A 60948-nucleotide genomic window follows, 5' to 3' on the forward strand; every position below is an offset into this window, starting at 1 on the left:
TTTTTCAAATCTGTATTGGCCAGTGCCCAAAACAATTTGTAAAATTTTTTGTGGGGAGCATGGGGGCTATGTAAGTAGGCTGTTTAGGTTTTTATATTGGTAACGCCACGTAGCGCTCTGTATGCAAATCACTGGCTGTGCTGTGTGCAGTCTGTTGCTGGTTAGCATTGTTGAAATATTCGCCATTGTTGTGTTGGGCAGTTGGCTGTTAACAGCGCGTAGTGTGTTGTGCAGTTGGAGGTAAGCCACCAGCAATGGTGGATGTTGGGAGAGATGGTGGAGTTTTGAGAGTGGATGATCTGGACGTATGTCCATCAGACAGTAAATTTGTAGAACTGGATATATATATATATATATATATATATATATATATATATATATATATATATATATATAAAACTACTAATAACCTATACCTTTCATGACTCACTTACCTCACAACAATCTTCATTACTCGAACTACTGCAATAGAGAGAGCACCAATACTGACAGCTAAATAAAAGATTCTAACTACTGAGGTCACTAACTACTGATAAGCATAGTGGTGGTGGTGGTGGTTAGTGTTTAACGTCCCATCGACAGCGAGGTCATTAGAGATATATATATATATATATATATATATATATATATATATATATATATATATAATGTCTTTTGAACACTATTAGGGTACATACATTGTTTGTTCCTTATCAAAATCTTTCATTTGCTAACTATGCTTATCTGTAGTTGGTGACTTCAGTAGTTAGAATCTTTTATTCAGCTGTCAGTGATGGCGCTCGCTGTATTGCAGTAGTTCGAGTAATGAAGATTGTTGTGAGGTAAGTGATTCATGAAAGGTATAGGTTATTGTTAGTTAGGGCCATACTTTTGTAGGGATTATTAAAGGTCAGACTGCGTTGCGCTAAAATATTGTGTGTCAGTTTAGTGATGATCAGAATAAGTAAAGAGAGAAATCTCTGAGTATGTTCAGTTTTGCTCAGCTGTTTGAAAATCAAATAACGTACGGGGTTTACCAGCACAGTAATTCACTAATTTTTCTGAGGGGACGTTTCACAGGTATATAATTAAACATGGTCTGGCTATGTGTAATTTTATAGATTGCTATTCCTATAGTACATTTAACTCTGTCAGGAAGTATGCACCAAGCCGTTGATTACATAAATTGCTAAGGGGTGATCCTACCAAATCAGCAGAAACTCCATCAGACCGTCATTATTATTAACCTTAATTGATGTGATGAGTCTATAAACACTCGGTCATTGTTGTTGTTGTTGTGGTCTTCAGTCCTGAGACTGGTTTGATGCAGCTCTCCATGCTACTCTATCCTGTGCAAGCTTCTTCATCTCCCAGTACCTACTGCAACCTACATCCTTCTGAATCTGCTTAGTTTATTCATCTCTTGGTCTCCCCCTACGATTTTTACCCTCCACGCTGCCCTCCAATGTTAAATTGGTGATCCCTTGATGCCTCAGAACATTTCCTACCAACCGATCCCTTCTTCTGGTCAAGTTGTGCCACAAACTTCTCTTGTCCCCAATCCTATTCAATACTTCCTCATTAGTTATGTGATCTACCCATCTAATCTTCAGCATTCTTCTGTAGCACCACATTTCGAAAGCTTCTATTCTCTTCTTGTCCAAACTATTTACCGTCCATGTTTCACTTCCATACTACACTCCATATAAATACTTTCAGAAATGACTTCCTGACACTTAAATCTATAATCGATGTTAACAAATTTCTCTTCTTCAGAAACGCTTTCCTTGCCATTGCCAGTCTACATTTTATATCCTCTCTACTTCGACCATCATCAGTTATTTTGCTCCCCAAATAGAAAAACTCCTTTACTACTTTAAGTGTCTCATTTCCTAATCTAATTCCCTCAGCATCACCCGACTTAGTTCGACTACATTCCATTATCCTCGTTTTGCTTTTGTTGATGTTCTTCTTATAGCCTCCTTTCAAGACAGTGTCCATTCCGTTCAACTGCTCTTCCAGGTCCTTTGCTGTCTCTGACAGAATTACAATGTCATCGGCAAACCTCAAGGTTTTTATTTCTTCTCCATGGATTTTAATACCTACTCCGAATTTTTCTTTTGTTTCCTTTACTGCTTGCTCAATATACAGATCGAATAACATCGGGGAGAGGCTACAACCCTGTCTCACTCCCTTCCCAACCACTGCTTCCCTTTCATGTTCCTCGACTCTTATAACTGCCATCTGGTATCTGTACAAATTGTAAATAGCCTTTCGCTCCCTGTATTTTACCCCTGCCACCTTTAGAATTTGAAAGAGAGTATTCCAGTCAACATTGTCAAAAGCTTTCTCTAAGTCTACAAATGCTAGAAACGTAGGTTTGCCTTTCCTTAATCTTTCTTCTAAGATAAGTCGTAAGGTCAGTATTGCCTCACGTGTTCCAGTATTTCTACGGAATCCAAACTGATCTTCCCCGAGGTCGGCTTCTACTAGTTTTTCCATTCGTCTGTAAAGAATTCATGTTAGTATTTTGCAGCTGTGGCTTATTAAACTGATTGTTCGGTAATTTTCACATCTGTCAACACCTGCTTTCTTTGGGAATGGAATTATTATATTCTTATTGAAGTCTGAGGGTATTTCGCCTGTTTCATACATCTTGCTCACCAGATGATAGAGTTTTGTCAGGACTGGCTCTCCCAAGGCCGTCAGTAGTTCCAATGGAATGTTGTCTACTCCGGGGGCCTTGTTTCGACTCAGGTCTTTCAGTGCTCTGTCAAACTCTTCACGCAGTATCGTATCTCCCACTTCATCTTCATCTACATCCTCTTCCATTTTATAATATTGTCCTCAAGTACATCGCCCTTGTATAGACCCTCTATATACTCCTTCCACCTTTCTGCTTTCCCTTCTTTGCTTAGAACTGGGTTTCCATCTGAGCTCTTGATGTTCATACACGTGGTTCTCTTATCTCCAAGGTCTCTTTAATTTTCCTGTAGGCAGTATCTATCTTACCCCTAGTGAGATAAGCCTCTACATCCTTACATTTGTCCTCTAGCCATCCCTGCTTAGCAATTTTTCACTTCCTGTCGATCTCATTTTTGAGACGTTTGTATTCCTTTTTGCCTGCTTCATTTACTGCATTTTTATATTTTCTCCTTTCATCAATTAAATTCAATATTTCTTCTGTTACCCAAGGATTTCTAAGAGCCCTGGTCTGTTTACCTACTTGATCCTCTGCTGCCTTCACTACTTCATCCCTCAAAGCTACCCATTCTTCTTCTACTGTATTTCTTTCCCCAATTCCTGTCAATTGTTCCCTTATGCTCTCCCTTAAACTCTGTACAACATCTGGTTCTTTCAGTTTATCCAGGTCCCATCTCCTTAAATTCCCACCATTTTGCAGTTTCTTCAGTTTTAATCTACAGGTCATAACCAATAGATTGTGGCCAGAGTCCACATCTGCCTCTGGAAATGTCTTACAATTTAAAACCTGGTTCCTAAATCTCTGTCTTACCATTATATAATCTATCTGATACCTTTTAGTATCTCCACTGTTCTTCCATGTATACAACTTTCTATCATGATTCTTAAACCAAGTGTTAGCTATAATTAAGTTGTGCTCTGTGCAAAATTCTACCAGGCGGCTTCCTCTTTCATTTCTTAGCCCCAATCCATATTCACCTACTACTTTTTCTTCTCTCCCTTTTCCTACACTCGAATTCCAGTCACCCATGACTATTAAATTTTCGTCTCCCTTCACTATCTGAATAATTTCTTTTATATCATACATTTCTTCAATTTCTTCGTCATCTGCAGAGCTAGTTGGCATATAAACTTGTACTACTGTAGTAGGCGTGGGCTTCGTGTCTATCTTGGCCACAATAATGCGTTCACTATGCTGTTTGTAGTAGCTTACCAGCATTCCTATTTTCCTATTCATTATTAAACCTACTCCTGCATTACCCCTATTTGACTTTGTGTTTATAACCCTGTAGTCACCTGACCAGAAGTCTTGTTCCTCCTGCCACAGAACTTCACTAATTCCCACTATATCTAACTTTAACCTATCCATTTCCCTTTTTAAATTTTCTAACTTACCTGCCCGATTAAGGGATCTGACATTCCACGCTCCGATCCGTAGGACGCCAGTTTTCTTTCTTCTGATAACGACATCCTCTTGAGTAGTCCCCGCCCGGAGATCCGAATGGGGGACTATTTTACCTCCGGAATATTTTACCCAAGAGAACGCCATCATCATTTAATCATACAGTAAAGCTGCATGCCCTTGGGAAAAATAACGGCCGTAGTTTCCCCTTGCTTTCAGCCGTTCTCAGTACCAGCACAGCAATGCCGTTTTATTTATTGTTACAAGGCCAGATCAGTCAATCATCTAGACTGTTGCCCTTGCAACTACTGAAAAGGCTGCTGCCCCTCTTCAGGAACCACACGTTTGTCTGGCCTCTCAACAGATACCCCTCCGTTGTGGTTGTACGGCCATCTGTATCGCTGAGGCACGCAAGCCTCCCCACCAACGGCAAGGTCCATGGTTCATGGGGGGGACTCGGTCATAGCCAACAGAATTTGATCACTTTGTAATGTCCATAGTTTCTCCACATTCGAATCTAAATTCTGGAGGATAAAAAGCAGTATCTGGACAAATAAATCTAATGCGTCTGTACGGGGCTCGCTGCCACTGTGAGAAAGTAATCAGTGTCGGGCTATGGCAGAGGATGACACGGTAGTAGGTCGGCACCTGACGGTAATCTGGTCCTAATTCTAGAGCTATTTATTTTAGTAGGTATCTTATCATAAGGAGTTGGAAGTGGTATATTGATAGTAAATAAACAATTCTTCATAATCTCCATCCACAAACTGAATGGGAATCACCCCCCATTCCATCATCTATCTCAGACAATGGGTACGCTCTTCATAACAGAAGTTATAAACGTAGCGCTATGGCATGATACATAGAGACGACGAAAGTTGGTTACTTAAGTTTATAGACGGAATTGATAACCAAGCTTCTGAATCTTTATAAAATGAGGGACTGGCTACACGAGTATTTGGCACTGTAGATGGAATATGTAACTACACTGCCAAGCAGACATATGCATGGTGATTCACGAAGATATGCAAATATTTTAATATGTTACTCTACAACTGAAACTAAAGAAAAAAGTTCACATAAACATTGGTCCGCAAATGTTAGTTACGGAGATACGGCTAATAAAAATGGTTCAAATGGCTCTGAGCACTATGGGACTTAACTTCTAAGGTCATCACTCCCCTAGAACTTAGAACTACTTTAACCTAACTAACCTAAGGACATCACACACATCCATGCTCGAGGCAGGATTCGAACCTGCGACGGTAGCGGTCGCGCGGTTCCAGACTGTAGCGTCTAGAAGCGCTCGGCCACTCCGGCCGGCGGCTAATAAAATAATTTGCCTGAAATTTAGCCGCTTCGCTAATATGGAGCCATCGCAAAACTGTACGAGGATAAAATAAAGCACGATTTCCATTTATTTATTTGGTACTGGTCTAATGAATCTAATAAAACATGTCCCAGACGTGTGCCTGCAGTAGCTTTCCAGAACATCCAGAGAAGCAAAGACATAATTTCGTAAAATTTTTAGTTTATTAAGTAATTGGCCCAATTTGTTGTTGAAATTCCAGACAATTGCACAAAGTTCTCAACAGAAGTTGTAGAAAATTTTAATTTGGAAAAATGAAGGTAATAACGTTGAGTGAAACTGAATGAATGTATCAGATAATCTGCTTTCATTAATACCGTAGCACACGTGAATTCATGTTAAACCGGAAAAAAAGTCTCCGTGTTAACGAAGTTGTACAGTGTACATACAATTTCACAATAAATCCACAATAAATGTTCAAAAATGTCTACACTGATTTCAATACATCTAGGTGCAGATGGATGAACAGATTTTGTTGCTCGTTGCAGGTAAGTGAACAAATTTACTTGTATGATAGTCTTTGCTTCTCCGAATCGTGCTTTACTTTAACCTCCTATAGTTTTGCGATGGCTTCATATTAACAAAGCTGCTAAATTTCAGGCAAAATCTTTTATCCGCCGTAACTGCGTAACTAAACATTTGCGGACCTATGTTTATATGAAGTTTTTTCTTTAGTTTTACTTGTACAAATAACGTATTAAAATACTTGCGTATCCTCGTGAATCACCCCGTGTAGCGCAGGTACTCCTGCCGCTGCGTGTTGCTGTTGTGACGTCCAGCCCGCACGCTAGTTTGACGCCTCTCCCCACGCACGTCTATCACAAGCAGACCGCGGCACCTCCGTTTAATTGCTGGTACCATAACCTACATTCATTCGAATGCGCGTACTATATTCAAGAGCTGGTTCCCTCCACACCTTTCATCTCACACACTTCCCTACATTAACGAATTGGCGCTACCTTGAAATCTCTACATACATACTCCGCGAATAACTGTATAGTGTGTGGCAGAGGGTACCTTGTATCCCTACTACTCATTTCATTTCCTATTCCATTCGCAAATAGAGCGAGGGTAAAACTGTGGTGTCACCGCCAGACACCACACTTGCTAGGTGGTAGCCTTTAAATCGGCCGCGGTCCGTTAGTATACGTCGGACCCGCGTGTCGCCACTATCAGTGATTGCAGACCGAGCGCCGCCACACGGCAGGTCTAGAGAGACTTCCTAGCACTCGCCCCATCTGTACGGCCGACTTTGCTAGGGATGGTTCACTGACAAATTACGCTCTCATTTGCCGAGACGATAGTTAGCATAGCCTTCAGCTACGTCATTTGCTACGACCTAGCAAGGCGCCATTAACATTTGCTATTTATCTTGTGATGCATGAACCGTCAGGCCGATGTTCACCAATTATGGATTAAAGATAAGTATTCCATCAGCTACGTACTTTATTTGCCAGTCTCAATCCCTTTCACTGTTCCAGACCCCACGCGAGCCTGCGTGAGCTTTAACGCGTGCCTTTCGGCTACCAATCATAGTGGCTTGGCTGTCTTGCCAAGTCACAACAAAAACCACTGTCTAAATTCGTCAGTATGAGCCCTAGTTTGTCTTATTTTCGTGGCCATTACGCAAAATGAACGTTAGCGGCCCTAGAATGTTCGGTTTTCTAAATTTTCTCTGGTGTCTTTATTTGTTTGTTTTGCACACGTCCAGTTTCCTAGGACCAAACTGAGCAGCAAATCTCCAAGATCATGGAAAGTGTCAGTACATTAAATTACAACATAAAAATAATAAGAGATAAAAATAAAATATTTATGACCCAAAAATGTCAATCCACAAATTTCAGTAAATGTTGTCAACAACATAACATAAGAATCAGCTTAATTTTTCGAGGAACTCCTCAACAGAAGAGAAAGAGCGACCCGTGAGGAAACTCTTCAGTTTCGATTTGAAAGCGTGTGGATTACTCTAAGATTTTTGAATTCTAGTAGTAGCTTATTGAATATGGATGAAGCGGTATACTGCACAGTTTTCTGCACAAGGGTTAAGAAAGCCCGATCGAAATGCAGGTTGGAAATTGCCCAGTATTAACTGAGTTAAAGGTGTTCATTCTTGGGAATATCCCAATATTGTTAACAAGAAATGACCGTAAGGAATATATATATATATATATATATATATATATATATATATATGTATATATGTATATATATATATTGAGAGGCTCATGTTACAATACGGGGGTGGACAAGTGGTTCGTCCGCCGCTCGTGGTCTCGCGGTAGCGTTCTCGCTTCCCGAGCACGGGGTCCCGGGTTCGATTCCCGGCGGGGTCAGGGATTTTCACCTGCCTCGAGATGACTAGGTGTTTGTGTTGTCCTCATCATTTCATCATCATCCAGGAAAGTGGCGAAATTGGACTGAGCAAAGATTGGGTAATTGTACGGGCGCTGATAACCACGCAGCTGGGCGCCCCATAAACCAAACATCATCATCATCATCAACGACAAGTGGTTCGCGAACTTACACCACTTATTGCCCGAACCGCCCGTTTCTGAACCGAATATATCCTTTTTAGAATGGAAATATAATATCATACAACATAAGCGAATGGAAATAAGTAAACTAATTTTCGTGTTGAGCGATCACTTACTTCATAAACCGTTCGAATAGTAAAAAATGGCAGCATTAAGTCTTTGAAAAAGGTCCCGAATGTGGGCTTTCCACCACAGTTTACTATCTGAACACCTAGAAATTTGAACTGTTCAGTTTCACTAATCAAATGCCCATTCTGTGAAATTAAAACTTCTGATTCTGTTGAATTCTGTGTTAGAATCGGTAGAAACTGTTTCTTACTCTCATTTAGCGTTAGTTTATTTTCTACAAGGCATGAACTTATGCCATGAACAGCAATGTTTGAAACTGAGCCAATGTTGCACACAAAATCCTTAACTACCAAGCTAGTATCATCACCAAACATAAATATTTTAGAGTTACCTGTAAAATCATTTATATGCACTACTGGCCATTAAAATTTCTACACCAAGAAGAAATGCAGATGAGAAAAGGGTATTCATTGGACAAATATATTATACTAGAACTGACATGTGATTACATTTTCACGCAATTTGGGTGCATAGATCCTGACGAATCAGTACTCTGGAAAACCACCTCTGGCCATAATAACGGCCTTGGTATTCCTGGGCATTCAGTCAAACAGAGCTTGGATGGCGTGTACAGGTACAGCTGCCCATGCAGCTTCAGCACGATACCACAGTTTATCAAGAGTAGTGACTGCCGTATTGTGACAAGCCAGTTGCTTGGCCCCTAGTGACAAGACGTTTTTAATTGGTGAGAGATCTGGAGGAAGTGCTGGCCGGGGCAGCACTCGAACATTTTCTGTATCGAGAAAGGCCCGAACAGGACCTGCAATATGCGGTCGTGCATTATCCTGCTGAAACGTAAGGTTTCGCAGGGATCGAATGAAGGGAAGAGCCACGGGTCGTAACACAACTGAAATGTGACGTCCGCTGTTCAAAGTTCCGTCAATGCGAACAAGAAGTGACCGAGACGTGTAACCAATGGGACCTCATACCATCACTCCGGGTGATACGCCAGTATGGTGATGAGAAATACACGCTTCGAATGTGCGTTCACTGCGATGTCGCCAAACACGGATGCGACCATCATCACCCTGGAAACAGAACCTGGATTCACCCGAAAAAAAAAATGACGTTTCGCCATTCGTGCACCCAGGTTCGTCGTTGAGTACACCTCTCTGTGATGCAGTGTCAAGGGTAACCGCAGCCATGGTCTCCGAGCTGATAGTCCATGCTGCTGCAAACTGTTCGTGCAGATGGTTGTTGTTTTACAAACGTCCCCATCTGTTGACTCAGGGACCGAGATGTGGCTGCACGATGCGTTAAAGCCATGCGGATAGGATGCCTATCGTCTCGACCGCTTGTGATACGAGGCTGTTGGGATCCAGCACAGAGTTCCGTATTACCCTCCTGACCCATCGATTCCATAGTCTGCTAACAGTCATTGGATCTCGACCAACGCGAGCAGCAATGTCGCGACACGATAAACCGCAACCGCGATAGGCTACAATGCGACCTTTATCAAAGTCGGAAACGTGATGGTACGCATTTCTCCTCCTTACACGAGCCATCACAACATCGTGTCACCAGGCAAAGCCGGTCAATTGCTGTTTGTGTATGAGAAATCGGTTGGAAACTTTCCTCATGTCAGCACGTTGCAGGTGTCGCCATCGGCACCAACCTTGTGTGAATGCTCTGAAATGCTAATCATTTGCATATCACAGCATCTTCTCCGTGTCGGTTAAATTTCGCTTCTGTAGCACGTCGTCTTCGAGGTGTAGCAATTTTAATGGCAAGTACTGTATATAAGGAACACGAGAGGCCCCCACACTGATCCCTGGGGCACCCACCATTTGACCGTACCCCTCCCAGACTCCAGTCCACAGCTTGTGGTCTCACCGTCGCGTCCTCGCTTCCCGAGCGTGGGGTCCCAGGTTCGATTCCAGGGGGGATCAGGGATTTTCACCTACCTCAAGATGACTCGGCGTTTGTGTTGTCCTCATCACTTCATCTCACTGATTTAAGTGACGTGCTGGCACTGAGCAGAGGTTGGCACTTTGTATGGGCGCTGATGACCGAGCAGTTGAACGCCCCACAAACCGAACATCACCATCACCTCAGACTTCACGTCGCAGCCATTCTCAGCACTGTCAATATTGACCTTTTAATGTCTGTTGTGAAAGTAAGAGGTGAACCAATCGTGAGCTACTCCCCGTATTCCGTAATGGTCCAACATCTAGAGAAATATTTTGTGATTAACACAGTGAAACGCCTCCTGTTGTTTAACCCATCCAGTTCCTCACAGAGAAAAGAGAATTCTGCATTTTCAGTTGTTAAATAGCTTCTAAAGTCTTTGGGTGTAATTTACAGCAAATTATGTGATATAAAATGATCAATTATCCTTACATAGACAGTTGCTCAAAAACTTTAGCAAACACTGATGGCATAGAAATAGGTCTAAAATTTTCTACATTATCCTTCTGTATCTTTTTATAAAGCGGCCTTACTGCAGAATCTCCTTTTCAGATGAACCACACTTTCCTGAAATTCTCATAACAAGCCGAAGTCGACCATTCGCCTTTTTCTACTACAGTCCTTACACGCCCATTCCATGTCATGTCACTAGGCCAGGATATTTAACCCTGTTGACTGATTCAAGCGGTGCAGTACCGATGCTGCATTCTATTATATAGGATTGTTTTTCCCCCTCATCTGCCCTAACTCCCATTTTCGTACACTTAGAGCTAGCTGCCATTCATCACACGTATTAGAAATCTTGTGCAAACCATCTCGTATACCCTTACAGCCACCCAACGTCAACAGCTTACCTCACACCGAACCATCACCAGCAAAGAGCCCCAGACCACAGCCCACCCTGTCTGCCCCCATCACTTGGGTACACACAAAACACCAGCGGTCCTGCTACACTCCGCTGGCGCACTGCTGACTTCAGACAACTCTCTGACGAACACTCGCCATAGAGGACAATGTACTGCGTCCTGTTACTTAAGAAGCCTTCGAGCACTCAAATGTCTGGGAACCGATTACGTGTTCTCGTAACTTCGTTAACAGACTGTAGTGGGGCACCGTGTAAAACGATATCCCGAAATCTGGGAAATTTACTGTATTCGAATAAATAATATGTTCAAAAATCCTGCAGCAAACCGATGCTGAGGTTACTGATATGTAATGGTGTCCCGTGATACGTCCTATAAAAACATTACTGCTTTTGTTCAAGCTGTATCTTCCTGTGCCTCTCCTGTAATTCGATTCAGTGTCTCAGCTTTGTTATTAGCCCTATACAGGGTGTTACAAAAAGGTACGGCCAAACTTACAGGAAACATTCCTTACACACAAATAAAGAAAATATGTTATGTGGACATGTGTCCGGAAACGCTTAATTTCCATGTTAGAGCTCATTTTAGTTTCGTCAGTATGTTCTGTACTTCCTCGATTCACCGCCATGATTTCATACGGGATACTCTACCCGTGCTGCTAGAACATGTGTCGTTACAAGTACGACACAACACGTGGTTCATGCACGATGGAGCTCCTGCACGTTTCAGTCGAAGTGTTCGTATGCTTCTCAACAACAGATTCGGTGACCGATGGATTGGTAGAGGCGGACCAATTCCATGGCCTCCACGCTCTCCTGACCTCAACCCTCTTGACTTTCATTTACGGGGGCATTTGAAAGCTCTTGTCTACGCAACCCCGGTACCAAATGTAGAGACTCTTTGTGCTCCTATTGTGGACGGCTGTGATACAATACGCCATTCCCCAGGGCTGCATCAGCGCATCAGGAATTCCATGCGACGGAGGGTGGATGCATGTAACCTCGCTAACGGAGGACATTTTGAACATTACCTGTGTAAGTAGGCTGCTTATGTTTTCTTATTGGCAACGTTACGTAGTGCTCTGTATGAAAATCACTGGCTGTGCTGTGTGCAGTCTGTGGCTGGTTTGCATTGTTGTCTGCCATTGTAATGTTGGGCAGCTGGATGTGAACAGCGCGTAGCGTTGCGCAGTTGCAGGTGAGCCGCCAGCAGTGGTGGATGTGGGGAGAGAGATGGCGGAGTTTTGAAATTTGTAATACTGGATGGCATGAACTGCTATATATATTATGATTATTAAGGTAAATACATTGTTTGTTCTCTATTAAAATATTTCATTTGCTAACTATGCCTATCAGTAGTTAGTGCCTTCAGTAGTTTGAATCTTTTATTTAGCTGGCAGTAGTGGCGCTCGCTGTATTGCAGTAGCTTGAGTAACGAAGATTTATGTGAGGTAAGTGACTTGTGAAAGGTACAGGTTAATGTTAATCAGGGCCATTCCTTTGTAGGGATTTCTGAAAGTCAGACTGCGTTGCGCTAAAAAATATTGTGTGTCAGTTTAAGCACAGTCATGTATAATTGTTCAAAGGGGACGCTTCACCTGTAACAAAGTGATTGAAGTCACGCTGGTACGTTCTGTTGCTGTGCGTTTCCATTCCATGATTAATGTGATTTGAAAAGAAGTAATAAAATGAGCTCTAACATGGAAAGTAAGCGTTTCCGGACACATGTCCACTTAACATATTTTCTTTCTTTGTGTGTGAGGAATGTTTCCTGAAAGTTTGGCCGTACCTTTTTGTAACACCCTGTATATCTAGACTTGAACGTTCTTTTGTAGCGTCACATTTCAATAGGTTCTATTCTCTTTTTGTGCCGACTCTAAATCGTCCACTTTAAACTTCCATAGAACGATGATCTTCAGACATCTACATTCTGAAAAGACACTCCAGCACTTAAATTTGTATCACATATTAAAGAAATCCTCCTTTTTAGAAATGCTTTTCTTGCTGTAGCTTGTCTACATTTTATATCCACTCTACGTCGGCCATTATCAGTCAGTTTGCTGCCCAAATAACAAAACTCGTCGCCTACTTTTGGTGTCGAATTTCGTAACCTAATCCCCTAAGCATCGCTTGATTTAGTTACACTGTATTTCATTGCTGTTGTTTTAATTTTTTGTTCATCCTATAATTTCGTTTCGAACCCTTATCTATTCCGCTCATTAATTTCCCAAGCCCTTTGCTGTCACTGACTGAATTCCACTGTGATCTCCAAACCTCAATGTTTTCAATCGCTTTCCAAATTTATTATTGGTTGCTTCACATCTTGCCCAGCGTGCAGATTGAATAACATTGGGGATAGGCTACAATTCCATCTCACTCCCTTCTCAAATACTGATTCATTTTCATGTCCTTTCAGACTTGGAATTGCAGTCTTGTTTCTGTACAAGCTGTAGACAATCTCAGATCTATAAAAAGTGTAATCAAATCACTAGGAAAACTTCGCCCCTCCAGCGACTTGCGGCAAAGTGCATTTAGAAGAGGAAGAAGTTCGTTCGCATACTGTACGTAGAGTCGCATTGATATCCCATCCAGTCCAGTGGCTTGTCCTCTGCTGACCAATATAAGTTGCTTCGTTATCCCCTGGTCACTTAATGCCGTATTTGTGACGTTCGTGTGACGTAGGACGATCTTCCACAGTGAATCAATGAAGGAGTTTTGAAAAAGAAAAAATCATTTAATTTTTCTCCGTTTTCCGTGTCATCCTCCGCTTTGATTCCATTATGGCCGCGGAGTTTCTAGAGAGATGACTTCGCACTGTTTACTGATTTAACATAAGACGAAATTTTCATAGCATCTTCTGAGAAGTCAAAAGAATTTTACTTTCGGACTCATGTAATTATACAGTTTATTCCCTTTTGTCTATAGGTAGAATATTTCGTTTCCCTACATTCGTAACTTTTCTTTCCAAATTATTCAGCTCCATACTGCCAGAGCTAAAGAATAGGCGTACCCTGATTTTCAGTTGAAGGCATGAAGTTGCGAAAAAGAAAGCAGTAGTATTGATGTCCAAAGTAGATAAATTCTAAACTGTAAATGTTATTTGCAATTACACGTTGAATCACGAAGAGATGCAAATATTTTAATATTTTACTGTACAACTAAAACTAAACAAAAAAGTTCATATAAACATAGGTCCGTAAATGTTTACTCACGGAGTAACAGCTAACGAAAGATTTTGCCTGAAATTTAGCAGCTTCGCTAATATGAAGCCTTCGCGAAACTGACTGTACGAGGTTAAAGTAAAGCACGATTACCATTTATTTTGTTGTCATTGGTCTGTTGAATGTAATAAAATATGTCCCAGACGTGTATCTGCTGTAGTTTTCCAGACCATCCAGAGAAGCAAAGATTATTATACAAGTAAATTTGTTTACTTTCCATTAAGAATGTAGACACGCTGATGTCATTGTTGGCTAACGTTAGTGATTTGTTTCAGTCGTTCCCTAACCTTGTGACGCGTTAGTTTTCTGTATTGTTCAGTGAAAGACCATAATAACAACAGTGTATTTAAGTGAAACCGGGTAGTAAACTATGTAGTTTGTAGTTTATTTGTGAAATAGAGATGCCTTTTAAATTGACGACAGAGGAATACGCCGATTTGGTATTTATTTATGGTAAATATGGGGGCAGTTAACGAATGTCGTGTACTTTATCCATCCCGGAGGATTCCGAATGCACGAAACATTAGTGGAGTATTTCGAATGTTACAAGAGACAGGATCTCTACCTACCGTTCATAATCTGGATGTTCTGAAAATCTACTGCAGATACGCGTCCCGGACATGTTTTATTAAAGTCACCAGATCAATAACAGCAAAAGAAAAGGAAACCGTGGTTTACTTTAACCTCGTACAGTTTTGCGATGACTGCATATTAGCGAAGTTGCTAAGTTTCAGGCCAAATCTTTTATTAGGCGTAACTCTGTAACAAAACTTTTGCGCACCTATGTTTATATGAACTTTTTTGTTTAACTTTACTTGTAGTAGAATAACATATTTAAGTATTATCCTATCTTCGTGAATCACCCTGTGTATCTCTGCTCTGCCTGGGTGCAGCGCCTAAACGTAGCGAGTGCGGAATAACTGAAGCGCCGTGGACAAATGCACGGCGTCCACAGCCGGCTGGCTCGCCATGTACTCAAGTTTTGCGCCAGTGGACAGAACAGATAAATTCTCGTGTGGCTAACAATGTTGTCTAACGCCAAAGGTCTGCAGTACGAATGTGACAAAAGTTTACTGACATTATGCAAACATCAGTGAAAGATGCCACGAATTAGTGAGGATGCAAATGAGAGTTATTGATATGAAGTCATAAAGAAAATGCAAGGATACAGCTTAAAAGTAGAGCATGTACACGCAGAGTATGTTGTCAAAGTACTAACTTTGAAAAGCCCTCTTCAGTCTTTTCAAAGTTATGAAGCACTGTTGATTTACCATATTGTTGTTGTTGTTGTTGTTGTCGTTGTCCTCAGCCCAGAGACTGGTTTGATGCAGCTCTAAATGCTTCTCTTGTGCAAGCTTCTTCATCTCTAAGTAAACGCTGCAACCTACATCCATCTGAATCTGCTTACTGTATTCATCTCTTGGTCTCCCTCTACGATTTTGTTCCTCCATGCAGCCCTACAGTACGAAATTGGTCATCCCGTGACCCCTCAGAACATGTCCTACCAACCGGTCCCTTCTTCTAGTCAAGTCGTGCCACAAATTTCTCTTCTCCCCAGTTCTATTCAGTACCTGCTCATTTGTTACATGATCCACCCATCTAATCTTCAATATTCTTCTGTAGCACCAATTTCGAAATCATCTATTCTCCTATGGTTTAAACTATTTATCGTCCACGTTTCACTTCCATACATGGATACACTCCTTACATATACTTTCAGAAAATACTTCCTGACTCTTAAATCTATGCTTGATGTCAAAAAAATTTCTCTTTTCCAGAAACGCTTCCCTTTCCGTTGCCAATCTAAATTTTAGAACCTCTCTACTTCGACCGAGTGCTTACACAGTGGAAAGAATAGCGTTGAGTTGGATATATTGTTTCATGTACTGGAGAGTTCTGACACACTCTTTACAATTTAGTGACGGCTGTAGAGGGAGCATGCTTCAGTATTTCGGCAGGGGCCTTCCAGCGACTTGTTGAGTCAATGCGACGTCGAGCTGCTACGCGCCGACGAGCAAAATGTGGTCTGACACGATATTAGGAGGTATCTCAAGACTTTTGTGACCTGAGTGTGTTAAATGAAGGACTTTCTGTCCTGGTGACATATCACCTGTACACTGTACATACAAAATATGAGATGTAGGACTTAAACGTAAACAACCATTAAGAGGTTAAGCCTTAGGTTAGTCTGGGCAACTTATGCCTACAAATCAGACTGATGAGCTGTCTATGACCGCGGTCCTTGTCATCGCCATACAGCCAATAATTCCACCTGCTACTGCCACAGATGTATCCTGACGGTATCACCAGTTCTTTATTCGAGCAGCTACTCCACTGGCCTCAAGGGCTGGGTGGACCCTTTTCCAGAGTTCCTGGCCTCATAGAAAAAATGAGGTGGTTCCTGGATTCGAACTCTCTTCCTTCCTACTGAAGGCAATGACGACAACCATTCGGCTATGCTGGCGGCAAAAAAATTGTGACTCATCTACGCTAAAACTACTTATATATAGGTTTTAAATGAAACAAGAAATGTCAGAAAATAAAAATCAGCAGAATACAGAGTCAAGACTCAAGCATGTTCGAAATACCATTTACCCTGAAAAATTTTAATCATGGAATGAACTCAATGAAAGACGGGAAAGCAGCGGGAGTCGACGATATATGCGTGGAACAGATCAAACAGCTCCGACCTAGTCCCAGCAATGGATCCTGTAGCTCTTTAATCATTGCTTAAAAACGTGTAAGATCCCAAAGATGTGGAGGATATCAAAGGTAGTGGCGCTACTAACACCTGGGAAAGACGCAGGTCACCCGAAGAACTACCGCCCAATAGCACTCCCGTGCCATCTGTACATACTGTACGAACGAATAATCCTAAACCGCATAGCAAATACCACAGACCAAAAGCTCATTCCCCAACAGGCTGGATTCAGACCCGGGAAATCATGCACCAGTCAAATCCTAGCACTCACAGAACACACAGAGGAAGGGTAGGAAAACAAACAAGTAACAGTTGTAGTAATTGTGGACTTAAGTTCTGCATACGACAACGTCAGCCACTGAAAGCTCATGGAAAAACTGTACTGTACATTTAAGGATCATCAGTTCACAAAAATCATTGAATCTCTGCTGCAAAACAGACAGTTTTATGTAAAGCTGGCCAGAAAAAAAAACCGATGGCGTCGACAAAAGAACGGTCTCGCCGAGGGCAGTGTGCTGGCCCCCCTACTATTTAACCTGTACGTCAGTGATCAACCAACACCGGAACCTACTACCCATTTCTTGTATGCCGATGATCTGGCCATTACAGCGCAAGGAAATAGCTTCAAGGAAGTAGAAGGGAAATTAGAAAGCTCGCTACATGTAATGTCTGACGACAATAAAGAGAACTCTCTCAAATCAAATCCATCTTAGACACAGGTTAGCGCTTTCCACCTCCGCACAAACGAGGCAAACAGGAAGCTGAACGTCACCTGGCACGGCAACAAACTGGACCATACGGACAAACCAAGATACCTTGGTCTCGTGCTGGATAGATCACTGACGTACAGATATCACGGTGAAATAAACCTGCCAAAAAGTTGCCGCCAGGAACAATATTTTTAAAAAAACTGACCAATAGTAAATGGGGAGCTACTCCGACTGTATTACGAACAACTGTTCAAGCGCTTTGCTTCTCCACTGCAGAATATGCATGCCTGTATGGTCCCGATCCACACATGCCGAAAAGTCACTACAGTCCTTAATGAAACATGCAGGCTAACAACAGGATGCATGAAACCCACTCCACTTGGGAAAATACACAAAGCAGCTGGATTCTCATCTCCTGAATCCCGAAGAATTGAGCACGAACATACAGAAAAATGTAAACAGATTTTCGACGAGCTCCACCCACCGCATGGTTCTTCAGGTGGACGTAGCAGACTTAAATCCCGCAAGAGATTTCTCACTAGTGAATTGAACGAGCCTCCGAAGGACTACCCTGCCTCACGAGAAATACCCAGCAGCAGTACATCAAGCTGGAAGATTTGGAGAACACTGAACCGCATCAGAACAGGTGTAGCACCAGTTAAAGCAAACCTAGTCAAATGGGGCTTCAAGGACGAAGGAGACAACAAATGTGACTGTGGTGAAGTTCAGGATATGGAACACATTCTACAATGTTCCATCTGCCCCACAAGGTGTACCCTTGACGAACTATGGCTTGAGAAGAGAGAAACAGTGGACTTGGCCCGACATTGGGCTGAAAGGCTTGGAAACAAATCTCCGGACACGAAAAAGTAAAGTAAAGTAAAGTTTAAATGAAAACTCACTGAAGATTGAATATGCATCAGAATTTTGGAACATATATTGTATTCGAACATTATGAATTAAATCGAAGCAAACAGTCTATTGACACACAGTTAACAATTATTTACAACAAAACATCGTTCTAGTGAAACACAACTAGCTCTTTATTGGCATGTAGTGTTGAGTGCTATTTACAAGGGATCTCACATCGATTCTGTATTTCTGGACTACCGAAAGGCTTTTGACACTATTCCACAAGTGGCTTGTAGTGAAATTGCGTGCTTATGGAAAATCGTCTCAGTTATGTGACTTTATTTGTGATTTCCTGTCAGAGAGATCACAGTTCGCAGTAATTGACACAAAGTCATCGAGGAAAATAGATGCTATTTCTGGCGTTCCCCAAGGTAGTGCTACAGGCCCTTTGCTGTTTCTTATCTATATAGACGATTTGGGAGACAATCTGAACAGCCGTCTTAGGTTGTTGGCAGATGACGCTGTCGTTTATCGACTAATAGAGTCATCAGAAGATCAACACAAATTGCAAAACGATTTAGAAAAGATATCTGAATTTGCGAAAATTGGCAGTCAACCCTAAGTGACGAAAAGTGGGAAGTTATCCACATGAGTGCTACAAGAAATCGGCTAAACTTCGGTTACATGATAAATCAGTCAAATCTAAAGGCCGTAAATTCAACCAAATATTTTGGAATTACAATTACGAGCAACTTAAATTGTAAGGAAGACATACAAAATGTCGTGGGGAAGGCTAGCCAAAGACTGTGTTCTATTGGCAGGACACTTTGAAAATGTAACAGATCTACTAAGGAGACGGCCTACAGTACACTTGTCCGTCCTCTTTTAAAATACTGCTGCACTCTGTGGGATCCTTATTAGATATGATTGACGGAGTACATCAAAAAAGTTCTAAGAAGGGCAGCACGTTTTGTATTATCACGAAATATGGGAGAGAGTGTCACTGAAATGATACATGATTTGGGCTGGACATCTCTAAAACAAATGCGTTTTTCTTTGCGACGGAATCTTCTAAGTTCTAATTACCAACTTTCTCCTGCGAATTCGAAAATATTTTGTTGACGCAGACTTACATAGGGAGAAACGATCATCACGATAAAATAAGGGAAATCAGAGCTCGTACAGAGAGATACAGGTGCTCGTTCTTTGCGTGTTATACGAGATAGGAATAATAGAGAATTGAGAAGGTGGCTCGATGAACCTTCTTCCCGGCACGTAAATGTGATTTGCAGAGTCCATGTAGATGTAGATGTTGATGATACTCCACAAGTGAAGGTCAATAGCTGTGCAGCTGAAGTATGAAAGCCTCAGTATCTATAGGTAATGATAGTTTAACTTTTACAAACGTTTGGAAACATATTACGCTTTATTATTCAGTGAGAGTCACAGAAGCTGTTTAATTTCCATCAGTATGGATATCAGCAACCCAGCTGACGTATCACTAACTAAATCAGAATAATTTACTTGATTTACGGCAAAAGGTAGCAACTTTATTTCCTGTACTTCTGGTATTTAAATTACCACCTCAGTTACACCATTCTGCCTAGGGTGGGTCCCATTTCATGTGTATCTTTGTGATATTTATGTGACTGTCTTGTGTTCATTCGGATCTCTGGGTGGGGACTACTTTATTACGACATCGTTATCAGCAGAAAGAAAACTGGCGATTTAAAGGTCGGAGTTGCCTAAGCGGGAGCTTCTATCCTTTTTGACAACTTTATTTGGATGATGAAATGTCTGCATGGTGAAATGAAGATCGTATCAATTTCATTTTTGACATGTCCAATATTCCATTTCCCCCCAATCCCCACCCCCAATGAACCATGGACCTTGCCGTTGGTGCAGAGGCTTGCATGCCTCAGTGATACAGATGGCCATACCGTAGGTGCAGCCACAATGGAGGGGTATCGGTTGAAAGGCCAGACAAACGTGTGGTTCCTGAAGAGGGGCAGCAGCTTTCCAGTAGTTGCAGGAGCAACAGTCTGGATGATTGACTGATCTTGCCTTGTAACCAAAAAAGCCTTGTTGCTGTGGCACTGCAAACAGCTGGAAGCAAGGGGAAACTACAGCTGTAATTATTCCGAGGGCACCCCTTTACTGTATGGTTAAATGATGATGGCGCCCTCTTGGGTAAAATATTCTGTAGGTAAAAAAGTCCCCCATTCGGCTCTCTAGGCAGGGACTACTTAGGAGGACATCATTATCAGGAGAAACAAAACTGGCGTTCTACAGGTCGGAGTATAAAATGTCAGATCCATTAATCGGGCAGGTAGGTCAGAAAATTTAAAAAGGCAAATGGATAAGTTAAAGCTGGATATAGTGGGAATTAGCGACGTTCGGTGGCAGGAGGAACAAAAGTTCTGGTTAGATGAATACAGGGTTATAGGGTTAATGCAGGAGTAGGATTAATAATGATTAAGAATGTAGGAGTGCTGGTAAGCAACTATGAACAGCATATTGAATGCATTATTGTAGCCAAAACAGACACAAAGCCCTCGCAGTGGTTGAGAAGGGAGTGAGACTGGGTTGTAGCCTATCCCCAATGTTATTCAATCTGCATCTTGAGCAAGCAGTAAATTTTCTACAAAACTTCCTGTTTCCGTTTTTCAGTTCATACGTACTGCAGTTAAGCACACTGATGACTAGAACACTGAGGGCACAGTAGGCTGCTGCTCCTACCCTGCCAGAGTTGCGGCACCTGCAGATGCTCTGCCGATGTGACATCTAGTGCAGTTAGATGCACAGACGGCGGATTTGAACGACATATGTAAAGTTCATTTTCATAAATTCATTTATTTACAGAGAGAAGTTAACAAAGAACACCTTATCTGATGCCTCTTGACCTGCTAAAATGCACACATCACAGCAAGATTTGCATCAACTCAGTTCGGAGAGTTTCGAAGCCATTACAGAAAAATGGAATTGAGCTCAACAGAAACATAATTTCCACCCTTTTTATTGCTCATGCAAACCATACATTGCATGTTGAACCACCGTAGAGCGAGACCTACAGGGGTGGTGGTCCTTGTTGCTGTACACACTGGTACCTCTCAAACCCAGTAGCACGTCCTCATGCATTGATGCAAGTATTCGTTGTGGCATACTACCCACAAGTTCATCAAGGCACTGTAGGTCCAGATTGTCCCAATCCTCAACGGCGATTCGGCATAGATAATTCACAGTGGTTGGTGGGTCACGTAGTCTATCAACAGCCCTTTTCAGTGTATCTCAGGCGCATTCCAGAGGTTTCATGTCTGGAGTGCATGCTGGCCACTCTAGTCGAGCGATGTCGTTATCCTGAAGGAAGTCATTCTCAAGCTGTGCACGATGGGGGCGCGAATTGTCGTCCATGAAGAAGAATGCCTCACCAACATGCTGCTGATATGATATGGTTGCACTATAGGTCGGGGGGGTGGCATTCACGTATCGTACTGCCGTTACAGCATCTTCCACGACCTCCAGCGGCGGACGTCGGCCCACATAGTTCCACCCCAAAACAGCAGGGAACCTCAACCCTGCTGCACTCACTGGACAATGTGTCTAAGGCATTCAGCCTGACCGGGTTGCCTTCAAACACGTCCCTGACAGTTGTCTGGTTGAATGCATATATGACGCTCTTTGGCGAAGAGAACTTGATGCCAGTCCTGAGCGATCCATTCGGCATGTTATTGGGCCCACCTGTTCCGCACTCCATGCTGTCGTGGTTGCAAAGATGGACCTCGCCATGGACGTTGGAAGTGAAGTTGTCCATAATGCAGCCGTAACACGACGTCGTGTGGCTGCACGAAAAGCATTATGCGACATGGTGGCGTTGCTGTCAGGGTTCCTCCGAGCCATAATTCGTAGGTAGCGGTCGTCCACGGCAGCGTTAGCCCTTGGGCAGCCCGAGCGAGGGATGTCATCGACAGTTCCTGACTCTCTTTATCTGCTCCCTGTCTGAAAAATATCTGTTTTATTCACTATGAGATGCCTGGACAGTTCCCTTGTTGAGAGCTCTTCCTCACGCAAAGTAGCAATGGGAACGCAATCAGACCGCGGTATTGACCGTCTAGGCATAGTTGAACTACAGACAACATGAGGCATATGCGCTGATATGAAACTTCCCGGCAGATTAAAACTGTGTGCCCGACCGAGACTCGAACTCGGGACCTTTGCCTTTCGCGGGCAAGTGCTCTACCAACTGAGCTACCGAAGCACGACTCACGCCTGATACTCACAGCTTTACTTCTGCCAGTACCTCGTCTCCTACCTTCCAAACTTTACAGAAGCTCTCCTGCGAACCTTGCAGAACTAGCACTCCTGAAAGAAAGGATGTTGCGGAGACATGGCTTAGCCACAGCCTGGGGGATGTTTCCAGAATGAGGCATGTACCTCCTTCCTCGTGGAATGACTGGAATTGATCAGCTGTCGGAATCCCTTCGTCTAATAGGCGCTGCTCATGCATGGCAGTTTACATCTTTGGGTGGGTATAGTGACAACTCTGATCAGTTAAAGAGAGTGTGTCTGTGATACAATTGCCAAAGTCAACGTCCATCTTCAGGAGTTCTGGGAACTGGGGTAATGCAAAACTGGTTTTGATGTATGTAGTTGGCTTAGAACAATGTGTGAACACAATACTAAATTACTCTACATGGACTACAGCTCTGAGCACTATTTGATATATTGTTAATTGTCTCTTAAAGCCAGAATAATAATATTTTACCTTTTATTTCTTTGAGTTATCATTACTTATTTTCATGTATGAGGACTCCTTCAATGAGAATTTCTGTGTGTGTATGTCTTATCATGAATGTTGGAAAACGTTGCTGTGTAAACACATTTGCAACTCTGCAAGACATGGATATAATTGCTGAGTGTGTTTTCTCTTGTAAATGATTATCTTGTGCAAATAAGAAATTTCTTGATGTTTTTAAGAAGTGCTGTAATATCTTTATTGTATTGTAAGAGAAATTGTTTTTCGTGTGGGAATTGTTTTAAGTAATCATTGTTATTTTTTCTGCAGCTACTGTGATACTGTATTACAGTATTCTGACACACAAACTAAGCCTCTGGGGGTTCCTTGGGGATGACTGATGTTCCTCCTCAATACAATGTGCTCTTTCTCTGTTCAGAGAGCTGTCTTTGGACTTTCATCATAACTGTTTACTTAAAGTCATACTTGGCCGACCTCCACTGGCAGTGTTTACAAACTGCACAGTTGGTTCAATAAATAAATTGTTGTTGATTAAATTGAAGATTTATTGTTACTGTAGTCCAGCAACTTACCGCTACAGTACAACGCCTTACTGTGACACTGGCTGTGGTGTTATTTGCAATAGCTTATTCTTACCAATTACTTTACAATAATGAATGTAGTTAAAAACGCGTTTATTATTAATGATATACGTTTCGATTATTGTTGAGGTTTCATGGAAGGAAATTCGATTCTTGCTACACTCATTAGTTTATGTAAATCTCAAATTGTCGCTACTGTAGTGTTATTTTTACTTCAGAGGTGTGATTGTACTGCTACTTTCGTCTTATCCTGTCTATCCAGTGTTGGTGGTTGAACTGGCTGGCGCGGTCCACTGGGGTTTTCCCCTTGTGATTCCTGGCCCCGCTGTCAGCCCCTGCATCGAGCAGTGCAGTCGCCTCCTCCGTGCGGCCATGCTCTGCTGCAAAGTGCAGCGGCGTGTCCCCGTCCACGTTCCTGGCATTAAGGTCTGCAGAGGCCGCCGCCAGCAGCCGCACCACGGCCGGCCGGCCGCCCCATGCAGCCCAGTGGAGTGGCGTGTTCTGGACCCAGTTCCCGGCGTCCACCTCCGCGCCAGCCCCCACCAGACAGCTCGCCGCTTCCACGTGACCCTCCCAGGCTGCCCAGTGCAGTGCAGTGTTCTTGTTCCCATCCGTCGCACCCACATCAGCCCCAGCTGCCAGCAGCATCTGCAGCTCTTGCACTGTCCCATCGTTAGCTGCCTTGATCAGCCTCCTGCCTTTCTCTGCTGCAGAGAGGGCCCTACACAAAACACAGAAATTCTCACACTTTCCTTCAAACACACACTTCTGATGAAGAAGCGTATCAGAGTGGTACAACTGTAACCAATTCTAAAACTCATCTCTCTGACAACTGATAAATCTCCCTTCTGTGATGCAGAACACTGAGAAAGTTATTTTATATTAATGTACAGATGCACATTTACGCCATCCACTCAAATTCTTCATGCACTCTCCACAAAAAATTCCTACACTCCAACTCTCAAGATGCAAAGTTATCACATTTTGTCACTTTAATTTGTGATCGTTAGTTTTTTGACCTTAGAATTCAGTCGTTATAGACGTTGTTGCCTTCCAATTCTTTCAGCCATTACTACGTCTCTGTGTATAGCAGTCCTCTCTGACACATGCAAATGTGACAAATAATGCTAATGACATCTCCTGCTATTTAAAGAGAAGTTTCTGTTACTACAGGAACAAAAGTAAACCAAATTATCAACAAGTTTCTTGACACAAACTCGTCAAACAGAGAAAGCTACTGTTAACCAGGAAACCATTTAGTAGTTACGTTTCGGATACAGCAATGATACCAAACTGGACTTCTCTACCCCTACACACAATCACACTCATTGACAGATGCACATACACGCAAGAACTAACACAAACAAACAAACAAACACACACACACACACACACACACACACACTCACACACACAGAAACATACACACACACACACACACAGAGAGAGAGAGAGAGAGAGAGAGAGAGAGAGAGAGAGAGAAGAGAGAGAGAAACTTTCGTCTTATATTCCTCTGGCTGTGATGCACCTTAAGGTGACAGCGAGATCATGAGAGTAAATTAAAGTTTAATGTACTTTTCTCGATATGACAACCGTTGGAAAGTAAATCTTGTTTCCTGGAAAGTGCTGCAGTATGTAATTCACATGCGACAATCTCGCTAGGACGGGTCTAAACGAAAATACCTACATGCTGATACAACGCACTGTGCGGCATGTGCTCAGGAGAAGAACTTAGTAACATTTTTTGAAACTAAAGTCAATTTAGAAGTAATTATTTCCATTATTCTGGTAAATGACGTATTAAAATAATGAATCCAATATCCGATGGTCAATAAAATACATAATTCCTTTTTCTAGAAATATTTTGAGCAGACAGATTTGCAAATGTTGCTGATTCTATTGAAAATCATACAGTTGACATACTCAAAACTCATTTTATAGTTCTAATAACTGCATGAGATAATAATGGATCTATTCTATATAGAGAGAAACAGACGTGAATCCTGAATGACTGTACAGGAACCAACAGCTCTGAAGCCCTTTTGACTCCTACAGTGCTTAACTTGGTGTTTTCCTGGTGAAGGCAGTGTAGTTATGTTTGCCTCGCACACATGTTTGTGTGTGTGTGTGTGTTTTGTGTGTGTGTGTGTGTGCGTGTGTGTGTGTAGTCTGGTGAAGGTGTACCCACGGTGTGACACTGAATGTTTGAAGTAGTGCTACTTAGTTTTTAAATGCACAGATCACTGACAGACGTCAAAGTCACTTCTCCAGATTCAAAAAAATCCTACAGATGAGAGACAGACTCTGAGCTGTTTGGGCCAGTTAATACGGAGCTGTGGAAGCTGCTTCACAAACAGGCGTTAATCTATCATTACTGGTACTTTAATGGTAATCATTTATAACCTGACCAGAATCAGTGACGATTTAAGACACTTAATCTACTACGGTTTCTCATTACTACTGAATATTTTATGGAATCGCCACTTTAATTACAGATCATTGGGTCATGAGTACACCCAGTGCATGATCCACTTCTCCTCCAATCCAACAGATTTTATGGGTGGACAAGATGCTGCAAGTCTATATTCTGTTTGATCAGTCGTATGTGGGCTTCTGTGCCACAAAGTTTCTCGCTGATAAAAAATGATCCGCTACTCTGTACTCTAAATCTGTTGCTGAAGCAGCCACACACAACTTCTACAGAGCGATGAGTCTTTGCCTTTCATATGTGTGGTTATTGGGGCTGGTAGTGGTACCACCCAGCATGGGTGTGCCTCAGCTGTGAACCGATGATAGCCACCTTCCATACTCGAGTGATCTCTGATGGGGTGTGGTGTAGCAGGCAAATTGTTGAGTGGTGTTTCTAGCACTGATGTACAATGGATATGGTGGAGACCTGCAAACCATTCCCAAAATTGCATACATGAAAATGAAAACTACACATCATAAGCTTTCCTAGCATTTTCTCTCATATTTTTGACAAGTATTACATACATATTAACTTTGTTAGTAATAATGAGTCACTCCAAATTCTTTCAGTATTTAGCAGCAGTCTTTCCACTGCCCAAAAAATTTCCTAACAGAACACAGCCACTGGTGTGTCACTTTCTATGTAATGACAGCATCTTCAAGACTGCCTTTAGTGTCACAATGCTACAGTACATGCAGATGTAGGATCTCAAACCATGGGACTGACTGTGCTCCCATAAATTAAAAGTTTGCTCTCTGCATATGGATTACTGTACGTAGAATACTAACAGGAAGTGGGGTAACTTATGATTCACTCTGAAATGTATGAATGACTTCATAAAAAATTTGTTATACTTAACGGACTTTTAGCTGAATGATTCTCAAAACAGTGTTTTTCATTTATAATTTTGGCACACAGTTTTTCCTCTCTAGTGATGAAAAATAATGTTTCACTTCATGAAAGTAGCAGGAACACAAACATACTATAAAAATATAATTCTGTTATAATAAGTCCGCTACGGTCGCAGGTTCGAATCCTGCCACGGGCATGGATATGTGTGATGTCCTTAGGTTAGATCGGTTTAAGTAGTTCTAAGTTCTAGGGAACTGATGACCTTAGAAGTTAGGTCCCATAGTGCTCAGAGCCATTTGAACCATTTGAGAGATAGTATGTGCCATAAGCAATAATTGAAGTGAAATTAATCTAATGCACTAAGAAAGAAGAAGCCAATCACACTGAAAACAATGAACATGCGCTGAAGTGAAATGATATCCTGGAAAACCGCTCAGAAAAGTTGAACTTGCAAAGTAATGTAATGAACATTAGTGACAGTTTAAATTTTGTTTCACATCACGACCGCAAGTTAGATTTCCTACTTAGCATGAACAGACACTTTAACAGATTTTTTAACCTTTCACTTTGAGAGAGAGTTAATAGGATTTCTTTTCTTTAAAATAGTGATTTAGTGCATTAGTGATCAGTATATTTCGGTTTAGGAATGCACTTGAATTCCATGTGTTTGTAAGTTGCTCTGTTGGTGAACATGTTTTTTCCGTCATGCAGCTCCATTCATCATTTGTCTACTATTCAGAATTGCAGGCAAGGTAAACTTGGAGGGATAGGAAACTGTATAATTTATCTGTGATGGTAACATTATCACAAATTACCTCCTACCTGCAGGCTCTGAGTTTTGTGGTCAGCAAGGGATTATTTAGATTATTCCCTGACAAAAAAAAACTGTGTCCAACTAATACTCGGAAACAGAATCTAGCTTGTGATTTATTAGATCTACATTGATCGAAGTGTGTCTGCTAGATGCTTCATATGGAATGAGAATGCATTTAGACATAGCAGTAATTTCTAGTCTTTCGTGACATTCAGTTCCATGGCTTGAGATCCAACATCTGCATGTCCTGTAGCATTGTGACACTAAAGATGGTCTTGTAGGTGCTGTCATTACACATGAAGGAATACACCACTGCCTGTGTTCTGTTTGGAAATGTTGTGGACAGTGGAAATACTACTGCTAAATACTTTTACCAATGGTATAAGTCTTCATGAAATTTACCACTTGTATCTTATAAGTAATTTTTGTGTCACTGCCGTCTACCCTTTCAAGCACTGACATACGGTTATGTTCCTAACTAACTCAAACCGTGTTGTAAATTGTGGGAAAATACATAAGATCCGCAAGCATCCTCTCGTCTGTTACATTTATGGAGATGATATTTAGGCTAGTTTTATGAGCTGGAACTGTTTTGTAGTCAATTACTGGTTTTGCTGCTCAAACGTGTGCAGTTTTCTGCAAATTTTAGTTCCTGTTGAACTGCAAACAGATTTATGAGCGTTTTCCTTACATATCTTCTTCATCTTGGAAACCTGAAGTCCTTGTCATATTACGAGATGTGATTTAAAATCAGTAGCATGTGATGTTGCTGGCAGCAGCCATCCAATACTAATCTGGGTATAGTGGTGTCATAAGATGCTGACTAACGATGACTGTGGATGCCTCGTTAATTATAACACTGTATATCATGTTAGTCACTCATCTGTTAAATAGCATTTTTCTTACAGTCATATTAAAAATTGTTTTTCACTCAGTCATATGCATTGTCAAACCCAACTATCATTTTCGCTGGATGTGACATACAACTGAGGTCTGATATAAAATATATCTGTTCATTCTGGCAATAGATCTGACATGTTCCTAGCTATAGTACTACGAAAACTGCATTCAGCTCGATTCTTTATGAGAAGCAGTTTTAGTTGGTTGGTTGGTGTGGGGAGTAATGGGATCAAACTACGCTGTCATCTGTCCCTTTCCCAACATTCAAACAGCTCTCGGGTTAAAAACATTACCAAAACTATATCAGGAAAGTAAAAGGCGAAAACGTAAACTAAAAGAAAAAACAGTGGATGGTATCAGAATAATATAGCAGATGGCCAGAACTGGGTGATCACAACAGAAATAAAGGATGAGCGAGCCACTCTGCAACACACTAAAACCTCCAGCCTTAAAGACAAGGCTAGACGAACTTGGACAGGGAAAATACGAACACCAAGGGTAAAAAACAGCAAAGAAAGACTGAGGAAGAGTTAAAATAAAGGTAGAAAAAGCCAGATGCTCACCATTAGATTGTGTGATAAAAATTCCCCTCACAAATAAAACGTAAAACGATGTCAACCGTTAAGACATTGACTCCCAACACCGTTAACAGTGTGATGGGAAGGTTAAAAGTCCACTGCAGAGCAACTAAACTAGGGGAGTCCAGTGAGATGAGGACGACAGTCAAGTGGGACCTACAGCAGCACTGAGGTACGTCCTAGCGACGGAGGAGGTGTCTATGAGTCAGCCAGGTGCGGCTGATGTGGGGTTAGCAAAGGACAACAGACTCCCTGCGAGTGGCTTGCATGGATGATTATCACAGATTCGTATTCTCCTTGACAACACATAGTTTATTTGGTGTACTGACTGTGTGTCATTCAGCATCCCAGATCCTGAAAACTTTACAGCATGAGACCAACTGGAGATCAGTCTCCAATGGTAAGATCTCCAGAGTTGGTTTACTGGTAGCATGTTTGGTCAACCTGACAGCAAGTTCACTGCCCAGGATCCCAGCATGTCCTGGGGTCCTAATGTAGGTCACTGAATGTCCGCTGTCGCCGAGGGCACAAAGAGACTGCTGGATAGTTAACAGCAAAGGGTGGTGAGGGAAGCACTGATTGAGAGCTTGTATGCTACTTAAAGAGTCACTAGAGATGACGAAGGACTCACCTGTGCAGGAATGGATATGCTGAAGTGTGCAAGAGATAGCTACCAACTGTGGACTGAAAACACTGAAGCAATCCAGCTAGGAGCTCTGTTCAGCATGTCCAACGTGAGCATAAGCGGAGCTAACAAGAGCCATTGAGCCATCTGTGTAGACTGTTTCTGAGTCCTGGAACTCACCAAGAATAGAGAAAAACTGCTATGGAGGCCACAGGTGGAACTGAGCCTTTTGGGCTTTGCGATAGGTCCAGACAAACCAGTGGCTGTGGTATGGACCACGAGGTGAAAACATAGAAAAGTGTTAGAAGGAAAGTGTCGAGATCAGTAAGAAGCAAACACAAACTGCAACTGACATCCCCCATCTGCGCTGCTGGTGTCAGGGATGGGTAGCCATATTAGGAAAAACAGATCATTATTTGAATGGTAAGGCGAATAATGAATATGGGCAGTATAATTCGCAAGCAACTGCTGTCACCTAATTCGCAATGGAGGAACACCAGCCTTTACTAGACCGCTGGTTTGGGAAGCTCTTGTCACACAGTGGTATATAGAGTCCAGCAGCTGGAATGCTGAGGGCAAAGTAGAACCCCACACCAGGCATCCATAGGAACGAAGGGACTGCAAAGTGCTTTGCACAGCTGCAGCAGTGTAGGGCGATCAGCACCCCATTCGTTGTGGTGCAGGCATTGAATAACATTAACATGCTGCCAGCACATTTCCTTAAGCTGACGAAGATGGGGAAGCCAAGTTAAGCAAGTATCAAAGACCAGTCCCAAAAAGCAGAATGTCTCCACTACATTAAGTAGTTGGCCATCAAGGTAAAGTTCCAGATGGAGATGGCAGTACAACAAAAACAGAAGGGCATGACGCAAGTCTTGGCAGCTGAAAACTGAAACCTGTGAGTGAGGACCCACTGCTGCACCTTTTGTATGACTTCTAGCAGTCGACGTTCAGCCACACCAACAGAAGAGGAGCAAAGGGAAATACAAAAATCATCAGCATGTAGGTGGGGAGATACTGAGGACCGTTAACGACGATTAAAAAGATTGGGACGCTCAGGACAGAGCCGTGTGGGACCCCATTCTCTTGGATGTGAGGCGAACAGTGTGAGGCACCAGCTTGAGCTCTGAAATTCTTAGCGACAAAAAGTTCCGTATAAAAATCGAGAGCGGGCCCCAAAGACACCACTCATGCAGAGTAGAGAGGATGTGGTGTCGCCAAGTGATATGGTAGGCTTTCGTCAGACCAAAAAAGGCGGAAATGAGGTGCTGACGCCTGGAAAAGACCATTCAGATGGCAGTCTCTGGGCAGAGTAAGTTGTCAGTGGTGGAGAGAACTCGCCAAAAACCGCCCTGGGAGGGAGCCAGAAGACGCTGAGACTTGAGGAGCCAACACAACGGCCAGCTCACCATACATGCAAGCAGCTTGCACACAACGTTGGTGAGGCTGATAGGACGATAACAGCCCAAATCTAGCAGGTTATTACCAGGATTTAGCACTGGGATGATCATACTTCCCTGGCACTGCGATGGGGAGTCGCCATCGCTCGAGATTCAGTTGATGATGGCAAAGAAGTGGCGCTGATAATCCACTGACAGACGTTTAAGCTTTTGGGAATGGATGTGGTCTGCCCAGGGGGTTGAGTCAGGAGAATTGGCAAGGGCACTGAGCAATTCCAACTCACTGAAGGGAGCACTATATGGCTCGGATTGGTGTGGAGCGAGAGATAGGAATTGTCGTTTCACCACTGTTTAATTCTCAGATGCAGAGGTGCTAAGATAATGATCCACAAGACATTCTGCAATTGTGTGGATCGGCATATACAGCTCCATCTCGAAATTCCATGTATACCTGCAGGAGTCTCATATCCGTAAAGGCATCTGAGCTTGGTCCAGACCTGGGAAGGAGAGGTTTTTGTGCCAATGGTGGAGATGTATCGTTCCCAATACTCCCATCATTCAATGAGCTGACAGACCTGGACACGATGCCGTTTGAAGGCAATGACATGCTCTAGAAATCCATGGCGCTGATGATGTTGAAGGGCCACATACAGTCTCTAATGGCCACAGTGATTTTGAGTGACCACCAAGGCACTGACTTCCACTGGGGCAACCTGAGGAACTAGGGATTCAAGATTCAGCTTGGGCAACAATGGTAGTAATGGTGGTCCTATACCAAGGAGATTCAACAGTTGTAGTGCACTTGAAAGTATCCCATTCAGCATTGGTAAGAGCCCATATGGGCAAGTGTCCAGGCGATGCTGGGGTAGGGACAGAAAGAGTGGAAAGTGGTCACTACCACACAAGTCGTTGTGAGATCTCCAATGGATATAAAGGAGCAGACCAGGACTGCAAACCAATGGATCAATGGCTCAGTATGTGTTATATGCCACACTAAAGTGAATGGGGGCACCTGTAATGAGGAGGCAAAAACTGAGGTGAGTTAGTAGATCATTGAAAGCCATACCACAGCAGCAATCTTGGTTCCACTCCAAACAAAGTTAGGGGCATTAAAATCACCCAGAAGTAGGAAAATTGGGGGTGGTGGTGGGACTTGAGAAATTAGTGCAGCTAATACATGGTGCAAAACTTCATTGTCTGGAGGGACGTATATATTGCTGACGGTAATTTCCTGAATTGTCCTCACAGTTCCCAAAAGTGTTTCAACGGGCATAGGTTCGCTACACACATAGACATAGATGCAGACTCCACCTTGCAGCCTGTCACAGTCAGTACAATTTTTGTAGTACCCATGTCAGGCACAGAGGGCTGGGGTCCACATCACAGGAAAACACGTTTCCTGAAAAGCAATGCAAAACGCAAATATAATGCTTAAAAGTTGCCATAGTTCAGCGAGGTGGGAGAAAAAACCGCCGCAGTTCCACTGGAGCAATAGGTAGTCAGTCATTTGGGAATTCATGAAGGGATCAAGGATACAGTTTATGCCTCAGTGTCACCATGAGTGCTGGTATCCAGGACTGTTGCGTCTGAAGCGTCAGCAAGATCTAGGACCTTGAGGGATTCTACGATCTCCACCTCGTCCTCAGACCTGGAACTGCTAGGGACTGGTGGTGTTGGGACCACTGGTGAGCCATAGTAAAGTTAGCTTTGAAAAGCGCGCCACAGCACGTAGCGTGCAGCAGTCGCCCTCCTTTCTCTGGCGGTGGTGCTGATGTCGCCATTGAAGGCTTCGGTGTCTCCCTCTAGAGGGAAAGGGGAAAAGTGGGCTGTTCGCGTGGGTTTATGATGTGGCTGTATGGGCTCTTGTGGAGAGTTTGCAGTTGCGGCATGAAGAAGCGACTTCTCTGCTGGTGCCAGAGGGACAGCGTGCAGATCGCGGCATCAGCGTAAGAGACGCGAACAGCGGCTCCATGCTATGCGGCATTAACTGCTCGTCGCGAAAGGAGTCTTCCTGAGCGTGGGTTTGCGAGGGGCCTAATTTGCAGTTCGGCCGTATGCTGTCGACCGGGGAGGAGGTTCTGAAAATCGGCGCGCCTTCTACATCTACATCTACATCTATACTCCGCGAGCCACCTTACGGTGTGTGGCGGAGGGTACTTATTGTACCACTATCTGATCCCCCCTTCCCTGTTCCATTCACGAATTGTGCGTGGGAAGAACGACTGCTTGTAAGTCTCCGTATTTGCTCTAATTTCTCGGATCTTTTCGTTGTGATCATTACGCGAGATATATGTGGGCGGTAGTAATATGTTGCCCATCTCTTCCCGGAATGTGCTCTCTCGTAATTTCGATAATAAACCTCTCCGTATTGCGTAACGCCTTTCTTGAAGTGTCCGCCACTGGAGCTTGTTCAGCATCTCCGTAACGCTCTCGCGCTGACTAAATGTCCCCATGACGAATCGCGCTGCTTTTCGCTGGATCATGTCTATCTCTTCTATTAATCCAACCTGGTAAGGGTCCCATACTGATGAGCAGTACTCAAGAATCGGACGAACAAGCGTTTTGTAAGCTCCTTGTTTCGTCGATGAGTCACATTTTCTTAGAATTCTTCCTATGAATCTCAACCTGGCGCCTGCTTTTCCCACTATTTGTTTTATGTGATCATTCCACTTCAGATCGCTCCGGATAGTAACTCCTAAGTATTTTACGGTCGTTACCGCTTCCAATGATTTACCACCTATGGCATAATCGTACTGGAATGGATTTCTGCCCCTATGTATGCGCATTATATTACATTTATCTACGTTTAGGGAAAGCTGCCAGCTGTCGCACCATGCATTAATCCTCTGCAGGTCTTCCTGGAGTACGTACGAGTCTTCTGATGTTGCTACTTTCTTATAGACAACCGTGTCATCTGCAAATAGCCTCACGGAGCTACCGATGTTGTCAACTAAGTCATTTATGTATATTGTAAACAATAAAGGTCCTATCACGCTTCCTTGCGGTACTCCCGAAATTACCTCTACATCTGCAGATTTTGAACCGTTAAGAATGACATGTTGTGTTCTTTCTTCTAGGAAATCCTGAATCCAATCACAAACCTGGTCCGCTATTCCGTAAGCTCGTATTTTTTTCACTAAACGTAAGTGCGGAACCGTATCAAATGCCTTCCTGAAGTCCAGGAATACGGCATCAATCTGCTCGCCAGTGTCTACGGCACTGTGAATTTCTTGGGCAAATAGGGCGAGCTGAGTTTCACATGATCTCTGTTTGCGGAATCCATGTTGGTTATGATGAAGGAGATTTGTATTATCTAAGAAAGTCATAATACGAGAACACAAAACATGTTCCATTATTCTACAACAGATTGGCGTAAGCGAAATAGGCCTATAATTATTCGCATCTGATTTATGACCCTTCTTGAAAATGGGAACGACCTGCGCTTTCTTCCAGTCGCTAGGTACTTTACGTTCTTCCAGCGATCTACGATAAATTGCTGATAGAAAGGGGGCGAGTTCTTTAGCATAATCACTGTAGAATCTTAAGGGTATCTCGTCTGGTCCGGATGCTTTTCCGCTACTAAGTGATAGCAGTTGTTTTTCAATTCCGATATCGTTTATTTCAATATTTTCCATTTTGGCGTCCGTGCGACGGCTGAAGTCAGGGACCGTGTTACGATTTTCCGCAGTGAAACAGTTTCGGAACACTGAATTCAGTATTTCTGCCTTTCTTCGGTCGTCCTCTGTTTCGGTGCCATCGTGGTCAACGAGTGACTGAATAGGGGATTTAGATCCGCTTACCGATTTTACATATGACCAAAACTTTTTAGGGTTCTTGTTTAGATTGTTTGCCAATGTTTTATGTTCGAATTCGTTGAATGCTTCTCTCATTGCTCTCTTTACGCTCTTTTTCGCTTCGTTCAGCTTTTCCTTATCAGCTATGATTCGACTACTCTTAAACCTATGATGAAGCTTTCTTTGTTTCCGTAGTACCTTTCGTACATGATTGTTATACCACGGTGGATCTTTCCCCTCGCTTTGGACCTTAGTCGGTACGAACTTATCTAAGGCGTACTGGACGATGTTTCTGAATTTTTTCCATTTTTGTTCCACATCCTCTTCCTCAGAAATGAACGTTTGATGGTGGTCACTCAGATATTCTGCGATTTGTGCCCTATCACTCTTGTTAAGCAAGTATATTTTCCTTCCTTTCTTGGCATTTCTTATTACACTTGTAGTCATTGATGCAACCACTGACTTATGATCACTGATACCCTCTTCTACATTCACGGAGTCGAAAAGTTCCGGTCTATTTGTTGCTATGAGGTCTAAAACGTTAGCTTCACGAGTTGGTTCTCTAACTATCTGCTCGAAGTAATTCTCGGACAAGGCAGTCAGGATAATGTCACAAGAGTCTCTGTCCCTGGCTCCAGTTCTGATTGTGTGACTATCCCATTCTATACCTGGTAGATTGAAGTCTCCCCCTATTACAATAGTATGATCACGAAACTTCTTCACGACGTTCTGCAGGTTCTCTCTGAGGCGCTCAACTACTACGGTTGCTGATGCAGGTGGTCTATAGAAGCATCCGACTATCATATCTGACCCACCTTTGATACTTAGCTTAACCCAGATTATTTCACATTCGCATTCGCTAATAACTTCACTGGATATTATTGAATTCTTTACTGCTATAAATACTCCTCCACCATTGGCGTTTATCCTATCCTTGCGGTATATATTCCATTCTGTGTCTAGGTTTTCGTTACTGTTCACTTCCGGTTTTAACCAACTTTCCGTTCCTAATACTATATGCGCACTATTTCCTTCAATAAGAGATACTAATTCAGGAACCTTGCCCTGGATACTCCTGCAGTTTACCAATATTACGTTAACTTTTCCTGTTTTTGGTCTCTGAGGACGGACGTTCTTTATGAACGATGATAATGTCCTCTCTGGTAAGCCGTCAGGTATTTTATCGTTTCGCCCAAGGGGGGGTCCCTCTAACCTAAAAAACCCCCGTGTGCACGCCACACGTACTCTGCTACCCTAGTAGCTGCTTCCGGTGTGTAGTGCACGCCTGACCTGTCTAGGGGGGCCCTACAGTTCTCCACCCAATAACGGAGGTCGATGAATTTGCAACCATTATAGTCGCAGAGTCGTCTGAGCCTCTGGTTTAGACCCTCCACACGGCTCCAAACCAGAGGACCGCGATCGACTCTGGGCACTATGCTGCAGATATTAAGCTCAGCTTGCACTCCGCGTGCGATGCTGGTTGTCTTCACCAAATCAGCCAGCCGCCGGAAGAAACCAAGGATGGCCTCAGAACCCAAGCGGCAGGCGTCATTCGTTCCGACATGTGCTACTATCTGCAGCCGGTCACACCCAGTGCGTTCAATAGCTGCCGGAAGGGCCTCCTCCACATTACGGACGAGACCCCCCGGCAAGCACACCGAGTGCACACTGGCTTTCTTCCGCGACCTACCCGCTATTTTCCTGAGGGGCTCCATAACCCGCCCAACGTTGGAGCTCCCTATAACTAATAGGCCCGCCCTCTGTGACTGTCGGGACCTTGCCGGAGAATCGGCCACTGGCCCAACAGGCGAGGCATCCTGTGGTGGCTCGGAAACGATGTCATCACCACTAGGAAGCACCCCGTACCTGTTGGAAAGGGGTAAGGCAGCTGCCACGCGGCCAGATCCCACCTTCGCCTTTCGGCCAGGCACGCGCGAGCCCACCACTGTCCGCCATTCACCCTGGAGTGATGGCTGACCGGTAAGATGCTCACTGCCGGAAGACGCAGCGACATCAGGGGTTCCATGTGATTCCAAGGCCACCGAAGTAGGCATAGGTCTCACCACAGTTGCCCCAACGCCACTACGAGCCGACGCCTGCGCCTCGAGCTCGATGAGCCTAACAGACAAAGCCTCCACCTGCCCCCGAAGAGTGGCCAATTCTCCTTGCGTCCGCTCACAACAACCACAGTCCCTACACATGACTATGTTTACCCTACCCTATACGGTGACAAATTCCCAAGATAATCTTCTGATGAGCTACTCTGATAATCAAGAAACACTCACTGAAATACGAGACGCGAAAACTACGCTAGGTTTTCCCAGAAAAACTATTTAAAAGCTAAGCGCAGCAAATAAGTACAAAAACGCTTTATACAAACAGTACTCGCTGCTGCTGGTGCTCTCGCTCTGGCTGTCACAAGACAACTGCTGATTCAAGTGACTAGTGGCTAACGGCCGCGAAACAAACAAAAGACGGTTTTAGGGCGCTTTCTGTTCTAAACGATCAAGAAAACACTAAGAAATCTAACACGAAAACTACGTAAAGTTTTATCAAGAACTGTTAGTTACTATGCAGAGCAGATAAACACAAATAGAATCCCTTCCTTAGTGGAAGGTCGTAAACAAAATGCAAAATAAACGCTTTATACAAACAGTACTCGCTGCTGCTGGTGCTCTCGCTCTGGCTGTCACAAGACAACTGCGTCCGTTGAAATGCCTGGCAGCTGGCGGCTCGGCAGATGTGTTGCGTTGGTTCAGCCTGGGAGTCGTAACGCACCAGAAGTTGAGTATTGATTGTTACAGATTTTCTGAAGTTTAATTGAATTCAATGTACTTATTCATGTTAATTATATCAACCGTATATTTTGGGGGTTTCCCGCCATTCATTCTCGTCTGCCCACCTGCGGGAAGGTGGTAATATTAGAAAGGGTGGTCCGTTTGTCCCCTTTTGAGGACCAAAGGGGGGCGAGTCAGAGTAAATCTGTGGTTCGGATTGCTTCTTTCCTCTCCCAGCTTACCTACGGGTTTCGTTCAAGTGGCTCTGAGCACTATGAGACTTAACATCTGAGGTCATCAGGCCCCTACAACTTAGAACTACTTAAACCTAACTAACCTAAGGACATCACACATCCATGCCCGAGGCAGGATTCAAACCTGCGACTGTAGCAGTCGCGCGGTTCTGGACTGAAGCGGCTAGAACCGCTCGGCCACCGCGGCCGGCCACCTACGGGTTTGTTCGACTGTTAGCCTCTGCTATGTCTGTGAAAGTCTAAGGCACCAATGATTGTACTGTTTAAAATGCAAGGCACTAAGAGTGATCCATTCTCTCGCCTACCATAACTGGTATTACTAGACTCACATGTAAAAGGTACTCCAAGAAAGAAGAAAAAATTCCTTTTTCCTCGTAGTAAGAACTAGTCAATTGCATAAGGAATTCTTGCTCATCTGGAAGCTCTAACTTACGTAAATTTGTGTTTATGTATATATGGCCATAATCAAGCAAGGTTGTTAATGTATGCCGTAGTGGATTATTTTATATTGTTTATAGCCAGCAAGAACTGTTGTGTGTTTTTTCTATTCAGTACCTATTAAGGCTTTTACTCAACGTGCTTACGTGTTTTATACAGTTAGTTGGTTATGAGTGTGTTTTCTTACCATGCAAAAGTTTGCCATTTCATTACGGGTAGAAATTGTTGCCTTGATAGGAGAATGTTGTAACGGTTTGCAAGTCTCAACATGTGGTGCTGGAATTGCTGTGGGAAAACATATGCCCAAATTACCAGCAGTTCAAGCACCATATAGGGGGTAGGACGTATGGTTTTACATCACATCGATATACCATCACCTTGATTTTTTGGGAAATGAACCAACCTCAAAGGGCAAGATGTAGGCACCAGTAGCAACCCTATTGTTTTTCAGTCCCGTATAGATATGCCGAATGAAGTGAACACCCCACTGTTCTAAATTGGTGTGGTGCTTGTCGTCAGATTGCAAGAGAAGGTTCTGGTGGAAAATAATCCCCTCGACGACGTTGTGGGGGACCATGTTGATGGGGGATGGCAGAAAGAGGAATATGACTGAGCAGGTCACAGGCGAGCAACGCCCAGGGTTGGGCTCAGGATGCTGTCTAATTTAGGACTGCCGTATTTCTCATTTTCGATAATACAGCCACTTCGTCAAACTCGTCCTCCAGGTTCTTGATAAAGAAAATAGAGGCTTTATAGCCAGAAAGCAGTGCCCATCTATTCTGCTGCAGACTAAATAACTTGGCGAACAACTTTCTCTCTTTTCCATACTCCTTTCTTCCTCTCATGGTGTAACTACGGAGGAGAACAATTCAGGATCATATCTGTCAACATTGTAGTTTACCCTGCCCTTCTTAGAGATTGCTGGCGCCAGTCACCAACAAGAGATGACTTGGTGCACTTTATTGTAGGTCGTGCGCCCAGATGGCTCGCACTCTGATCAGAGGGTCTCTCCACAGGCGCCACCCAGCCACAGCAAAGGCCACCTGGCATGATGGCTGTGACCAGGAGTCCTGATTCCCCAAGAAGATGGGCATGTAGTGCTTGGCAAATGTGGGGAGTTTGCAGCTCAGACATCAGCAGTGCGATCCCTGTGTTGTTAGGGGGCTAGGACCAAGAGGGTACCTGACAGCTGCCCAAGATGGATGGCTACCATGCTGGATAGTAGATGCAGAGAAATCCTCTATGGTGAGGGGGATGAAAGAGGACAGTGGGGACATGTTGTGTAATTCCTTACTATGCCTGCTGTTGCGTTCCGTCCTCGGCCACTAACTGTTCTGTTGGCACCTACTTTGCTTTGCTTGTAGTGTGCAATGTGTAATGCCAAAGAATCAGATTCAGTGTAACTGTCACCCTTATTTAGCCTTTCTGTGCATAATTCTGATTAAATTTATGTGTGTGTTATCTCTACATTTACACAACACTGTGCTCTCGAAAATTATGGACTACTGCTTTGTATTCGTGGAGGTGACGTCTGAGAGCTAGCTAAATGTGTTCCATCAGGTTCACACGCTGCAAAGTATGTGGACGAGACAAGAGGAGTTCAGTATCATTCTCCTCCAGTCACTGTACCACAATCCTGTCTTCGTGACAGGGTCATAGTCGTTGAGGAAGACATAAAGTATGAAAATGTACAGGTTATCCGCATTAGTGTACAGGTAATCCTCAGCTGTCATGGTGGCATCGGTGACAGATGTCATGTAAGCCCAGGAGATAGCACCCACCACATACTCCGGCTCTCACTGTGCAGCATATATGGACCTGTGCATCTTTTGGGTAACTGTCCACCTGGACGATGGCATGTCTGGACATGGCCATCAGCATAATGTAACCAAAAGAACATGATTCATCCTACTAGAACATACGTTTCCAGTGATCCACTGTCCAGTCTCGATGAGCCTGCTGCCACTACAGTGGTAGTGACGGTTCTGGCATAACCACGAGTGCCAGAACGAAGAAAAAGAACTCAAGACCAGAGAAGGCAGTGAAACGACATGGGCCAATGGTGCACTGATTAGGGACGCACCATACCTGCAAGAAGTGTATATAAGCGCCGCTCCTGACAGCCTCGCCTGGACATTTGTGGACAGAATTAGCATGGCATAGCAGAGAGTGCTACGAGAACTGATAGTTGTGATCCACAAACTTTGTGACAGACTTGCCTGAACACTGCATGTTACACAAGACTCTGATTTATATTGCGTGTCCCTCATCGTTTGCGACACCTTTGTACATTAAAATTATGCATTGTCAATCTGCTTTAACGAAGTGAAACTATTAAAGTTATTAACTTGAATTGTTATATAGAATTCCGAGAAGGCAGCAACCTATACGAGGCGAGTGGGCAAGACCCAACAGTGGGCGACAAGGATGGGATGGTCCATCGACTTGGCGCTTGCATGTATCTTTTTTAAGTTCCAGATGCTTTGCAGTGCCGCCATCAAAATCAACTTCGCCACTGTCCTGTACACAACGATTTTTGAGTGTCTCTTCCCCCTGATTCACGGGTCCAGAGAGCAAAGTGGCCACAGCACATCAAGACACTGCAGGACGACCCCATTGAGGTGGAGCCTTCGCCTCCTCCGTCCCCACTCGTCCTACCTATAGAGCTGGATCCGCCCACAACACAACAGTCGCCGCCTTCTACATGTTCTACACCAGGAGGTGGACGCATACCCTTCTGGTGGTATCCAGGGGGGCCATTTTTGTCAGAGCACAGGCCGGATGGCGGGGTACGGCTGGAAGCTTGATGTCCTCTGCAGCCACAGCTTTCGGCCCATCGTTGCGCCTACACTCATTCATCCGCCACCATGGTCGCACTCAATACAAGACCCCTTTAACCAAGACGAAGAACGCAAGACCAGAGAAGGCAGTGAAACGACATGGGCCAATGGTGCACTGATTAGGACCGCACCATGACTGGATTGACACCTGCGGGAAATGAATATAGGCGCCGCTCCTGCCAGCTGCGGCCAGACATTAGTGGACAGCATTAGCATGGACTAGCAGAGAGTGCTACGAGAACTGGTAGTTGTGATCCACAAACTGAGAGACAGACTTGCTTGAACATTGCATATTGCACTAGACTACTTTATATTGCATGTCGCCCATCGCTTGTGACACCTTTTTACATTAAAGTTAAGTATTGTCAATCTGCTTTATAGAAATAAAGCTACTAACGTTTTAAGCTTAAGTTATTGTGTAGAATTCTGAGAATGCAGCATCCATTAGGCACCCTATACAAGACGAGTGGGCAAGATCCAACAATGATGATTTAATCTGTCCACATGCAAACTTGTATCAGATCATGCAGTATGCATATTCACATTCAACAACGTGTGCCAGGTTTTTGCTGTGAACCACTTGTGCTGGCACCAGAATTCTACTGTGCCGCCAGACCACCACCTGCCCTGCTGTACAAAACTCTGACCTCAGTGTTCTGAGATGGGATGTGGGCGCTCAACACATCACTGTCTGCTCGTGGTTTTACTGGTCTCCAGCCACTTTCTCTAGATGCCGACGACACTGGCACGTTCGAAGCCTCTCCGTTTCTGAGGCTATCATTCGTAGGCACTTAGTCTTTCATAACTTGTGATCTTTTATGTAAGTTGTTTTACGCCTTCGCACAGCCGTCAGCGAGGAAGGTCTTAACTTTCTTCTACCTGTACATCGATGTGCTTATTGGAACCATGCATAACAAAAGTCTTTCTCGACACACGTTCTGCTCTCTTCTTGTTATCCTTACTAACACAATTCTCGACCAGTCTTTTAAATACTGTCGTAGTTTGTTTGTGTTCTGTTCTAACATTTATTTCCTTCTCCAGTAGTTCCCTCATCGCTTTTTGATATTTTATTAGGATTGCGTCCCTCAGGTTTTCGTAACTCTATAAATTGGTATAATTCCTTTTCTGTCACGTACTTTACTGAGATTCACTAATTTTGAATATACTACATACAATATATTTTAAACTTTTTCCTCAACAGTATGTACACTGTGCATAACGATGTTGTATGTTTTGCGGTGTGCATGTTTGCTTGTCACCTCAAGCAGAGAGGTACCTGGCATTTCTACAGATTCCCGCTGTGGTCTGTCTCTTTAATAATTTTTTTGTATACTTTCTTCTCGTTGGCTGTTAGCATGCACCTCTTCTTGTGTTACATCACCTGCATTACTTTTATGCACGACATTTGGCAAATGCTTGTCAGTTACCAGTTCGTGATATAACTTCAGAATAAGTGTTCTGTCTTCCACGATTATGTATCATTGTGTGTGAATTGTATTGTCCACCTATGGCGTACGAGGCTTTTAAATGTAAATTGAATCTACAGTTTATGCATGCCCATGGCTGACTGTCCTGGTTCACCAAAGCACGAAGTACTGGAATCTCTGTGGAGCAGGCGTTGTGTTTCCTTAAATTCACGTATGGACTTTGTACCAAAATATAAACTTTACAATTCTTCTTTCGCTCCCATATATCCCCTTGAATAATAAAGAAATTCGTATGTCACACAATAGCTTATTTTATTACGCCTTAATTATATTAAGAAAGCATGTTGAATACTGTCATTGTTGCTAATTGAGGGCATGTATACGCATTGTTCACATGCAAAATACATAGTCTTTGACTTTAACAGTAAGTGCATTAGCAATGAAATCACTATATGGTCCTGTGCATTCACTACAAACATGTAATACAGCTCTCTTGGGAGCCTTACTACGCTTCGCAGCAGGTGCATAAACACACTGCCTGTGTCCAGTGGCCTATGGAGGCACAGTGAGGCTAGGACAGAGGAGCACGCTACTCAGAATGCTGCGTGCTTTTGGCACCACGTCAGTAGAAGCCTTGTGTGTGGATCTGGGGTCTTGCCGCACTGACGTCATTATCCACCACAGAGCGGCGGTGTGCTGGGTCATGAGGGGTACACACTACAAGATTCCAGTAATAACAGGGGAAAACTTTGCAGACACAAGTCAATTAAATAACAGCCACCTTGAGACCTGAAAAATGGACTGGGAGATGACCGACAAAGGCCATCGTGTTTTCTCCTTCTTCCACAATTTACAGGTACAGCTTCATCAGAAGCATACGGATCCAAGCCGTGCCGTTGTTCACATTGCGACTGGGCTTGAACGGAGTGGGCCTTAGCTAAAGTACTACACGCACATGTGGGGAATATGGGTCTCCTGAACATGTGACATTACATTCAACACCCTCACACATGTAAGATCTGTAACAGAGCATAACGACATCAAAGAAATGCTACGAGACCCAGACAAATAGTGTGCTCTAAGCAACGCAACTGTTAATGTTTCAAGAACACTGCACGAAATCTACAGACGAGGAAACTCATAAGGCAGATCTCAGACAAGCACATAACAACCACAACAACACGATCCTTGGGAGGACACAAACTCAGACACACCACAGACATTGACGTAAATGCGGGAACAGAAAATGACACAAGCACAGCAACAACATCAGACAAAGACTCATAAGATGTTCAATACCTGAAACAGACAAAGAAAGATAACTATAAGAAAGGAGGCATCGCATGTGATTTTTTCATTTACCTGATATGCATTTTCAATGCAACAGTTAAAAATGGGAAGGAAAACGACTAATTGAAGAACTGAGACACTCATTACATCTAAGGAATATGCTATATGGTGAGGCGAATCTTTAGGTACTGTGGTTCCACTCCAGCCTATGACATTGCTTAAAGATAAAAACATCATGCTCAGAGACATACAAGATAACAGCACACATACGACATGTATATGGGTAACTACATCTAGCCATGGCAACACAAATAGTGCAATAGTATGCCCTAGACAAGATCTAATTAGTGTCGCTACTCCATAGACAGTATAAACAAATACACTCGCAGTCACTCGTGATGTATTTCATTTAGTAAGGTTTCTGCCAAGGCCCTCCCACATGGAATGGCAACCACACAAATCATAATTAATATGTTATATTTTGTTTTAACAGTAAAATAATATTTGGAGATCATTCCTTTCCCATGTTTCTATTTTCTGTTCTAATTAATCTCATTTATTAATACTCTATTTCCTACAACTAATTTAATTTACTTTGTAATTCATTGTTATTACCCTCCTTTTATAGTTCAAAACTAATTTTACTAGTGATGTAGAACAATGCAGTATTATATGTAAAATTGCATAATGCACGACATGCTTTTTAAAATGTCAGGTAGCAGGTCTTTAAATATGTAACAAATGTAATGCAATGTGCACTCACAGTTTTTCGTAAAGTCATCTACCATTATCTGCTACCATCGACAATCGATTTGCATTAATATAAGTCGATATCAGGATCCATTTACGCAGAAATTTCCCCATGCTGAGTCAAGATCTGTACCCACAACACCTGTGACACACTGTCAATTGCAGGGATTTGTTTACAGAAGACGTCGTACGCCACTACACACGACTCGACCTGACCACACGCGCAGCTGGATTGCCGGATTAACATGAGCAGCCATCTTGACCATTATGTAGTGACCACCGAAAATTTGTCCCATACTGGATGTCGAATACGTATTTCTCGCTCATCACAAGCAGTCGCCTTTACTACTAGGCTGCCTCGCCACACGACTGCACGTGTGACTCCCAGTTTCGTTGAGGCTGATGTTCCAACAAATGATTTCCAACAACTACTGCTAGACGACCTCATATTCAGCTCTCGTGGCAGACTGAACCTCCGTCTCTTACAGACGCCATTCATTCAATGGTGCTATTCCGGCTCATCCCGTGAAACGTAATTAGAGTGTCTGCAAAATGAACATGGAAATAAGTGAGGTCGTTTGATAGGATGGCCTACTAGTTAAGGCTGCTTGTTGCAAATGTTAAACAAGTATTGTACACCCAGTATGGCGCAAGTTTTCAGCTGTTACTAAATACTGAAACGTCAAAAACTAATTTGAAGAAAAAGTGCAGGAAATCACATAAAAATTAAACTTCACTCTACAACATTCCATAACCTTATTCTCCTGATGGATATTATTTTTACATCTTTTCCTTCATAATGACCCATCGTCATTTCCTTTTGACGACCATAACGAACTTGTACATAATTATTTATTCACATTAAAGTAATATTTTAGTTACAATGCAAAGATGTAGCTGTAACACCAATTTGATACAAATTTACTTTAGGAGATGGGAAACCACCACTGAAATGATAGCTTTCACCCGACACACCTATTCATTCACTACATTTGGAGAGTAAAAGTTGTTTATGGTACCTTTGTCAAATAACTGCATGAGTGGACCAATTGTGGTCTGAACAGGTTGTAATTCACACTCTGTTCCCACAAAAATATCTCGAGAAACACTATGATACATGCTTACACAAATATCAAAAATTAACAAATAAAATTCCGATCCTTGACAATTATAACTTATACACTCCTGGAAATTGAAATAAGAACACCGTGAATTCATTGTCCCAGGAAGGGGAAACTTTATTGACACATTCCTGGGGTCAGATATATCACATGATCACACTGACAGAACCACAGGCACATAGACACAGGCAACAGAGCATGCACAATGTCGGCACTAGTACAGTCTATATCCACCTTTCGCAGCAATGCAGGCTGCTATTCTCCCATGGAGACGATCGTAGAGATGCTGTATGTAGTCCTGTGGAACGGCTTGCCATGCCATTTCCACCTGGCGCCTCAGTTGGACCAGCGTTCGTGCTGGACGTGCAGACCGCATGAGACGATGCTTCATCCAGTCCCAAACATGCTCAATGGGGGACAGATCCGGAGATCTTGCTGGCCAGGGTAGTTGACTTACACCCTCTAGAGCACGTTGGGTGGCACGGGATACATGCGGACGTGCATTGTCCTGTTGGAACAGCAAGTTCCCTTGCCGGTCTAGGAATGGTAGAACGATGGGTTCGATGACGGTTTGGATGTACCGTGCACTATTCAGTGTCCCCTCGACGATCACCAGTGGTGTACGGCCAGTGTAGGAGATCGCTCCCCACACCATGATGCCGGGTGTTGGCCCTGTGTGCCTCGGTCGTATGCAGTCCTGATTGTGGCGCTCACCTGCACGGCGCCAAACACGCATACGACCATCATTGGCACCAAGGCAGAAGCGACTCTCATCGCTGAAGACGACACGTCTCCATTCGTCCCTCCACTCACGCCTGTCGCGACACCACTGGAGGCGGGCTGCACGATGTTGGGGCGTGAGCGGAAGACGGCCTAACGGTGTGCGGGACCGTAGCCCAGCTTCATGGAGACGGTTGCGAATGGTCCTCGCCGATACCCCAGGAGCAACAGTGTCCCTAATTTGCTGGGAAGTGGCGGTGCGGTCCCCTACGGCACTGCGTAGGATCCTACGGTCTTGGCGTGCATCCGTGCGTCGCTGCGGTCCGGTCCCAGGTCGACGGGCACGTGCACCTTCCGCCGACCACTGGCGACAACATCGATGTACTGTGGAGACCTCACGCCCCACGTGTTGAGCAATTCGGCGGTACGTCCACCCGGCCTCCCGCATGCCCACTATACGCCCTCGCTCAAAGTCCGTCAACTGCACATACGGTTCACGTCCACGCTGTTGCGGCATGCTACCAGTGTTAAAGACTGCGATGGAGCTCCGTATGCCACGGCAAACTGGCTGACACTGACGGCGGCGGTGCACAAATGCTGCGCAGCTAGCGCCATTCGACGGCCAACACCGCGGTTCCTGGTGTGTCCGCTGTGCCGTGCGTGTGATCATTGCTTGTACAGCCCTCTCGCAGTGTCCGGAGCAAGTATGGTGGGTCTGACACACCGGTGTCAATGTGTTCTTTTTTCCATTTCCAGGAGTGTATTTTATCGAAAAATACAATAAAGTGAAATTCTGTGTTTGGATAAGATCACTTGGCTAACGCCCTCATAAGTGGTATAGTGAATGTGGAAATCGTGCATGTATAGCGACATTACTCACCTCAGGAAAGAGACGGAAGCATCATCAAATGTGGGAGTGGGGCAGGTAGCTGTGTGCTTTGCATCTGGAACAGGAGCCCTGCTGCAGTTTTTGTGGCCCATGTGCAGCTGACTGGTGGGGGTGACCTCACTGTCTCCGGCGGCTGGAGTGCTGTGCAGAGACACAGGGTGTGGTCACGCAGTGCACGCAGAGGACAGAGGGCAGCCTACTGCAGACAATGCTGCTGAGAATTTGTCCAGACACAACTAATAGAACACACACTTTCAACATCAGTAGTGGGTCCTCTGAGACACTTACCCCTGTGCTAATCGGTTTAGCCCCCACACTAGTAGCATCGCTTAGCAAACAACAGGCTGAATAAATTAAAGTACAAATAAAAGATACAAGCTAAGGTCAACATTTAGGTAGAACTGATATGACAACTAGTCATCAGCGTAGTTTAAATACATATAAACAACATTCCCACAGAAATAAAAATGGAAATAATCTTTACATGTTCAACTTGTACCATTATCATCAGATAGTATCGGTAGCTGTTAGCGACTTGGCTGTAGGATGCACAGTTGGTAAACTACAGAAGAGTAGATTCTGAACTGTGCACCAAAAGAAATTTAGAGAAGCAAGGGTTACAGAATGTGTGATACTGAGCAGCTACTCCCTTAATACGTTTAACTGTCACCAAAATAGGCAAGTAAATATATTTGTTTCACATTGGCCAACGAGCATTCTCAATAAACTAGCGAACATTGAGCATTAAGATAAAAAAAGGCAAAGTACTCTATACATACACTTATGCAAGATATGTAATCGTAAGTTGTTATTCGAATGAAAATAGAAATTCTGTTTAATTCTTATATTCTACATATACAGTTCTATGAGACTGTGATAAGGAGATTTGCTGTAGAACGAAGGAAAGAGTTGGATTTAAATTAAGGAGACATGGGTTACATAACACAGGAGACAATGTAAAGTTGTGTAAAGACGCATTAAATCATTATTAGTCATTACATGTGACTAAAGTAAACTGTGGTTGCTACAAGTGAGGAGAAGATACAGATTGATAAGTGGAAACTCTATCAGTGATGGAAGCATACATAGGGTGTTTGGAAATTCTCTTTACAAACTACTAGGACTTTTAAAGGGGAGAGAGCACGTAATATTTTGTACAGGAACCCCGTCTGGAAACGTACTGTATGCATTCTACGACAGTTTGAGTTCACATGTTTAAATCATGCAATTCTGCTTCAGGAAGTGAATTAGGCATGATGTAGTACAGTTATTAGGTAACAGTCCGAAAGTAAACATAACGAAGCATCCATTTATCAGTTCCGCACATTTGTTTTCATTAAAACTTAAACATTACCTTCTGCATGTACAGTATGCTAGGTAGATTTTTTGTTTTGGGGTAATGTGAACACACAATATTTAAGTGATAATACAAACAAGAGGCTTAGCTGATAAAGGGATCTTTCGCTGTGTTTCTTTCGAATTTTTATCTAATAACTGTACTGCATCACGCCCAACTCAGCTGCTCAAGCAGAACTGGATGAGTTAAACATCTGAACTGAGACCGTCATAGGAGGGAAACGGTATGTTTCTGGACATGGATTCCAGTTCTCACTCCCCTCTACAAATCATATAAGTCTCTAACGGAAATTTCTGAACACACACACTCACACTCACACACACACACACACACACACACACACACACACACACACACACACACACATATATATATATATATATATATATATATATATGTATATATAATTGAAAGCTATTGGGCGTTAGGATTTAATGGTGCATTTGTTAAGTGATATAGCATATAAAAATGATAATGAGACAAAAGGTCTTATGAATACTCATATTGTGGGAGATGTATCTGTAACTGCAATGTATGGGCTAGGGAAGGTCCTAACACTGTGAAGTTCTTTGGGCAGCCTTTAGAAACAGCATGGAGAAGTACAAGCAAGGCCGGCAGGTTGCTAGACAACTGACAGATGTTCCACCAAGAAGCACATACAGCGTTTTGACTAATAAAACCACCTCTCCTAATGTGCTAGAGAATGGGAATGTCCAAATTACAGCATATATCCTTTGGAACAACTGAACAAAATGCGAAAGGAAATGGGAAGCGTTGTGTGGATCTGCGCATTTTGTGGATATTTCTGAGTTGTAGAGACTGGTCTGTTGTCTCCTGAAGTGGCCGCAGGCTGTTTGAGGAGTAAGTACCTACAGCTTCCTGCAGACGTACTTGTGTCACCTCCTGCAACGGAAGTCTTCCTCATGATTCTATTCAGCCCCGCACCCTTCTTCTTGGAACCTAGCACACATCTTAAGACGTGTATCTTATAACACTGTACTACTTGGGGAGAATAAACAAAGTTTGTTCTGTAACCGTAGGTATATTTCAGAAATGAACATAGAAAGTGAAGGAGAAACATAGAAATCAAACTGCAGTAGTAATGTGGAAATAGCGATCAGTCTGACCGTTTTCTGTACAGCACCTATTTTTTCCAAGGTTTAATATTTATGTCATGACAACATCAGAGATGGAAAGTTTTAAATTCTTTTCTGATCTCTTTGAACTGCGCTGCAGAGTTCCTGGTGTTAATGTCGGACTACACGCTTGTTGATCAACGTCATCTTTCCTTTATGCAGCATATGTCACTTGTAAGTATCTCATTGTGAACACCAGCAGAGACAGCAGAGAACAATATATGTAATAGTGAGTAAAGAGATTTATAGTGAATTGCACAGCACACAGAATAAAGCCTGTAGGCTCGCTGCCCTGGCTGCTCGTACTACACATCTTGTTGTCCACGGTACATCTGCTGTGAGCAGCACATCACTGTGTCCACCACTGAAATGGCAAATTTACCACTTATTCAGATACTTTACACCAGAACCTATAAGGCTGTTCCACATATGCAGTTCAGTACAAGTAATGACCGCAAATAATGTTAAAACCACTTATAAATCAACGAATAATTTAGTTCTAAGATGACTTTTTTAACCTAACCTATCCGTTAATAAACCCAGTTGGATCTAGTACTTCTCTAAATCAAGCAGGTGTGAATATTACAGTTTAACAAGTCAAGGCTGCATAATATTAAACACGAATTCTTTACAGACGAATGGAAATGGTAGAAAGCGAGCACGGGAAGACCAGTTTGGATTCAATAGAAATGTTGCAAGACGTGAGGCAATACTGACCCTACGACTTATAAGATAGATTAACGGTAGGTAAACCTACGTTTGTAAGATTTGGGGACATAGAGAAAGCTTTTGAGAATGTTGAGAGGAATACTCTTTTTCAAATTTTGAAGGTGGCAGGGGTCAAATACAGGGAGCGAAAGGCTATTTACAATTAGCACAGAAACTAGATGGCAGCTATAACAATTGACAGGCATGACAGGGAAGCAGTGTTTGGGAAGGGACTGAGACAGAGCTGTAGCCTATCCCTGATGTTATTCAATCTATATATTGAGCAAGCAGTAAAGGGAAAAAAAGAAAAATTAGGAGTAGGAATTAAAATCCATGGAGATGAAATAAAGACTCTGAGGTTTGGCGACAACACTGCAATTCTGTCACAGACAGCAAATGACCTGGAAGAGCAGTTGAAAGAAATGGACAGTGTCTTGAAAGGAGGATATAAGATGGACATCAACAAAAGCAAAAGGCGGATAATGGAATTTAGTTGAATTAAATCAGGTGATGCTGAGGGAATTAGATTAGGAAATGACAAACTTAAAGTAGTTGATGAGTTTTGCTATTTGGGGAGCAAAGTAACTGAAGATAGTCGAAGTAGAGGGGATATAAAATGTAGACCAGCAGTGGCAAGGATAGCGTTTCTGAAGAAGAGATATTTGTTAACATCGAGTATAGGTTCAAGCGTCAGGAACCCTTTTCTGAAAGTATTTGTATGGAGTGTAGCCATGTATGGAAGTGAAAGATGGATGATAAATAGTTTAGACAAGAAAAGAATAGAAGCTTTCGAAATGTGGTGCTACAGAAAAATGCTGGAGATTAGATTGGTAGATCACATAACTAATGAGGATGTATTGAATAGAATTGGGGGGAAGAGGAATTTGTAGCACTTGACTAAAGGAAGGGATCCGTTGGTTGGACATATTCTGAGGCATCAAGGGATCACTGATTCAGTATTGCAGGGCAGCGTGGGGGGGGGGGGGGGTTAAAACTGTAGAGGGAGACCCAGACATGAATATATTAAGCTGGTTCAGTAAGATGTTGGTTGCAGTAGGTACTGGGAGATGAAATAACTTGCACACGATAGAGTAGCATAGAGAGCTCCTTCGAACCAGTCTGTGGACTGAAGACCACAACAACAACATTAATCTAACATGAGAAATCAATGAAAGCATCGCGAGATATCAGAAAATGTCTGTCAGTGATGGTGTATTTTGCAGCACACATACACGTAAAGATACTCAGGGGCTGGAAATACACGCACACACACAGAACTACACAGGACTGGACAACGTAGGCATGTAGCTTGTCTTGTGCATACCTGGTTTCTGCTGCTGGCTCAGACAGCAGCTTGAGCACTTCAATCAGATCTTCAGGCTGACAATGTAGCGCATCTGTCCAGCCCTTCGTGGCCATCACGTGTAAAATATGAGTCTTTATGAAGGCGGCGGCGGCCTTCTTAAGGCTGCTACAGGAGTTCCGAATAGCGAGCACAGCTGTGGCCACCGCAGTCTCAACAGACAGCTGTGCAGCCAACTGCTGCTCGCACTGTGCCTTCAGGCCTGACAAGCCGTACTTATCAGCCACGACCAGCAGCTGGGGGGCCATTCTGGCCAGCTGCGGGGCCTGCAGGGTATACATGTAGGCCAAGAGATGGCGCAGCAGCGGGCCCCCCACGTCTGGGACTGTGGCCTCCAGCGTGCCGTGGCTGAAAACAGCGGCGAACACGGGACTCCTGGCGGCCAGGACGGCCCTGTGCGCTGCCAGACGGGTGTCGCCCGCCACCAGAGTCACCACGGCGCTGTCTCCAGCGTCCAGCAGGGCGCCCAGGTCCACAGCTGCAGCCTCTTTCCCCTCCTGGACCTGTCCTGCTGTGGGCGATTCTGAAACACAGCGTCACTGAGTAGACCCTTCCCCTTGCACAGCACCCTCCATGTGAGAACATGCTTGAGCCACAAGTGGATCTGCGTCAACCATCACTTCCTAACACTAAATGAACTAGACTTCGCCATACCCCTGGTAATACCATGTGGGTCATTTTTGACCCGCAGTAGAAAACCACCATTTTGTTCGTATCTGGGTGGTATTATGAGTGTCTTCATGTTGACAATACGTCTCTAAAATGAATAGTACACGGTCAAATATGAATTTTCTCTAAGTAAACATTTTTATTTTATTTTAAATGTTACAGAAGAAATTCCACAATATTTCGTAAATTTGGTAAAGCAATGTTGTAATGTTTTTCTTTATAAAAAGATTGAAACTGAATCAAAACATATTGTTTATGTGAGTATTAATAGTATTTTTCCTTTTATAGAAGAATAAGATAAGCACCAAATATTAGTGAAACATTCTAAAAAGCAGTAGATGACTAAAATGCTCTGCATTTTTTGTAGTTATTGCAATGAAGGAAAAAAAACATAAGAACAAATTACTTCAGACTATAATTACAAATATTTAAGTATATTTAAGAAAAAGGACGTGACAGAATTGCCTACTCTGGGATTCAGAAAGCCGACAACAGTTTTTGTTCGGCATCTTTTGCACACATACTTGTTGCACTTGACGTTTTATTTCCCTTTGTAGTTTTGTTATCTGCAGGAAACCTGAATTTGAGAAGAACTTCGAACTCCTTATTGGCCAATGCCAGTATGGAGTGCCTGTACGGGGAGACTGAGTTTTGTCTGAAGTGTGTAAGAGGCAGCGACGTCATCTGCTACTCTGAGGATAAGGTCCCGCCGTGAAATCTTATTAGAGGTTTTTTTTTTTGGTCATTAGTCTACTGACTGGTTTGATGCGGCCCGCCACGAATACCTTTCCTGTGCTAAACTCTTCATCTCAGAGAAGCACTTGCAACCTACGTCCTCAATTATTTGCTTGACGTATTCCAATCTCTGTCTTCCTCTACAGTTTTTGCCCTCTACAGCTCCCTCTAGTACCATGGAAGTCATTCCCTCATGTCTTAGCAGATGTCCTATCATCCTGTCCCTTCTCCTTATCAGTGTTTTCCACATATTCCTTTCCTCTCCGATTCTGCGTAGAACCTCCTCATTCCTTACCTTATCAGTCCACCTAATTTTCAACATTCGTCTATAGCACCACATCTCAAATGCTTCGATTCTATTCTGTTCCGGTTTTCCCACAGTCCATGTTTCACTACCATACAATGCTGTACTGCAGACGTACATCCTCAGACATTTCTTCCACAAATTAAAGACTGTATTGGATATTAGTAGAATTCTCTTGGCCAGAAATGCCTTTTTTGCCATAGCGAGTCTGCTTTTGATGTTCTCCTTGCTCTGTCCGTCATTGGTTATTTTACTGCCTAGGTAGCAGAATTCCTGAACTTCGTTGACTTCGTGACCATCAGTTCTGATGTTAAGTTTCTCGCTTTTCTCATTTCTACTACTTTTCATTACCTTCGTCTTTCTCCGATTTACTCTCAAACCATACTGTGTACTCATTAGACTGTTCATTCCGTTCAGCAGATCATTTAATACTTCTTCACTTTCACTCAGGACAGCAATGTCATCAGCGAATAGTATCATTGATATCGTTTCACCTTGTATTTTAATTCCACTCCTGAACCTTTCTTTTATCTCCATCATTGCTTCCTCGATGACCAGATTGAAGAGTAGGGGCGAAAGGCTACAGCCTTTTCTTACACCCTTCTTAATACGAGCACTTCGTTCTTGATCGTCCACTCTTATTATTCCCTCTTGGTTGTTGTACATATTGTATATGACCCGTCTCTCCCTATAGCTTACCCCTACTTTTTTCAGAATCTCTAACAGCTTGCACCATTTTATATTGTCGAACACTTTTTCCAGGTCGACAAATCTTATGACAGTGTCTTGATTTTTCTTTAGCCTTGTTTCCATTATTAGCCGTAACGTCAGAATTGCCTCTCTCGTCCCTTTACTTTTCCTAAAGCCAAACTGATCGTCACCTAGCGCGTTCTCCATTTTCTTTTCCATTCTTCTGTATATTATTCTTGTAATCAGCTTCGATGCATGAGCTGTTAAGCTGATTGTGCGATAATTCTCGCACTTGTCAGCTCTTGCCGTCTTCGGAATTGTGTGGATGATGCTTTTCCGAAAGTCAGATGGTATATCGCCAGACTCATATATTCTAAACACCAACGTGAATAGTCGTTTTGTTGCCACTTCCCCCAATGATTTTAGAAATTCTGATGGGATGTTATCTATCCCTTCTGTCTTATTTGACTGTAAGTCCTCCGAAGCTCTTTTAAATTCCGATTCTAATACTGGATCCCTTATCTCTTCTAAATCGACTCCTGTTTCTTCTTCTATCACATCAGACAAATCTTCACCCTCATAGAGGCTCTCTATGTATTCTTTCCACCTATCTGCTCTCTCCTCTGCATTTAACAGTGTAATTCCCGTTGCACTCTTAATGTTACCACCGTTGCTTTTAATGTCACCAAAGGTTGTTTTGACTTTCCTGTATGCTGAGTCTGTCCTTCCGGCAATCATATCTTTTTCGATGTCTTCACATTTTTCCTGCAGCCATTTCGTCTTAGCTTCCCTGCACTTCCTATTTATTTCATTCCGCAGCTACTTGTATTTCTGTATTCCTGATTTTCCTTTCATCAATCAACTGAAGTATATCTTCTGTTACCCATGGTTTCCTCGCAGGTACCTTCTTTGTACCTATGTTTTCCTTCCCAACTTCTATGATGGCCCTTTTTAGAGATGTCCATTCCTCTTCAACTGTACTGCCTACTGCGCTATTCCTTATTGCTGTATCTATATCGTTAGAGAACTTCAAACGTATCTCGTCATTCCTTAGTACTTCCGTATCCCACGTCTTTGCGTATTGATTCTTCCTGACTAAAGTCTTGAATTTCAGCCTATATCTGCTCCTGGGTACGCCTTACAATCCAGTATCTGATTTCGGAATCTCTGTCTGACCATGATGTAATCTAATCTTAGAGGTACGTAACTTAAAAATTGTGCGAGCGTTAATCATGGCGAGGTCAAAGAAAAGACACTTACTTACAGGGCATCGTTGGGTAACAACTCTGAGACTGTAGTATCTAGCGATTTGGTCAAAAACATCTACTCCATCCTTAGTGTCATTATAAAACTTCACTGTTTCTGGAAGTTACTTCTCAGTATTCTCAGTCTTCTGACATCCAGCATGCATGTTACTCAGGATACGGATATATTTTACGTTTTCCCATCGTAATCTGTGAGGAGATGGTCGCCTGACTTGTGAGTGTGTTGCATACAGTGTGTCGTCTCCACTTCAGCGCTCATCTGCCTGTTTAATTTAGGTGAAGAAGCTGTCAGTCGTGACGTTCCATAAGGGCGACGCGACTGACATCTGCTGTAGTGTAAGAGAACTGTTAGCAGTGCTCCAGACAGTAGTGTAGGGAGGGGGGGCGGTGGGATTCTGCACTGTATAATATGTTGTCTCGAATGAAAAACAGCCCACAGTTGCTCTAAATTTTGTTTATTTTAAATCTAGACCAAGGTTTCTGGTATAATAATATAGCCGTCTTCAAAACTCATACACACAAATAAATGAATAATGTCTTAGACCAGCAGCTCTGTCAAGACAAATAAAATAGTTTCAAAACACATAAGCCTGTTTCGAACATAAATAAAATTACATATGGCAACGTATGTCCTCCGCCACTACCTCTGTTATACTGTCGCTGCCACGATGAAAGTAATGAAGTATAATATGTCATATGTTATTCTGTAGTTTTGCAATGTTACTCCGCGTAGTTCTGCATGTCGCCAGTCCATAGAAAACGGAAAGCCTCGCTGACATAATGTATCATTCGAGAACCGAATACTTCGTATTTAATGTTCTTTTTGGCCCGAAGTATAATATACTCTAACAGCTCGTGAATAACGTCGAGGCGTGCCCAGATCATATTTAGTGACAGCAAACCGGTGTTACCTCATATCAAACTGTGCGTTAAATAGGTATGGGTCAAAAATGACCCACATCGTACTACTGGTATAACAGATAAATTTTTCATACTTCCAGGTGTGTGAGCTAGGGGGGATGAAATTTTGGTAAGTTGTACAACCCCATAAATGATGAAAAGTCACGGGAGCGTTTCGTCGTGCGATGATTAGAGAGGCGGGTAACGGCCTCGAAAATCCATTGTGGGTCAAAAATGACCCACATAGTACTCCTAGTAGAAATATTGTTCTTCACAAGTCTGTACAACAATACGACATTCTTCCTGTGTCAAAATAATAAGTCACGTGAATACCCACATATCCTTAATGACACCATTTGATCCAGCACATCTTAGATTCCACCTTCAATGAAGTGGACAAAGTCATGACGAAACTGTATTACTAATGGTTTGTGACAAAACGGCGACAAATCAGCGTCCATGTACCTGTCGTGGATGGCCACGTACTCCGACACTTTGTTGCTGATTTAGGAAATAAAATCGCTGGAGGAGTAAAAAGAGAGGAAAAAGTAAGAATCCGAACAAAACATAGAAAAAAGATGTTAGCCTCTAAAACTGACTGCTAACACGCCAGTAAAATGCTTCCAAAAGCGCGTCTGTTGTGTTGCATCTTGTAAATATGTGATCTGGACTCTGTGATGTAAGGAACTGAAAAACGGAATACTTTTGAAATGTGTTGTTAAAGGCACACCGTGAAAAGTCAGAGGGACTAATAAGATAACAAACAACGAAATCAATAAAATAATGCTGGCTAGAAGGGATTTGTTGATTATCTGTTTAGGTGAAATGGACATATATATATATATCATCAGAAAAATACCAGAGGAAGTCCACGGTTGAAGTTCGAGAATCAAACTACGAGAGATGCCAGCTGCTACAGCCACACACAGGTGGCAAAATCATGGGATAGCGGTATGCACTTTCACATATGGCGGTAGTCCAGCCTACAAAAGGTATGAAGCGGCAGTTTATTGGCCGAGCTGTCGATTGTATTCAGGTGATTCACATGAAAAGGTTTCCAGCTTGATTATAGCCGCACTACGGGTATTAATAAACTTTGAACGCTGATTAGGAGGAGGAGGTAGACAAATGGGACATTCCATTTCGGAAATCGTTAGACAATTCAACATTTGGAGATCCACAGCGTCAAGAGTACCGCTGACCACAAACAAGGCAGTGGTCGACGGCGTTCATTTAGAGGCCGAGAGCAGCGGCGTTTGTCAGTGCTGAGAGGCGAGGAACACTACGCGAAACAACCGCAAAAATCAATGTGATACGTACGATAAACGTATCCGTTAGGACAGTGCAGCGAAATTACGTAAATGGGCTATGACAGCAGGTGGCCAACGTGTGTGCATTTGCATAACGGCGGGACTTCCCCTGTAGCCCCTCTCCTGTGCTCGTGATCCCATTGGTTGGACCCTAGACGACTGGAAGACGGTGGTCTGATTGGATGAGTCCCGATTAAAGTTGGTAAGATCTGATTGTAGAGTTCGAGGATGGTGCAGACCCCGACGAAGTCATGGCGCAAGTTGTCAACAAGACACAGCGTAAGCTGGTGCTAGCTTCATACTGGTGTGGACTGTGATTACATGGAGTGGACTGGGTCCTCTGGTCCAACTGAGACGATCATTGGCTGGAAATGGTTATGTTTGGCTGCGTGGAGACAATACACGATCGGGCTGTAACTATGAGATAAGTATTTGTTCGCTAAGTATAAAAAAAAAAATTGATTACCACATGAAGCTACAACAATTCCAAAACTTTTCTGTGCCTAATGCAATTTATATATTTCCCCTCACTTTGCAAATTTGCCAGTATCGTACATTCAACTTTATTTAGTATACTCTGCCAAAGAGGACGGTGTCTTCTGTAAGTACTGTTTGTTTTTCGCTATGGCGAGTCTGGTAAAGGTAGTAATCAAAATGTTACAGCCCTGGAAAACTCCAGGTTTCTGGTGTGGAAGCATGATCTTCAATATTTCAACATCCAGGCGTGCAGTACTTACTATATAGCTACTCTAATCCATTGTCAAAATTTTGTTCACATGATGATGAACAAGGCAAAAGATATGAAACATCGCCAGGACTAAGGCTTGGTGGAGCAGGTGGGAAGGAAACAGAAAAGGGCTAGACCCTTTCATCGATGTGGTGATTATCTGTGGATGTCAGGAGATTGCATTAAGGCCCCTTAATGACTTAGATCCTACTGAAGTTGATAAACAAGATGACAAGTACATGGGTAACTTCCGTGCAATTATAAAGCACGTTTCTGAGGACAGGCCTGTGACTGTGCTGCATCTATGTGGGGGAATTCCTGTGGGCCTTATGCATTCATACAACAGAACTACCATTTAGCTGTTTATTCTCACTGTGGAGCTCATAATTTCTGCAAAATCCATCTGTTTTTCGTTATTGAGTATCCCAGTTGAAGCAAAAAAATTTCTTAGTTCCATTATTGTCTGTTCGAAAGGAAAATTAACTGTCACAATTTATAATTACAATCAGACTATACCTCCTCTGCGTTTCCGAACAAAATACAATTCAGTGGATTTGGCTCCACCTAGATCCCTGGAGCCGGAACTCAACATTGAAATGACCAACAATCAGTGAGAGCTCTTTTCCAAATCAGAAGCCTACTTCTCGCCGCTAAGTTGTCGTCATCGATAGCGTAGAGACAGTAGCATGAATTGGCCAACTCTCGTCGATGGGAACCGTCCACAGTGATCCCTGGGTTTCCTTAAATAGTTATTCTTCAGGAAGAACCGTGCTGTCCCACTCTAACTCGTGACCGTATACGGGCACGGTTTGCGATAAGGCCAGCGACCTCTTACTTTTGCCTTTCGAGATATCTATTGGTCTGTAGTTCTTGGTGCGCCTTCTGAAAATCTTGCGTGGCTGTTATGGACTGCATGAGTGTTACATTCTGTGGCATACATGGTACAACCATAATTCATATTGCCACTGCCCGCCATTCTCCCCCAAAAGTGCATCTAGGCCACAGCAGTCCCTGGAGGCCTCGACCGTGTTGGAGCATTCACCATTCTGGGGGGGGGGACTGGATCCACTTCTATTCATATGGGATGAGAACGTGACGAATTGTGGCTGGCCACAGGAGGTCTTGGGTTGGGGGAAATGTTAGATGGCGCAAAGAGAGTCGCATTACAGGCATCTGGAGTGCACCCATTAGTGGTTTGTATCCATGATGGGCCCATACATCATACATATGCCAGCAGCAACAGCCTCTTTGCAGCAACTGGAATTCAAACATTGCCTGCCAAATCAAATGGAGAATAAATGGAGGGTGTCCACAGCTTCACTGGATCCTGCAAAGAAAACCTACACAATCCATTGATACAAGAAGGTATGTGGCTGTTCTGATTCTAGGGAAAATGGTGATTTGTGAGGATGACCATGTGGACTGATGAAATTAAATTGAATAGCAAGAATCAGAATTCTGTTGATGATAATTGGGGCCATTGTCAGTGACAAAGGCTTGTGTGACGCCTTTAAGGGCGAACAACCATGCAACAATCTGGATCGTCTTCGCTGAGGTTGTGAATGGCATGAAAAACACAAAGCAGAACCCACTGCTCACAATCAAAATCAGACGTCACACAGATCCAAGCAATGGGCCAGCAAAGTCCAAATGAAGACAGGACCAATGAGTCACCATAGGAGGCCATGGAAAATACTGACAGGAGGGCACAGCTTGCTTGTTTTGACATGTGAGGCACCCTTTCACCATTCTCGCATTAAATGTCTCCATACCCTTCCAGTGGATGTATTGCTAGGAGAGTCAAAATGACTTCCCAATGCCATAGGGTTCTGGGAATGAGGACCTGAGCATGGCCCATCGCGACCTTTATCAGCGCAATGTGATGCAAGGATAAAGACTTTTGCTGCGTGCCGGCCGCGGTGGCCATGCGGTTCTAGGCGCTGCAGTCCGGAACTGTGGGACTGCTACGGTCGCAGGTTCGACTCCTGCCTCGGGCATGGATGTGTGTGATGTCTTTAGGTTAGTTAGGTTTAAGTAGCTCTAAGTTCTAGGGGACTGATGACCTAAGATGTTAAGTCCCATAGTGCTCAGAGCCATTTGAACCATTTTTTTGCTGCATGCTACAGAAGGCTTGGAGGTCT

General features: G+C 43.2%; 1 protein-coding gene across 1 annotated transcript; it reads right to left on the minus strand.

Moving 5' to 3' along the window:
• Positions 1-23554: 23554 nt before the first annotated feature.
• LOC124720137 (serine/threonine-protein phosphatase 6 regulatory ankyrin repeat subunit A-like) lies at positions 23555-47755 on the minus strand. Its single transcript, XM_047245437.1, has 2 exons — positions 47635-47755; positions 23555-24425 (listed from the first exon to the last, which is right to left on the minus strand). The coding sequence occupies exons 1-2, from the start codon at positions 47733-47735 to the stop codon at positions 23939-23941; spliced, it is 588 nt and encodes a 195-aa protein (XP_047101393.1). The 5' UTR covers positions 47736-47755; the 3' UTR covers positions 23555-23938.
• Between the last annotated feature and the right edge of the window lie 13193 nt (positions 47756-60948).

Source organism: Schistocerca piceifrons, chromosome 11 (assembly GCF_021461385.2).
Source record: "Schistocerca piceifrons isolate TAMUIC-IGC-003096 chromosome 11, iqSchPice1.1, whole genome shotgun sequence".
In the NCBI taxonomy this organism is placed as follows: Eukaryota; Metazoa; Arthropoda; class Insecta; order Orthoptera; family Acrididae; genus Schistocerca; species Schistocerca piceifrons.

Bases quoted from the DNA above. Each gene is read 5' to 3' on its own strand.
- LOC124720137 (XM_047245437.1), bottom strand. From the start codon at position 47,735: ATGGGCCACAAAAACTGCAGCAGGGCTCCTGTTCCAGATGCAAAGCAC. The intron at 24,426-47,634 runs GTGAGTAATGTC...TGTTTTGTGTAG, and splicing joins GCTTCCGTCTCTTTCCTGAG to GGCCCTCTCTGCAGCAGAGA.